This window comes from Triticum urartu, chromosome 2 (genome assembly GCF_003073215.2).
Source record: "Triticum urartu cultivar G1812 chromosome 2, Tu2.1, whole genome shotgun sequence".
Classification (NCBI taxonomy): domain Eukaryota; kingdom Viridiplantae; phylum Streptophyta; class Magnoliopsida; order Poales; family Poaceae; genus Triticum; species Triticum urartu.
Window position 1 is genome coordinate 750,435,242 of NC_053023.1, and position 60,948 is coordinate 750,496,189.

At 48.8% G+C, this 60,948-nt stretch overlaps 6 protein-coding genes and 1 pseudogene across 6 annotated transcripts; all 7 read left to right on the top strand.

The window, feature by feature from the left end:
• Window positions 1-5,254: 5,254 nt before the first annotated feature.
• LOC125534643 (putative UPF0481 protein At3g02645) lies at window positions 5,255-7,182 on the top strand. The gene is made up of 2 exons (XM_048697812.1): window positions 5,255-5,930; window positions 6,044-7,182. Exons 1-2 carry the CDS (start codon window positions 5,355-5,357, stop codon window positions 6,854-6,856), a joined length of 1,389 nt encoding a protein of 462 aa, XP_048553769.1. The 5' UTR covers window positions 5,255-5,354; the 3' UTR covers window positions 6,857-7,182.
• A 29,254-nt stretch (window positions 7,183-36,436) lies between these two features.
• On the top strand, window positions 36,437-38,221 carry LOC125534644 (UPF0481 protein At3g47200-like). The gene is made up of 3 exons (XM_048697813.1): window positions 36,437-36,703; window positions 36,790-37,270; window positions 37,363-38,221. Exons 1-3 carry the CDS (start codon window positions 36,522-36,524, stop codon window positions 38,155-38,157), a joined length of 1,458 nt encoding a protein of 485 aa, XP_048553770.1. The 5' UTR covers window positions 36,437-36,521; the 3' UTR covers window positions 38,158-38,221.
• Window positions 38,222-39,418: 1,197 nt separating this feature from the next.
• Window positions 39,419-41,719, top strand: LOC125540486 (annotated as a pseudogene).
• A 248-nt stretch (window positions 41,720-41,967) lies between these two features.
• Window positions 41,968-45,845, top strand: LOC125540485 (probable methyltransferase PMT26). The gene is made up of 8 exons (XM_048704100.1): window positions 41,968-42,999; window positions 43,102-43,251; window positions 43,614-43,884; window positions 43,971-44,081; window positions 44,262-44,436; window positions 44,533-44,805; window positions 45,003-45,197; window positions 45,364-45,845. The coding sequence occupies exons 1-8, from the start codon at window positions 42,265-42,267 to the stop codon at window positions 45,572-45,574; spliced, it is 2,121 nt and encodes a 706-aa protein (XP_048560057.1). The 5' UTR covers window positions 41,968-42,264; the 3' UTR covers window positions 45,575-45,845.
• A 2,483-nt stretch (window positions 45,846-48,328) lies between these two features.
• Window positions 48,329-52,229, top strand: LOC125540487 (proteinaceous RNase P 1, chloroplastic/mitochondrial). Its single transcript, XM_048704101.1, has 6 exons — window positions 48,329-49,528; window positions 50,388-50,477; window positions 50,590-50,771; window positions 51,029-51,149; window positions 51,262-51,330; window positions 51,431-52,229. Exons 1-6 carry the CDS (start codon window positions 48,392-48,394, stop codon window positions 51,932-51,934), a joined length of 2,103 nt encoding a protein of 700 aa, XP_048560058.1. The 5' UTR covers window positions 48,329-48,391; the 3' UTR covers window positions 51,935-52,229.
• Window positions 52,230-52,508: 279 nt separating this feature from the next.
• On the top strand, window positions 52,509-53,977 carry LOC125540489 (protein STAY-GREEN LIKE, chloroplastic-like). The gene is made up of 3 exons (XM_048704103.1): window positions 52,509-52,883; window positions 52,974-53,465; window positions 53,594-53,977. Exons 1-3 carry the CDS (start codon window positions 52,512-52,514, stop codon window positions 53,696-53,698), a joined length of 969 nt encoding a protein of 322 aa, XP_048560060.1. The 5' UTR covers window positions 52,509-52,511; the 3' UTR covers window positions 53,699-53,977.
• Window positions 53,978-54,151: 174 nt separating this feature from the next.
• On the top strand, window positions 54,152-57,029 carry LOC125540488. Its single transcript, XM_048704102.1, has one exon. It carries the CDS (start codon window positions 55,516-55,518, stop codon window positions 56,752-56,754), a length of 1,239 nt encoding a protein of 412 aa, XP_048560059.1. The 5' UTR covers window positions 54,152-55,515; the 3' UTR covers window positions 56,755-57,029.
• The last annotated feature ends 3,919 nt before the right edge of the window (window positions 57,030-60,948 follow it).

Sequence of the window (60,948 nt, forward strand, 5' to 3'; positions counted from 1 at the left end):
TGTTCATCGTGTCGCGCTCTGCCTGCCTTCTGCCAATGGCGGACAACGTCACTCGTCATCACTCTGGCTGACCAGATGAGGCGCCTGCTAATCTAGATGCTAGAGAGCATCTGCATCGCCGGATCTATGATCAACTTGTGCGTCATCTCCACAAACGTCCCAGCCAACTCATGGTTGGGTGCAGCATCACTGATTTCACAATGGCCTGAGATCAAGGCAGCATCGCCAAAGATGCTCGCTGGTGATATGAGTGTCGGATGGTAATCCCACAGATTCGCCTCAAAAGTGGTGGTATCTTTGAATGACTCTGGGATATCATATTGGATTCTCATTGAGCCGATAGCCGCCAGCCTCGTGCCGCCACCTTTTTCATCTTCTCCAGCTACCTCGCCGGCGTTGAGGTTGTACAAGTAGGCACTACTGGCAAACTTTGCAAACAGGAGGCCACCTCCGCAGTCCCAGGTGGCTGACAAACAATAAGAGCTTTGCTTGACCAGGATGTAGCGGCGCTCCCACCGGTGATCTGGGGTGAGTAACCAGAGCACAGTGTCTTGGCCCTTGTCCTCGTAGATGCACGGGCGGCCACAAATCACCAGCATGCGGTTGAATGTGTGTGACTCCTTTGGGAGATCAATTCTGGTGATGATCTCGTCATCGGCGTCGAAAGCAAGCACGAACCACGGGTAGTGCTTGAACACGTTCATGTTATCTATAAGGATGTAGATTTTGCCGTCACCCATGTGTAGACATTGTGGCCAAAACGGCACCTCGTCGTATGAGAACAAGGTCCTCGGCTCTTGCTGGCATCCCAATGATACCACCATCAACCTTGTGCCATGGCGGTCCACCTCACAGATGAGAGCCTTGTAGACCTTGCTCGATGGCGCGTACACAAACCCTAAGAAGCTGCGGTGCGGGTGGCTCTCGCCCTCGTTGCCACCGGGCGGAGGCAATGGCACGGACAGGCGTACCTCCTCCTTCGTGGCCGGGTTGAAAACAAGACCGTGGACGGAGGACTGCTGCCCTTCCTCTTGATCAGTGAGGAGGGCTAGCCCGTTGCAGGTGTTGACGTATTCCCACCAATGCTCGACGTTGACGGTGTGCTTCAAGGTGGCCAACGCGGGGCCGACAACCTGGAAGTAGAAGGTCCTACCAGGGAACTCATCTTTGTAGAGGCAAGCAACATGCGGGAGCTCCAGGCCTGGCGCGCCGAGACGCCGGCGGCGAAGCCAGAAGTGCGAGCTTCTGAGGAGTTGCCGGAAGCCCTTGGAAAGGACGACGCAGCGCACGGCACAGCGGGCCGGTAGACGGGCGAGGATCTCATCAGCCACGAACTCGTCTCCAAACATGGCCTCCTTGTCTGCCATGGAAGAATTTCCTTGATGATTTCTATGACCAATGTCACTCTACGGTCTGCCGCCAACAACTCTTGGCTGTTTTTTTGCTATTATTACAAAGAGAAGAAGAGAATCAACTTGCTCTGCGCTGTCTTTGCGCTGCCGGCCCATATATAAAAAGAGAATACTGCAATCAATCCGAGTCCTACCAAGCTAAGGTATAATAATTCCAGTACAACTCGGATTTGTTGGGCCACCACTCTCTCAGTCCGATGTCGAATCCATACCGCTGTTCAAGCCAGTTATTAATAACCGCCTAAATAGCTGTCAGATTGTAGTGTCACTGGACTGGTTCATGTATCAGTATCACACGTTGGCGCATGTCATAGTTCCACTGCCGAGTGAGAATCTGCATATGATGAGCGGCATTGTTGACTTCAAAGCCTCCAGACGATCGGACCGCGGCACATCTCCCGTAAATCCTATGAGTAGGTTATACTGAGTCCTATCAAAATATAAGACGTTTTTTTGGCACTTCTTATATTTTGATACGGAGGGAGTATCATTGTGGCTTTTAGTTTTTCCATCTGATCTCACCGGTCTATGTGAATATTCGATAGATGATCAATAATGGATGAACCATGCATGCAGAGTGCGGCTTCGGTCAATTCCATGGTGCTTAAATTCCTGGAAGGCAAAGATGGCCCCGAAGGGTCCGACGAGTTGGGACTCCACTTGCTCGACATCTATCGGACGAGCCTGCTCAAGGCCCCTCGGAAACCTCTTGGGAATGACGGAGGCATAGGAGACGTGGAAGTCATGATGCCGCCGGCAGATCATGCCGTTGTTGTTCCTTCGCAGAGAATCGCGCCCTGGTCGGCGTGGAAATTGTCCCAGTCAGGGATTTGGTTTGTGCCAAACAAGACGGGCTACCTGGACGACATCAAGGTGGACGACAATGGGACGCTCCAGATGCCCATGGTCGAGTTGGACGAGTCCACCACCTACAAGTTTCACAAGATGATGGCCTTCGAAGCGATATGTGTTGGCATCCACAAGGACATGACGGCGTATGTGCGGTTCACCAGGGACCTCATGGATTCTGCGGAAGACGTACGCCTGCTGACGAGGAAGGGGATTCTGGAGCATGACCTTGCCACCGACAAGGTGGTGAGGCTCTTCGACGGCCTCGCCAGAGACACGTCCCGCCTGGCTGTAGGGAGTCAGCTGTGGCGCGTGCGTGAAGCTGTGAAGTATGATTACCGCAGGAACCACGTGTGCCTCTTCCTATATGAGTCATGGGCCGACCACAGGAACAAGCACTTGAGGAGCCCCTGGACGCTCATTGCCCTCGTCACCACCACCTTGCTCCTCATGGCAGACATCGTGCAGGCCGTGTATGCAGTCAAATCATAGCATGGACCTGACAAAGGCGACCTGAAATTGCATCAAACAGAGAGAGAGAGAATTAATGCTCTTCTGTCTCTCTAATCTTCTTTTGAGATGGAACATAGTGATTCCATCATCTTGGCGGGTAGCTAGGAACTTTTGTTGCACGGAATAAAAATGAAAGGAAAACAGAAAAATTATGCGCTGCCAAAAAAACCATCTCTCTCTCTCTCTCTCTCTCAGTCATGTGTTTGAGATGGTAAACAATCTTTGTTTCCAATGCTCTCTGGGTGTCTTTTCAAAGAAAAACAATATGTTTTTTCATGTGTAGCCAAAGTCATTTCAAACGCAAAAACAAAAAAAAATCATTTCAAACGCAACCGCTAGCTGACCGAGTTCTTCCTGCCCGTCAGATCACGCCACCTTACATTATTTACTTATACTCTCTTTTGTACTTTCTCTGTCCGGATTTGTTAGGTCGCTCTCTGTTTTGGTTCAAAATTTGGCCGTGTAATCTTTACAACTACAAAGTTCCCAAGAAATGGGATACCCTGGGCTCTGAAGACAGTTCTTGTGGTGATCCTGGTTGTCAATCTGCCATCGTCATTTCTCCTACTCTATTCCCACGTGGTTGTGCGCTTGTCCTGCGCTCGCTTCGTATGGATCCGCTAGTTACCTCCTAAACCATGTGGTGAACATCAACCAAATGGCCTATGACTAGTTAACTACTCATCATAACAGTTCTAGCAACACAAACTAATCTCCTGGCTAAAAAAATAACTATCTCTCATACCCACCAGATGGTCTAAGCAAAAGGGAGGAAATTTGGCAAAGATTTACGGTTACCTTCTTGCTGGGTTCTATGGTGGATCTTGCGTTCAAGGCAGTTGTTTATAGACAAACCACCTTGGATAGTTGCCAATCTGAGGTGCTTAGAAAACCACCTCCGGAAGACATGAGTTTTCACGACCTTTGGCAGCGACGGTCACCCGAACCACCTCCAATGATGATTTGGTGACTGCTTGAGAAGTAATATTATGTACTAGTGGAATCCCATATCACTGGGCACATATTACCGACTAGTAGACTAAGTTTCTCTGCCGCGTGCTTTTTGCAAATCTGCATATGATGAGCGGCATCATTGACCGAAAAGCCACCGTCACCGCCTAATCACATGTGGTTTCCAGCACGCCCTTATGGATTGAGGGATTACCGACATATGTGGTTGTTTGACGGGTGGTAAAATCGTTATGACGGTTTCCTTCTTTCATTGATGCCACATGTATTAACGTGGATTAACTAGCTTTAACATTATTAATTGTAAATAAAACTGGAGTCACAACTCTGCCACAACCGTGCCTGAAGTTAAGCATGATGGTACGTAGTGTTAATTACTTGGGCTCCTTTTGGCAAAGCCTAAAGCGGCCAATGCTTTGTGCAAAGCAAGCTAGTCTTAATGAAGGTAAGCATAATGGTAGTCCAATTAAGTTACCAAGAAATGGGATACCCTGAGCTCTCAAGACTGCTGTGGTGATCCTGGTTGTGAATCTGCCATCATCGTTTCTTCTACCCTATACCCGCATGGTTGTGCGCTTGTCCTGTGCTCGCTTCGTATGAATCCGCTAGTTACCTCCTGAACCTAACGGTCAACATCAACCAAAGGGCCTATGGCTAGTTGACTACTCATCATAACAGTTCTACCACCATGAACTAATCTCCTGGCTAAAAAAAGAACTATCTCTCATACCCACCATATGGTCTAAGGCTCTAAGCAAAAGGGAGAAAATTCGGCAAGGATTTACGGTTACTTTTTTGCTGGGTTCTCTCGTGGATCTTGCATTTTCAAGGCAGTTGTTTATAGACAAACCACCTTGGGTAGTTGCCAATCTGAGGTGGTCAGAAAACCACCTCCGGAAGACATGAGTTTTCACGACCTTTGGCGGCGACGGTCGCCTAAACCGCCTCGAATGATGATTTAGTGTGCTTGAGAAAGAAGATGATTTGCTCCATACGTAGTTCATAGTGGAATCTCTACAAAGACTTATATTTAGGAACGGAGGGAGTACATGTCGTCATTTGGCGGATGGTAAAATCGTGAGACATGATAGAGCACTACCTTCTTGTATAGATGACCCATGTGTTAGTGACGTGGATTAACCAGCTTTAGCATTGTTAATTGTAAATAATAGTGCAGTAGCAACTCTGCTACCACCGTACCTAAAGTTAAGTATGATGGTACGTAGTCTTAACTAGTTGGGCTCCTTTTGCTAAAGCCCCAAGGGATAGCACCAAAGCGGCCAATGCTTTCTGCAAATGAAGCTCTTTTTTTTTGAATGAAAGGGATCTACTTTTTTTGAACGAAGCTTTCTGCAAATGAAGCTACGCATGATGGTAGTCTAATTAGGTATACTTCGCAACAAGTAACGCTGCCCTTTAAACATTCATTATATTATCTTATCTCGCTTTAACCACGTGATAATACAGCAATAAAGGGATGCTCATAAGATCGAAAGCCGGCTCTTCTTCTTTCCCTACATACACACAAGTAAGAACTCAACAACACAAAGCGCGTGTGTGTAGCTAGCTGAGCTAGGTAAACAAGCTACTCTACTTTGTTGCAGGATCAGGATGTCATCGTGGGTGGTGGATATGGAAAAGAAGCTCGAGGACGCCGAGCTGCCGGCGAAGGTGGAGAGATGTCCGAAGCACTCCATCTTCCGCGTCCCACCGCAATTCAAGGCAGTCGATAGCAGCCTATACAAGCCGCGGACAGTGTCTCTGGGCCCGTTTCACCACGGCGACGAGGACCTGAAACCCATGGAGGTACACAAGCTGAGGGCTGTCCATCGCCTCCTCGACCGGACCAACTGCAAGACCAACATTGCCGAGCTTTTTGCCGCTGTGGAGGAGGTTGCCCAGGAGCTGGAGGACGCCTATATGGACCTGGATGGCGAGTGGCGGGGCAAGGAGAACAGGGGAAAGTTCCTCCAAATGATGATCACCGACGGCTGCTTCCTGCTGGAGGTGATGAGGGCGGCTGAAGACCTTGGGAAGAAGCCCGACGAGCGCGGCGACCACATCTTCAGCTGGCAGGGTATGGAGCATCTTAAGCCCTTCGTCCAGCGAGACATGCTCATGGTTGAGAACCAGCTACCACTCAGATTGCTCGAGACGATCGTGGCCGCGGGCAGCGGCACATCCCCCGTAAGTATTAGGTTATTAGTGAGTGCTATCATGCACATATTATTATCGTGATTTTTGGTTTTTCCATGTGATCTCAGTATCTCACTTGTCGTGTGTGAACATGGTGGATGAAGAACGCGGCTTTGATAAATTCGATGGTGCTCCGGTTCCTGGAAGGCAAATATGCCCCTGAAGGGACGAACCAGCTGGGACTCCATCCGCTCGACATCTACCGGACGACCCTGCTCAAGGCCGCCCAAAAGCCTCTTGGGAATGACGGAGGCACAGGTGACGCCAAGGTGATGACGCCGCCGGCGCATCATGACATTGTTTCTTCGCGGAGAATCGTGCCTCGATCGGCATGGAAGCTGTCCCGGGCAGGGATATGGTTCGTGCACAAGAAGACGAGCTACCTCGACGACATCGAGGTGGACGACAAGGGGAAGCTCCAGATGCCCATACTCCAGCTGGACGACTCCACCGCATACAGGTTCCGCAACATGATGGCGTTCGAAGCGGGGCATGACGACACCGGCAAAGATGTGACGGCGTACGTGCGGTTCACCAGGGACCTCCTGGACTCCGCCGAAGACGTGCGTCTGTTGACGAGGAAGGGGATCTTGGAGCACGACCTCGACAGCGAAGCCGTGCGGAGGCTCATCCGCGGCCTCGCCAGGGACACGTCCCCCCCGGCTGTAGGGACTCAGCTGTGGCGCGTGCGTGGAGACGTGGAGTACGGCTACCGCAGGGACCTGTACGGCAGGAACCGCGTGCGCCTCTTCCTATATGAGTCATGGGCTGACCTCAGGAGCAATCACTTGAGGAGCCCCTGGACGATCCTTGCCCTGCTCACCGCCACCTTGCTGCTGGTCGCAGACATCCTGCAGGCCGTGTATACGGTCAAATCGTACCATGGACCTGACAAGGGCGACACCAAAATGCATTAATAAGCAGTATCTCTCACCCCCCCCTATGGATTAATCAGAGGGACAAGTTGGTTATCTCTCTCCCTCTCTCTGTCCATCGTCCTGGCGTTAGCTTCCGCCCGCTGCTTGCCACGAATAAACATGGAAGAAAATTTGAGTAGGTCTGCTCTCTCTCTCTCTCTCTCGCTCATGTGTTTGAGATGCCAAACAGTCTCCGTTTGGGCCGGCCGTGTTAGCCAAAGTCATTTGTAATGCCAAACCATTTCATTTTCAGTTTTGCTAAGTCTCGGTCGACTTAGACTTCAGTATGTCTCAATCGATGTTATATTTCATTGATCTTGCATTGAGATTCGTACAAATTTATTTTTTCAGTTTTTTCTTTTTCTTCCTATAAACTAGTATATCACTTGACTAAGACTTGGTTAAGTCTCGGTCGACTGAGACCTAGACACACCCTTTCATTTTACCATCAGCCCGTCAGAGATCAATTCTCATGTTTGAAGGAATATTCTTCAACTAGGAGGCAGCATTTTCATCAATACCAGGGCGCATGTGGTGGCTTCGTGTTGACACCAGATTTTGGCACGGTCAAGGACTTAACTAATATGGCCTAAAATGAAGAAGTGATCTACATAAAAAAGTTTCATATTGTCGATATGAACATCTTTGAAGTTTGGGCCATCGCCATCCGATCTCATCTCGAAGGCCGAAGTTGTGTTCAAAATACTGAGATTTTGTATCTAGAGCACTGTTCGGCCAATTACCCCTCAAGGGAGGCCTCAAATGAGAAAACATTCTACATTAATTGTCTTCGCCTCATCGAAACGGACGATTTTGATGTAAAAATCATCCCAATCCGAGTCCGTATGCAAAAGTTAGAGCCATCCGAATACAGCTCTATCACGAGCCAAAAGTGGCACGCCCCACCAAACACCATGTCTGATGGGTAGCGCGAATAATAGCCTGTTTTGCGCGAGCGATTTGACCCTCAAGACGACCTCTGATCAAAAAACGTTCAACATCAAAGTTGTTTGTCTCGTCGAAATGGTTAAGAATAATTTTGGGCTCGTTTCTATCCGAGGTCGTTTACCACCTCAAAAATTACCCGCAAGGTGCAGCCAGTTTAAACCGAACAGTTTTGGAAAGTTCGGACAAAACCTTTCCGAATTTGACTAGGGTTTTGGACGTGAATCCAATCATTTTCCTTGCACGAGAAGTCCAGCCGCCTCTTATATACCAAAAGGGTGACGGCCGATTGAACAACACACAATCGATCAATTCATCTATCACTTTTTATCTTTTATCTTTTCTCGTTAACCATAGTTCTTCTTCTTCCTCGTTCTTCTTCTATTCTTCTTGTTGCAGGGCGGTGAACCTTAAGGCCCTAGGGGCGATCAAGTCGACCTAGGGCAGCCTATAGCCGCCGCGCGCCCAGACGGGGTCCCCCCCGGGCGTGTGGAGCTTCGGGTCAACAAAAGCGCCCGCCGGATTGCTTGCGTACCGCGCTTTCGGACAGGTCTCCTTCGACGTGAGCTGCGGTGCATCACCCTCGGCGTTGGAGGTACATGGTGACGTGTTCATGTGCGAACACACTTTTTGGCGACTCCGCTAGAGACGAAGCTTTGAACGGTCTCCAGCCCGTTCTTGCTACGAAGAGAGCGTCATCTAGGGTTTGCAATCTACAAATGTAATATGAATACCCAATTCACTTATGTAGATGCAAATAATGCATATGTTGTTGCTAGATCGTTTAATCAGCATAATGTGTCGGCTAGCCCTAGTTTTATCAATCAAGCACCTAGGTATGCGCAACAGCCGATTCAGAATAATCTTCATGCTTCTACCTCATATAATTTTAGCAACATGGAACATATGTATACTAACTCCCATGCATCGGCAGCCCCACAAATCCATATGCCGATGAACAACATGATGAGTTCTGTAAATCAAGTTGAAACACCTCACATAGGAACTTCTGATAGTATGCAACAAAGTGTTTCACATTTTTATTCATCGGCAACTAACTTGCAATATGTTAAACAAAATATGCCGGTGGATAGGGGAATTGGCCATGCTACTACTAGTTATCCGGCCAATTACCCTCAATCATCATATGCTACACCTCATGCTACTAATTTTATGGCACCATATACAACTATAGGTATTCATAATTCTGCTTTGAACCTTCACGCTAATAGCCGAATAAGTGAACATTCTATAGGATCACATGTGTCTTCACCTAGTATCATAGCATACAATGTTTTCCCTGCACAATTACAGAATTTCGGTGACATCTCATTACCGAAAGAGTCTAAAAGTGTCGGGGGGGGGGGGCCAATTCTATCCAGATTGGGTCATTAAGAAAAATCTTACGTCTTTTTGGGACGAATGCAATGTTGTTATACATGAATTAATAAAAGAGGGAAAGCATATTAATTCTACTGCAATCCAAGCTAGATTATGCCAAAAAGAGAAAGCATTGGGTGTGGATAGAATTGTCAAAAAAAGGTGGTGATTCGGATAACAAAGTTAATTCGGCTATTGAAAAGACCGAATCAAATATTACGTATGCTGAATCTGTTCTAGAAAAACAGGATGACAAGGTATTGGGGAGCTATTTAAAAGAGGAACAACATATCGTTCAAGTAACACAACCATATGCTCAGTTGGCGCGGCATGTAGTCTAGTTGCACATATATTGATATTTAGTTGGCAGGAAGACTAGTTCGTCGAAACATCCCCATGCGGGATCTACTTTTGAAGAGCACGTCACGAGGATTTTTAACGGTGAAAACAGATCTGAATTTCGACATGCTGTTTAGAAAATTAATGCACAAGGGACGAACATGAGGAACATTAATGCAGCGGCATGCAGACATCCATCATATGAGAAGAGACCACATAAGGGTGATTAATTAGCAGTGTCCTTTTTTAGCCACAGGGATGATTAAATAACAACACGCTACGCGCACTATTTGGCAAAAAAAGCAGGCCGCCCATAAGCGCTAGCAGGCACCCAGTCGCCCGCTAGACACCTCCAATATGTTTTGCCTGTAGCGTCACAAGTGAGGTTCATGTATCACACTCACACGTTGTAAGCAACCCACTGACATATTACTCGATCTAGCACTCAGCTCACGAATTCACGTAGCGATTTAGGGTTACAATCTCTGGATACAAGAATTGGGGAAACAGAGGAAGGGGAAGAGAGCCGCCGCCAGGTTCGTGCCGTGATCCACTGGATACCTAGCTCCAGCGGGTGAGGACGCGTTAAGTAGCTGGCAGCGTCACACCCACTCGGGGCCACTGGTCTTGCGGTTGGGCCGCCTCTGTCTGATGGGCCGAGCTGGTGGCGAGGCCGGCCTATTGCTGGATGTTGGTGTTGGGATGCTTGTGGCCTTGACACCCCCTCCTTCTTGCGATGAGGCTTGCCCCCAAGCTTCTGCAGTAGGAAACCGAGCTTGTAGTTCTTCCTTGTCTTCCCAAGTGTCGCTGATCGATGTAGGGTCAGACCATCGAACGAGGACCTGTTCGACCATGCTGCCGTGCTTGCGACGCCATCGTGAAGCCAGGACCTGAGCTGGGACTGCAGGTATATCAGTGGCAGTGTGAAATTGTTGTTGAACTGGCGTACCTGGTAGGAGAGCTTTTCTCAACAATGAGACATGGAAAACAGGATGAACTGTTGCATTCGTTGGTAGCTCCAGCTTGTAAGCTACTGGATTGATCTTGGCGATGATGGAATATGGTCCGTAGTATCGAAAAGAGAGCTTGTGGTTAGCTCGTTTGGCCACTGAAGTTTGCACATACGGCTGCAATTTCAGATAAACCTTGTCGCCGATCTCGAACACACACTCAGAGCGCTTCTTGTCTGCCTATTGTTTCATACGCAAGCGAGTTCGCTGTAGATGTTGTTGCAGCAGGTCCTGAATGGTGGCGCGCTCGTCGAGCCAGGTCTGCAGAGCAGGAACAGAACAAGAAGAGGCCGCGGTGATGCCCCAATGGCGGGGTTCGTGACCGAACATAGCCATGAATGTTGTCATGCCAATGGCTTAATGCGGCGCGACATTGTACCAGAACTGTGCCAGAGGAATCCAACGACTCCACCGCTTGGGGCACGAATGAGTGAAACAGCGAAGGAAAGTTTCAAGGCATTGGTTCACGCGCTCGGATTGCCCATCGGTTTGCGGGTGGTTTGCCATGCTCATGCGGAGGTCAGTACCAGCATGGCGAAAGAGTTCTTGCCAAAAATGGGAAGTGAAAACAGGATCACGATCAGAAACGATGGATTGAGGGAAGCCATGGACGGGGTAAATGCGTTGCATGTAGAGGAGGCAATGCGCGAAGCGGTGTAAGGATGGGCAAGTGGCAAGAAATGAGCAAACTTGGTCATTTTATCGACCAAAACCCAAATGCAATTGTATCGACCTGATTGTGGGAGACCGTCGATGAAGTCCATCGTGATCATATCCCAGGAAATGGGTGGAGCAGCCCTGGTGAAGCCACCCGCTCTGCTTTTGCTTGTTGACAGATTTGATAGCACTGAACGTACTGAAGAATATGAGCTTTCATTTTTGGCCATGCGAATAATCGCTTGACTCGCTTGTAAGTGGCTGGGAATCCCGAGTGCCCTCCCACCGGGCTGTCATGGAACGCAGAGATGATCTGCTGCTGCTGTGCTGTGCTGCCTCCAAGCCAGATGCGGTCTCTGAAGCGCAGGAGTACTTGCGACAAGCTGAAACACCCTTTTGGGTCTGGTCGAACAGCCAGCTGTTCCAAGAGACGTTGTGCTCGAGGATTAGAGTTGTAGCTTGCTACAATATCGTCAAGCCACGCTGGTTGACAGCTTGTGATCGCCATGGCATGCTCTGAGTGGTGCAGGTGAGATAGAGCATCCGCGGCTCCGTTTTCCACGCCCTTCTTGTACACAATCTTGTACTGCAAGCCTAACAACTTGGTGAAAGCCCGCTGTTGCCACGGAGTCGTGAGCCTCTGCTCCTGCAGATAGACTAAGCTGTGTTGGTCTGTTTTGATGATGAACTCTGCAGATTGCAAGTATGGTCGCCATTGATCGACTGCAGTGATCACTGCCAAATACTCTTTCTCATACGTGGATAACCCCTGGTACTTGGGGCAGAGTGCTTTTCTCATAAAGGCGATCGGATGTCCTTCTTGCTGCAAAATTGCTCCAATGCCTGTATCACATGTGTCAGTCTCCACCGTGAACTGTTTCTGAAAGTCTGGCTGTGCAAGCACCGGTGCTATGACTAGTCCTTGCTTGAGTATTTGGAAACTTTGTTCAGTGTTATCTGTCCAAACGAACGGTGTCCCCTTCTTGAGAAGATTGAAGAGAGGTCGAGCTAGGATCCCAAATTGCCTGACAAAACGCCTGTAGTATCTTGCCAGCCCCAAAAACTGCCTGACTTCCTTCACATTTGTAGGTGTAGGCCACGCTGTCACTGCTTTGATCTTAGTGGGATCTGTTGTCACGCCGTCAGCGCTGATCACATGCCCCAGGTAAGTTATTCTTTGCTGCCCAAAACTGCACTTGCTTCTCTTCACCTTCCACTGGTCACGTCGAAGGAGATCAAACACTTGTCTGAGGTGTTCTGCATGTTCTTGTAGAGTTTTGCTGAACACGAGTATGTTGTCGAAGAAGGATAGGACACACTCACGCATCAGCGGGTGAAGTGTGCCTGTGATAGCACCGTTGAAGGTAGCGGGTCCTCCAGCAAGGCCGTAAGACAGGACTCTGAATTCAAAGTGCCCGGAGTGAGTTTGAAAAGTGGTCTTGAATTCTTCTCCTTCTGCCAGCCTGATTTGATGGTAACCTGCCCTTAAGTCAAGCTTGGAGAACCACTTAGCTCCATGCAGTTCGTCCAATAGCTCCTCGATTACAGGCACCGGGTACTTGCCCACTATGGTCATCGCGTTGAGCTGTTTGTAATCTATGCAGAGTCGCCACGCGCCGTCTTTTTTCTTGACTAGGATCACAGGCGAGGAGAAAGGACTGTGGCTGCGCTGAATGACACCAGATCGCAACATTTCCTGTACTTGTTTCTCAATCTCATCTTTATGCTCAAGTTTGTGTCTATATGGCCTCAAGTTCACTGGTTGTGCTCCTGCCATAAGTGGTATCCAGTGATCGCAATCTCGACGCGGGGGAAGCCCAGTTGGTTCGTCGAACACATCTTCAAACTGATCAATAACCTTCTGAATATTGTCTGGTGTGGGTGTATACACCTCATCTTCTTCAGTGATCTGATATAACTGCACAACTTGCGCTATCGAACCCTGTTTGTGCAAGGACTGCAGTTGCAAGGCGTTGATCTCAGGGCAAGCATCCACACGCTCTTGATGGTCTCGCAATTGTGCAGGTCCACGCGGGGTGGTAATCAGCACATGTTTGCCGCGCCAGTCCACACTCATCGGGTTGTGTTCTTCGAGCCAGTCCATGCCGAGGATGGCATCATATGTGCCCAATGGCAATACCTTCATGTCCGTGCTGAATTCATGTGTCTGAGACACCCAGCTGCAGTGTGGTATATGAGAGAAACAGCAGAGCTCGCCTCCATCTGCGACCTTGATGCGGCAGGGTCAGCGAAGAGGAATGACGCCTGTCAGAACTGATGCGAGGCGTGCGTCGATGAAGGATGTGGAGTTTCCAGAATCCACCAACAGCAACACCTCGTGGCCTTGTAGCCACGCGTGGAGGCGAATCGCCTTCGGTGACGTGCCACCAGTGAGAGCATGGCGAGAGATCGCCATTACTGTTTCAGCCAGTGCGTCACCGAGCGGTGAGCTTGAAGAATCGCCGTCAGAGTCGAGGCCGAACAGTTCAAGTAGCTCCTCAAGAACGTGGAGTTGAATGCTGGTAGGACAGCCGTGGTCCTGCCCCCAGCGCTCCCCGCACTTGAAGCATAGGCCCTTCGCGCGACGATACTCCCGCAGCGCCTTGATTTTGGTGCCGTCCGCGCGGCTGGCTTCTATTGCGCGCCGATCCGTGGCTGTCGGCGTCGTTGGTGGCCGTCCTTGGGGTGGTGGAGGTGGAAGTGCCATGGGCACGCCCGCGCCGTTGCGGTGGCTCCAATCCGGAGTGGTGGTACGCACTGCGCTGGGACGCGCACGCTCCCGCGAGGCGCCATCCGCCACTTCCTCCGGAAGTAATGCCAGAGCGCACGCGGTGTCGAGGTCAGGTGGCCGCTACACCAGAACCACCGCGCGGATGTCGGGTCGCAGCCCTCGACAAAACGGGTAAGATAGTAGTAAGGATGAATGGATTCAGAATATGCAGATAAGTGGCTAATGATCAGTTCAAATTGCTCAACGTAATCAGCTACGGTAGTTTTCTGTGACAGAGAGTAAAATTGGTGGATTAAGAGCTGGTGACGATCACGACCGAATCTAGTACACAACAGATTCGAGAAGGACTCCCAATCGAACTCGGTCAACATCCTCTGTACCGATTGCAACCACACCGATGCAGAGCCAGAAAAATTCAGCGATGCCATCGGGACCCAGAATTTCTCGTGGATATCAAACATCTGAAAGTACTGCTCGCAAAGTGTCTTCCATAGATGCGAATTCTCGCCCGTGAATTGGGGAAACCCGATCGATGGATGAGCCTGACCAATTCCAGCGAGGATCTGACTAGCATGCGCGTATGGAGATGCGATGGTAGACTGAACGAGAAGTTGTGACTGACTGTTGGCCGGGGTGGCCACGGATGCGAACATCGGCGCCAGTCCCCATGGCAGAACATCGATGCCGCGGTCAATTGACCCGAGGGCGTCGCCCTCCGCACGCTTGCTGGTGCCGATGAGGTCACGCAGCGGCGCTAGTGGTGCGGGTGGTGGTGGCGCTGGTGCCTCCACCGGCCGCCCCTCCCTGGTGGTCGCAGGCCGCGCTTGGAGTTCAGCTACCACCGCCGAGAGTTGATCCACGCACCGCTCCAGATCGGGGCGCCACTGGCCCAGATCGTCCAGCTAGGCGGTGTGGGAGCGGATGTCGGAGTGGATCGCGTCGAGGGAGTTGGTGAGCTTGTCGAAGTAATCCTTGAAGGAAGGATCCATGGCGCTGAGTCGATCCTTGATCGATTTCTGCAGCCTCGTCCCGATCAGATGCGCCAGGGTGTGGATCTATGGCTCTGAATACCAGATGTAAGGAACCCACTAATGTATTACTCGATCTAGCACTCAGCTCACGAATTCAGGTAGAGATTTAGGGTTACAATCTTTAGATACAAGAATTGGGGAAACAGAGGAAGGGGAAGAGAGCCACCGCCGGGTTGTGCCGTGATCCATTGGATACCTAGCTCCAGCGGGTGAGGACGCGTTAAGTAGCTGGCAGTGTCACACCCACCCGGGGCCGCTGGTCTTGCGGTTGGGCCGCCTCTGTCTCATGGGCCGAGCTGGTGGCGAGGACGGCCCATTGCTGGATGTTTGTGTTGGGCTGCTTGTGGCCTTGACACACGTGGGTGAAAAATGGAACCTGCATGCGCGTGTCACAGCTCCTCTTATGACAATCTGCATATCATGAGCGGCATCATTAACTTGAAAGCCTCGAGACGATCGTGGCCGCGCACAGCGGCACATCCCCGTAAGTAGGTTATATACTGAGTCCTATCATGCATATAAAACTCCCTCCGTACCAAAATATAAACGGTTTTTTTCACTTCTTATATTTTGATACGGAGGGACATCTGATCTCATCAGTCCGTGTGAATATTTGATAGATGATCGATAATGGGTGAACCATGCATGCAGAGTGCGGCTTCGATCAATTCCATGGTGCTTAAATTCCTGGAAGGCAAAGATGGCCCCCAAAGGTCCGACAAGTTGGGACTCCACCCTCTCGATATCTATCGGACGAGCTTGCTCAAGCCCCCCCTTCCAAAGCCTCTTGGGAGTGACGGAGGCATAGGAGACGTGGAGGTCATGATGCCGCACTGCAGGTCATGGCGTTGTTGTTCCTTTACAGAGAATCACACCCAGGTCGGCGTGGAAACTGTCCCGGGCAGGGATCTAGTTCATGCCAAACAAGACAGGCAACCTGGACAACATCAAGGTGGACGACAATGGGACGCTCCAGATGCCCATGGTCGAGATGAACGACTCCACCGCCTACAAGTTTCACAACATGATGGCGTTTGGAGTGATACATGTCTGCATCCGCAAGGACGTGACGGCGTACGTGTGGTTCACCAGGGACCTCTTGGACTCCGCAGAAGACGTGCACCTACTAACTAGGAAGGAGATCGTGGAGCACAACCTCGCGCACTGACGAGGTGGTGAGGCTCTTCAACGGCCTCGCCAGAGAAACATCACGCCTATCTGTAGGGAGTCAGTTGTGGCGCGTTCATGGAGCCGTGAAGTAGGTTACCGCAGGAACCGCGTACGCCTCTTCCTATATGAGTCATGGGCCGACCTCAGGAACAAGCACTTGAGTAGCCCCTGGACGCTCATTGCCCTCGTCACCGCCACCTTGCTCCTTGTCGCAGACATCGTGCATGCGGTGTATGCTGTCAAATCGTAGCATGGGCTTGACAAAGGCGACCTGAAATTGCATCAAACTGAGGGAGAGCATTAATGCTCTTCTTTCTCTCTAATCTTCTTTTGAGATGGAACATAGTGATTCCATCGTCTTGGTGGGTAGCCAGGAGCTTTTGTTGCACGGAATAAAAATGAAAGAAAATCAAAAAATTTATGCACTACAAAAAAAAATCGCTTCTCTCTCTCTCTCCCTCTCTCTCATGTCACGTGTTTCAGATGGTAAACAATCTTTGTTTCCAATGCTCTCTGGGTGTCTTTTCTAAGAAAAACAATCTGTTTTTCCATGTGTAGCCAAAGTCATCTCAAACGCAAAAACAAAAACAAAAAGTCATTTCAAGCGCAACCGCTAGCTGGCCGAGTTCTTCCTACCCGTCAGATCTTTTTTTTAGAATCACCGCGGGGGGGGGGGGGGGGGGAGCTCCCCCACCTGAATATATTACTCAAAGGACTGCCGAGGCAGTAAGTACAACATTACATAGGCACGATGCATCGTGCAGAAAGGTAGGGAACGCCATGAGAAGACGTCCTCCTTGTCTAGTGGAGGTAGGGAGGTGAGAAGGGATAGCGACATCCTAGAGGTCTGTGATGTCGTCAGACTGAGGCAGAAGGCCAAGGCGTTGCCAGATCCTGTTGGCGAGGGGGCATGAGATGAACAGGTGGTTGGAGTCTTCTGGCAGCCTCGCGCACCGAGGGCATATATCTGAGACGATTATATGTTTGTGTGCAAGGTTGCTCCTGGTGTTGGGGCGGTCTTTGAAGAGCAGCCAAGCGAAGACTTTGAGCTTACGAGGAATTTTTGCGGACTAGATGAGCGGGGCATGATGATCGTGCTCTGGTTGTTCCATGAGGGCGGCATATGCATGCTTGGTGGAGAAGGCAATGCTGTGTCGAAGGAACCGTTGGTCTTCCCCAGCCGAAGGCATGAAATCCTGCAAAACAGCCACAAGCGAGACAAGTTCTTGTTCTGCCGTAAGAGAGAGACGGTTACGGAGGTTAGCTTGAATACCGAAATGCAAAATGTTAGCCACTTTAACCAGCTATAGAGTGGAGTGGGAGAATAAGTGGGGGAAGGTAGTGGCTAAGGGTTGTGGAGTCAACCAGGTATCTAGCCAAAAGTAGGTGTGTGAGCCGCTGTTTGTCAACACAAAGGTTATATTTTGAAGGGAGGCGAGCTGTTGTGAAATTGTGTGGCAAAGGAAAGAGGTTTGCGGGGGTGGGGAGACTAGAGCATTAGGGTGTTGGAGATCTAGCCATTCTAGCCAAGGGGTTTGAGTATTGGAGAGGGCTTTGGCAGTGAATTTCATGAGAAGGCAGTTGTTTTGTACATGTAGGTTTTTTAGCCCCAAACCACTGTATATTCTGGTAAGAAAACATTTTTCCATGCAATAAGACATTGAGCACCTGAGCAAGCGTCCTCCCCCGCCCAAAAAAATTCTCTCCTCAGCGAGTCCAGATTTTTGATTGTTTTCTTTGGTATGCGGAACACAGACATGAAATAAACAAGGATTGAGTCCAAGACAGAAGATATGAGAATGAGCCGATCACCTTTATCAAGAAGCTTGGCACGCCAGCCAGAGAGTAGTTTCCTAGCTCGTTCTAGCAGAGGATTGAAGATATTAGTGAGGTGTCTGGTGGGGGCGAGAGGGAGACCTAGATGAGTTTGCGGGAAGGAGGCGCAAGAGCATCGCATGGCCAAGGCGCTGTTATTAGGCGTGGTGTCGTCGGTGTGTAGGGTGGCTAGGGTAGTCTTAGCAAAGTTGATGGTGAGACCGGTGGCAAGTGCAAAGGTGGTTAGGATGTTTTTGAGGGTTGAGGCGGCAGCAGGAGAGGCGGCAGCTATGATGAGCGTGTCATCGGCGTATTGGAGGACAGTGGGAGGCAGGTGGGAGAAGATGGGATGGTGGAGTGTAGGGTTCGAGTTTTGGAGGATGAGCTGTTGAAGGAGATCAGCGACGATGAGAAAGAGGTAGGGAGAGACTGGGTCGCCCTGCCTCAAGCCATTTTGGCATTGGATCCATCTGCCCGGAACCCCGTTCAGAAGAATGGCCGTTTTGCTGGTGAGGAGGATGTTTTGGATCCACCGGCGGAAGGTGGAGGAGAAGCCCCGCACAGCCAGAATTTTTTGTAGAGCAGGCCGTGCGACAGAGTCGAAAGCTTTTCAGAAGTCCAACTTGAATACCATGGTAGGTTTTTTGCGAGAGTGGCAAGAGCTAACGAGATCGGCTGCGAATACAAAGTTTTCAGCGATGTTTCTACCTGAAATGAAAGCCGGTTTGATTGCCATGAACTAGCATAGGGATGAAAGGTTTTAGGCGAGAAGTAATAACTTTTGCAACAGCTTTGATCGGGCAATTTTGCAGCGAGATGGGCCTAAAGGCGTCAGGGGAGGTCGATGCATCCTTCTTAGGGAGGAGAACAATGTGGGCACGGTTTAGACGTTCTGTGTCAGCGGTACCTTGGTGGAAATGTGAGAAGAAGGGAAGAATAAGGTGTTTTACTAATGGCCAGAACGATCTATAGAAAGTAGGCCCAAAGCCATCCGGACCCGGGCTAGCTTGGGGGTTCATAGAGAAAAAAGCATGCTTAATTTCATCTTCGGAGAAGGGTGCATCGAGGGCGTGGAGTCCAGGCACTGTGTGAGGGTATATGGATTTTAGGTCAAAGGACTAGGTTGTCGGTCCTGGGGTGCCAATTAGAGAGACAAGGAAATCTCTAAGAATTTCCGCTTTCCGGGGGTGCGCAGAGTATTCGGATCCGTCACGTGTGAGGGTGAAAATTTTGTTCTTACGTAGTCGTTGAGATGCTGATATGTGAAAGAACTTGGTATTTTCTCCTCCGTGGATAGCGCGAGAGACTTTTGCATGCCAGCGCCAGTATGTCATTTTCTCGTGGATGGCACTCTTGAGCAAGGAGATGATGATTTTGCGGGTGAGCGACTCTGGCTGAGATAGGGTTCTAGTTTCTTCAACGAGGTCTAAGGCTGTGATTGCGGCTTGGCAGCGAGCCTCGCGAAGATGGGTGGGGATACGAGAGCGTTCCCAAGTCTTAAGACGGGCACGAGTTTTTTTGAGCGCAGAGACGAGGGAGGCACTAGCATTGTTTGGCGATGAGGGCTGTGGAGTCCAGATTTGAGCAACAATGTTCATGCAGGGCCGGGAGTTGGCCCAAGCAGCTTCGAATTTGAAGAAGCTGGATCTAGGGATGGAGGTGGTGACATGGATGAGGAGTGGAACGTGATCGGACGTAAAGCGGGATCGAGAGGAAAGGGAAGTGTTGGGGAAAGTATGTGCTCATGCAAGGTTAAAGAAGACTCAATCTAGCCGTTCTAGGGTGGGGGAGGCACGGTTGTTGGACCAAGTAAACCTACAATCGAGTAAGGGAAATTCGATGAGTGCTAGGTTATCTAAGGTTTGGTTGAACGCATTGGCTTAGGCGGGGTGGAAGGCGGTGTTATTTTTCTCGGAGGGGAAACAAATAAGGTTGAAGTCGCCGGCGATGAGCCAAGGGGTGTCATCTGGTTGTGCGATAGAGGTGAGTTCGTCTAAGAACGCTAACTTGATAGAGCGCGAAGAGGGAGCATAGATGTTAGTAATGGCAATGTGGTGTGCGGAGGTAGTTGATTGGAGGATTAGTGTGGATGAAAAGGTTAAGTGGGAGAAGGACACAACTTGAAAGGAGGCAGAGTTGATGGCCAAGATGGTGCCACCCGCGGTTCCGACCGCTGGCAAGGAAAAAACGTGGTTGGTCTGGGGTGGTAGGAAGGATTTTATTTTGCTGTCGGAAAGAGAGTCGAGTTTTGATTCTTGTAACAGCGTGATGTGTGGTTTTGTTATGATTAGTTCGGAGAGCACGTCAGAGCACTTATCATTATCACCAAGTCCTCGTACATTCCAAGAGAAGATTAGAAAGGCGACATTACTCATTGAGATCGATCAAGCACCAATAGACAACAACGTAGTGCATCTGGCATACAGTCACGGCGGCTACAGGTGAGGCCAAAAGTAGCATAGGAACATGCGAGAGGGGAAACGAAAACCAAAAGAAACGCGATCTAATGGTGGTGTGCAGAGAAGGTAGGTGAGGTAGAGGTCGCGCCGTAACTCCAGGGTGGCGAGGACGGCTGATCATGGGGCGTCGTCGTCAGTAGAGGCAGCATCCTCGGATCCAAGGATGGCATCCAGCTGCTCGTTGTTAGCACCGCAGAGCAGAGCAATGGGAGCAAGGTCTTTGGAGGAGGCAGGAGGGGCGTCGGGCTCGTGGAGGCATGCCTCCTGGATAGCACGGCCAATGGCCGTGTCGACATCCACAGCAGAGAGGCGAGCGGCCTTGGCCTTGATGGCTTTAGCAAGCATGGGGGAGTAGGTGGCTTGCTTGCCAGCCAACCGCGCACTCCGCCGCAGCTTGTCCTTGGAGGCGGACTGATCGCGCTCTGTCTTGCGGTGCGCCTTGAGTATGGTGCACTCATGTGTGTCCAGGTCCTGTAGGGGAAGGGCTGCGTCCAAGTGTACATCAGTCAGCGGCAGATCAGCAGAGGGTGAGAGATTAGATTGATTGAACACGGGGGAGGGGGGTAGATTGGTTACCAACAGCACGGGAGGACTCGCCCGCAGTGAAAGTGAAGGACGGAGGCGCAACAGGAGCGTCTGCAGGAGCGGGGACCGCAGAGAACGCGGAGGCGCTGGACTGAACCAGCGGGCCGGCGTTCAGAGGAGCGACAGGCAGGTTAGTGCACGGGGTAGGTGGCACCACGGCACCCACCTGGGCGACCGGGCGTATGATAGGTGGGGCAGGAGTGTCAAGAGGGGGTGCATGCACCACGTCCAGCGAGTCTGAAGCGACATGGAGTAGCGGTGCATGCATGTCATCCGAGGCGGCCGAATCGTCATCGGAGATGATGAGAGGCTGGCACTGGGAACCATGGAGGGTGGGAGGTGAGGCTAGTGCTGACTGGGTTGTGTCAGATTCATGAAGCTCGGAAGGGGCATGAGGTGCGACCGGCCTAGTGCCACCATAGGTGGGGTCGGTGTGCCACCCCGCACGTATCACAGAGACGACAGGAGCAATGTGATCAGGGGAGAGCAGCCGCGGAGAGGCGCGTTGCGAGGCAGGAGCAGAGTCACCGTCAGAGGAGCCATCACTAAACGAATTGGCACCATCGCCGTGGTGCCAACGGGAGACCTCTACAACTTTGGCGATCTTAATCTCATTTATGGGTGGGATCTGAATGACAATGCTTGGAGGGGCTGGCTTGCCAGATTGTAGAAGGACGAGGGCACGGACTGACGTGTAGTCGATGCCATGGAGGCAGAAGTCATCAATGGCACACACGTCGCCAAGGAAAGTAAGGGCGAAGCGTATACCATCTTCGTGCCATAGCTCATGTGGAAACTCTGAGACTTCGACCTCAGCAAGATCAGTGTATATGGCAGTGGAGCGGTCAACGTGCTCGACCGGCTCAATAGTGATGGAGTTTCCCTCGTATTCGATGGGGCTATGGTTGAGCACGTCATTGCATGCGGCTGGTGTGTGAAAGGTGAGGCAGGCGATCCCTCTCTAGGAGCCGCCTATGATAAAGGCAGGATTGCCGCAAGTGTGCTGGATGGCTCGACGGATGAGGGGGTGGGGTTGGGGACTGGTGTGCGAAGGTGGACGAAAGCAAAGCGACGCGGGCAGTGGACGAGACAAGGAGGAACTGCGACGAGTGGCATTTCTCCATAGGGGGGCAGCAGCCCGGCCTCATGGGCCGGACGGGGCAGATCCACCTCGGTGTCAGTCTCGAAGACGTGAGACGAGGCTCTGGTGTACTGTGAGGCGAGGAAAACATCGGCGAGCCGGTCCCTCAGCTCCTGTGTGTCGAAGGGTGGATAGTGCGTGTGGTTGAAAGCTGGTGGGAGTGAGGTAGGCGTGGGTGGAGGTGCAGAGGATCGTGGTGGGGAGGGAGGTGGCGGAGCTGGAGGGGCGGGTCCGACTGGAGTGCCGTGGAGGATGAACGATGAGGGGACGCAAAGAGCGGGGAAGGGCTCGGAGAGGATGATGGGGACGTCACCGATCATGAGTGTGCGGGATGCGCGAGACGAGGAGCCGGTGGAGTCCATGCTGCGAGTGGAAAAGGCTGGATTAGGTTGAGAATGGAAAGCGTCGGGAAGGGGAGGGAAGATGGGCCAAATGCGCTTGTATCTGCACTCACGGCTGCGGTGGCCGTTCCTCCAGCAGCGGGCACAGCGGACGGGGTCACGACAAGCTTCGACTAGGTGATCTAGAGCTAGAGGATAAAAAAAGAAGAAAAAAAAGAGGAGAAGAAGAAGAATAGTGGAGAAGAAGAGAAAATAGAATATATTCTATTTTCTCTTCTTCTCCACTATTCCTTTCTTCTTCTCCTCTTCTTTTTCTTCTTTTTTCTTCTTCTTATTTATTTCTCCTCTTCTTTTCGGTAGAGGAAACCCTAAATAGCAAGTATCGTGGGTGTGAGATACATGTGGCCGTCGGTGTCGGACACTACATCCACGTCCCACAAGTGACGTGGGCGTCGAAGTCCGCGCCACTTGTGGGATGTGGATGTAGTGTCTGACACCGACGGTACATGTATCTCACACCGACGATACTTTCTATTTAGGGTTTCTCCTCTACCGCTCGGCGACCCTCGACGACCCTCGTTCCCGATAAAATAAAGAGGAAGAAGAAGAAGAAAAAAGAAGAGAAGAAAGAATAGAGGAGAAGACTTCCTCTTCTTCCTCTCCTCTTCTTCTCCCTCTTCTTCCCCTTCTTCCTCGCCTCTCTCATGAATGTCCGACGTTCTCGACCCCCCCCCCACGTGTCGAAGAAAAAAAAGAAGAAAAAAAATAGGAGAAGAAGAAAGGAATAGAGGAGAAAAGAGAAAATAGAATATATATTATATTTTTCTCTTCTTCTCATCTATTCCTTTCTTCTTCTCCTCTTCTTTTTCTTCTTTTTTCTTCTTCTTATTTATTTCTCCTCGTCTTCCTCTCCCCTCTCGGCGACCCTAGACCCCCTCTCGACCCTCGACCCCTAGGCGACCGTCGACCCCTCTCTTTTTTTTTCTTCCTCTTATTTTTTATCCTCTTCTTCCTCTACCGCTCGGCGACCCTCGGCGACCCTCGTTCCTGATAAAAAAAGAGGAAGAAGAAGAAAAAAAAAGAGGAGAAGAAAGAATAGAGGAGATCTTCTCCTCTATTCTTTCTTCTCCTCTTTTTTCTTTTCTTATCCTCTTCTTTTTTATCCTCTTCCTCCTCTCATGTTCGATGACCCTCGACCCCTCGGCGACCCTAGACCCCCTCTCGACCCCCTCTTCTTCTCCCTCTTCTTCCCCTTCTCCCCGCCTCTCTCATGAATGTCCGACGTCCCCCCTCCCCCCCTCATCATCATCTATCATCCCCCCTCTCATGTTCGACGACCCTCGACCCCTTGGCCGCCCTCTCGACACACCCCACGACCTAAAATGACCTAAAATGAAAATAACCTAAAATTCACTAAAGTTATCGATGACCCTCTCGACACACCCACGAATAAGAAAATATATCATCTTCTTCATCTCCTCTTCTTTGCATATTCACATAGCCACATACACATACATAGCCACATACATATAGAACTTTTCTGAACATATATATATAGCCACATTCATATAGAACTTTTCTGAACATATATAGATGATTTTCTAAAAATGTAACTTTTGCATATATGAACAGAGAGCAGCGGCGGCAATGGGTGGCATCGTCGGCGACGGGGATGGGAAAGGGGGGAGCTCACTGGGGGCGGGCGGCGACGGGGAGAGAGCCAGCGACGGGAAAGGAGGACGGCGGGCTCGGGGATGCCGGCGACGGGGACGGCGTGCGCGGGGCGGCACGCGGTGACGGGGACGACGGGCTCGGGGTGGCACACGGCGACGGGGACGGCCGCGGGCTCGGGGCGGCACACGGCGACGGGGACGAGGAGGCGGGGCTCGGGGCAGGGCGGACGGCAGCGAGCTCGGGGCAGGGCGGCCGGCGACGGGCAGGAGGGCGCGACGACGACGACAGCGACAGGGCGCGGCGACGGCGATGGGGCAGGGCGCAGCGACGGCGACGGGGCAGGGCGCGGCGACGGCGACGAGGAGGACGAGCAGCCTGGCGGCGTCGGCGATGGGGAATGGAGCAGTTGGCGAAAATTTCCAAAGTGTGGGCTTATATAGCAGAGCCTTTAGTCCCGGTTCGTGGCAGCAACCGGGACTAAAGGTGGGCATTAGTCCCGGTTGGTGCCACCAACCGGGACCAAAGGCCAATTTTCAGCAGCCCAAAGGGCGGGAAGCGGCGGCCTTTGGTCAAGGGCGCCGGCACTGGTTTATAAGCGCTGGTGTGCCTCCCCATTCGAGCTCCTCTCTAATGCAGGCTTTCGGGCCTAAACTTGCTACTGCCTATGGGCCTATTGGGCCTTCTGCGGGCCTGAATCCTGGCCCATGTAGGGTTTCTAGTCGTATTCAGGCCGTGGAGGCCCAGTAGGAGGCATTTTTTTTGGTTTTTCTTTTTTATTTCTACATTTTTTTGGTTTTTTATTTTTTTATTTCTACTTAAAACTAAATACTTATAGTTTTTTAGTGATTTCTTTTTAATTTTAGGTCACAAAAATTATAAACTTTCTGTTAGTGCCATTAGTTTTAAAATTTTGAATAGTTTAAATTTGAATTTTATAAAATTTGTGTGAATCACTAGTTTATGAATAACTTTACTATAAAAATAGATTTTTTTTTCTTCTTTGCTATTTATTTTTTATTTATACTTACAATTAAATACTTATAGTTTGATTTTAGGTCACAAAAATTATATTCTTTTTGCTATTGAAGAATATTATAGTTTTATTTTAGTTGATCATAACATAATATTTTAATTGATTGTTTTTATTTTCATAAAAGTTTTGTAGTTCATTCTGTTTGCTATTAATTCATTCTTTGAGCTAAATGACTCTGAAATTGGAAAGCATTTCAAAATGAACTCTGAAAAGGTTGAAAGTTGGCATGGTATCATCATTTCACTCACATAGCATGTTCTAAAAAGTAGAGAGGGTTACGACAAAAACTTGATGCACTTCGTGTACAAAATGGACAATCACTTTCGAAGTATCAAAGTTTCGAACCATAAGACATGAAAGCATTTCAAATGAACTCTGAAAAAGTTGAAAGTTGGGATGGTATCATAATTTCACCCACATAGCATGTGCATGTACAAAACGGACAAATGGTAGCATGTTCGTCTGTTACAAATTTAGCATGGTATCATCATAATAGTTGCGGGAGAAAGTCTTCACTTTTTCTTCGCTTGTGTCATTTGCTTATTGCGCCGTAACCATGGATAATCTTCATTATTTATCAGGATGCTTGGGTCAGCCTTGACATTGAAGGGAGAAATTTCATGAAACTTTTCATAATCTTCAGACATGTCTGTCTTGCCGTCCATTCCCAGGATGTCCCTTTTTCCTGAAAGAACTATGTGGCGCTTTGGCTCATCGTATGATGTATTCGCTTTCTTATCTTTTCTTTTTCTCGGTTTGGTAGACATGTCCTTCACATAGATAACCTGTGCCACATCATTGGCTAGGACGAACGGTTCGTCAGTGTACCCAAGATTTTTCAGATCCACTGTTGTCATTCCGTACTGTGGGTCTACCTGTACCCCGCCGCCTAACAGATTGACCCATTTGCACTTAAACAAAGGGACCTTAAAATCAGGTCCGTAGTCAAGTTCCCATATGTCCACTATGTAACCATAATATGTGTCCTTTCTGCTCTCGGTTGCTGCATCAAAGCGGACACCGCTGTTTTGGTTGGTGCTCTTTTGATCTTGGGCGATCGTGTAAAATGCATTTCCATTTATCTCGTACCCTTTGTAAGTCAATACAGTCAAAGATGGTCCCCTGGACAACAAGTACAACTCATCACAAACAGTGTTGTCACCTCTGAGATGTGTTTCCAACCAACTGCTGAAAGTCCTGATGTGTTCACATGTAATCCATTCGTCGCATTGCTCCGGGTGTTTGGAGCACAGACTGTTCTTGTATTCATCGACATACGGGGTCACCAAGGTAGAGTTCTGTAGAACTGTGTAGTGTGCTTGAGACCAAGAATATCCGTCCCTGCATATTATTGAGTCTCTTCCAAGAGTGCCTTTTCCAGTCAGTCTCCCCTCATACCGCGATTTAGGGAGACCTATCTTGTTAAGGCCAGGAATGAAGTCAACACAAAACCCGATAACATCCTCTGTTTGATGGCCCATTGAGATGCTTCCTTCTGGCCTAGCGCGGTTACGGACATATTTCTTTAGGACTCCCATGAACCTCTCAAAGGGGAACATATTGTGTAGAAATACGGGCCCCAGGATGACAATCTCGTCGACTAGATGAACTAGGACGTGCGTCATGATATTGAAGAAGGATGGTGGGAACACCAGCTCGAAACTGACAAGACATTGTGCCACATCACTCCTTAGCCTTGGTACGATTTCTGGATCGATCACCTTCTGAGAGATTGCATTGAGGAATGCACATAGCTTCACAATGGCTAATCGGACGTTTTCCGGTAGAAGCCCCCTCAATGCAACCGGAAGCAGTTGCGTCATAATCACGTGGCAGTCATGAGACTTTAGGTTCCGAAACTTTTTCTCTAGCATATTTATTATTCCCTTTATATTCGACGAGAAACCAGTCGTGACCTTCATACTAAGCAGGCATTCAAAGAAGATTTCTTTCTCTTCTTTCGTAAGAGCGTAGCTGGCAGGACCTTTATACTGCTTCAGAGGCATGCCGTCTTTTTCGTGCAAACGTTGCAGGTCCTCCCGTGCCTCAGGTGTATCTTTTGTCTTCCCATACACGCCCAAGAAGCCTAGCAGGTTAACGCAAAGGTTCTTCGTCACGTGCATCACGTCGATTGAGGAGCGGACCTCTAGGTCTTTCCAGTAGGGTAGGTCCCAAAATATAGATTTCTTCTTCCACATGGGTGCGTGTCCCTCAGCGTCATTCGGAACAGCTAGTCCACCGGGACCCTTTCCAAAGATTACGTAGTGTAAATCATTGACCATAGCAAGCACGTGATCACCGGTGCGCATGGCGGGCTTCTTCCGGTGATCTGCCTCGCCTTTGAAATGCTTGCCTTTCTTTCGACATTGATGGTTGGTCGGAAGAAATCGACGATGGCCCAGGTACACATTCTTCCTGCATTTGTCCAGGTATATACTTTCAGTGTCATCTAAACAGTGCGTGCATGCGTGGTATCCTTTGTTTGTCTGTCCTGAAAGGTTACTGAGACCGGGCCAATCGTTGATGGTCACGAACAGCAACGCCTTAAGGTTAAATTCCTCCTGTCTGTGCTCATCCCACGTACGTACACCGTTTCCATTCCACAACTGTAAAAGTTCTTCAACTAATGGCCTTAGGTACACATCAATTTCGTTGCCGGGTTGCTTAGGGCCTTGGATGAGAACTCGCATCATAATGAACTTCCGCTTCATGCACATCCAAGGAGGAAGGTTATACATACATAGAGTCACGGGCCAGGTGCTGTGATTGCTGCTCTGCTCCCCGAAAGGATTAATGCCATCCGCGCTTAAAGCAAACCATACATTCCTTGGGTCCTTTGCAAACTCATCCCAGTACTTTCTCTCGATTTTTCTCCACTGCGACCCGTCAGCGGGTGCTCTCAACTTTCCACCTTTCTTTCGGTTCTCACTGTGCCATCGCATCAACTTGGCATGCTCTTCGTTTCTGAACAGACGTTTCAACCGTGGTATTATAGGAGCATACCACATCACCTTCGCAGGAACCCTCTTCCTGAGGGGCTCGCCGTCAACATCACCAGGGTCATCTCGTCTGATCTTATACCGCAACGCACCGCATACCGGGCATGCGTTCAGATCCTTGTATGCACCGCGGTAGAGGATGCGGTCATTAGGGCATGCATGTATCTTCTCCACCTCCAATCCTAGAGGGCATACGACCTTCTTTGCTGCGTATGTACTGTCGGGCAATTCGTTATCCTTTGGAAGCTTCTTCTTCAATATTTTCAGTAGCTTCTCAAATCCTTTGTTAGCCACAGCATTCTCTGCCTTCCACTGCAGCAATTCCAGTACGGTACCGAGCTTTGTGTTGCCATCTTCGCAATTGGGGTATAACCCTTTTTTGTTATCCTCTAACATGCGATCGAACTTCAGCTTCTCCTTTTGACTAATGCATTGCATCCTTGCATCGACAATGACCCGGCAGAGATCATCATCATCGGGCACATCGTCTGGTTCCTCTTGATCTTCAGCAGCTTCACCCGTGGCAGCATCATTGGGCACATCGTCTGGTTCCTCTTGATCTTCACCAGCTCCCCCCGTTGCAGCATCACCGTATTCAGGGGGCACATAGTTGTCATCGTACTCTTCTTCTTCACCGTCTTCCATCATAACCCCTATTTCTCCGTGCCTCGTCCAAACATTATAGTGTGGCATGAAACCCTTGTAAAGCAGGTGGGAGTGAAGGATTTTCCGGTTAGAGTAAGACCTCGTATTCCCACATTCAGTGCATGGACAACACATAAAACCATTCTGCTTGTTTGCCTCAGCCACATCGAGAAACTCATGCACGCCCTTAATGTACTCGCGGGTGTGTCTGTCACCGTACATCCATTGCCGGTTCATCTGCGTGCATTATATATAATTAAGTGTCCAAATTAATAGAAGTTCATCATCACATTAAAACCAAAGTGCATACATAGTTCTCATCTAATAACATATAGCTCTCCAGAGCATCTAATTAATTAAACCATACATTGAAACTATGTAAAACATTTCAATGCGAAAACAAATGCGATCATAATCGCAACCAAGGTAACAATTGATCCAACGGCATAATGATACCAAGCCTCGATATGAATGGCATATTTTCTAATCTTTCTAATCTTCAAGCGCATTGCATCCATCTTGATCTTGTGATCATCGACGACATCCGCAACATGCAACTCCAATATCATCTTCTCCTCCTCAATTTTTTTATTTTTTCCTTCAACAAATTGTTTTCTTCTTCAACTAAATTTAACCTCTCGACAATAGGGTCGGTTGGCATTTCCGATTCACATACATCCTAGATAAATAAAATCTATGTCACGTTGGTCGGCATAATTTTCATAAACAATAAATGAACCAATAGTTATAAAGATAATATACATACCAAATCCGAATCATAGACAGGACGAGGGCCGACGGGGGCGGATACCAAAACCATCGCACTATATAAGATGCAATAATAAATGTAAGAAAATGATACAAGTATCTATCTAAACATACAAGTAAGAATATTTTTCCTTTCAGAAAGAAGATAAGAACAAGAGGCTCACCACGGTGGTGTCGGTGATGAGATCGGCGCGGGTGATCGACGGCGGTGAAGACGGGGACGGGGCGTGACGGACCGCTAAATCTAGACAAATCTCGAGGAAAATGGAGCTTGGAGGTCGAGCTTCGAGAGGAGAAAGCTTAAGTAGTGTGGCTCGGGCATTCCATCGAACACCTCATGTGCATAGGAGGTGAGCTAGAGCACCACAAAGCCCTCTCCCCCTCGGCCAGAAAAAAATAGAGCACTGTGCTCTGCTCTTGTGCGAGGGGGTATATATAGGCACCTCATTGGTCCCGGTTGATGACATGAACCGGGACTAAAGGGAAGCCTTTGGTCCCGGTTCAAGCCACCAACCGGGACCAATGGTGGTGGGCCAGGAGCGAGGCCCATTGGTCCCGGTTCGTCCCACCAACCGGGACCAAAAGGTCCAGACGAACCGGGACCAATGGCCCACGTGGCCTGGCCGGCCCCCTAGGCTCACGAACCGGGACCAATGCCCACATTGGTCCCGGTTCTAGACTGAACCGAGACTAATGGGCTGAGCCGGCCTGGACCATAGCCCTGTTTTCTACTAGTGAAGTAGACCAAATCATAAAGAACATGCTTCTTTGTTGCAACAAGCATAATAGAGAGCTCACCAATATTACTTGCATTTCTAAACCTATCATCTTGTCTCATATCATCAATGAAAGTAGTAAGTTGAAATTCTAGCCTTATCAAATCTGTGCTTGATATGTCCATGGGATAGAATTCAGCAAGTCTCATTACCTTGAGTGCATCATAAGAAGCAAATGAGTTGATTGGATTCAAAGCCGACATGCAAATAAGCAACTCCGTATTAACCTCATCAAACCGATTGTCAAGCTCTTGAATGGTTTGATCAATGACACCAAGATATACCTCTCTTCTATAACGATCATCATTTATTTGTACTTCATAATACCGACGTGATCTTCCATAATGCTCATAAGTATCCTCCCACAAAGGAATTTGAATGTCATGTTTGTTGCAAAATAAGGTTAGCTTTGCAAGAAATTCTTCCCAACCATGAGACCTCAAGTGTTGCATTCTACTCTTTGCCAAACTAACAAGTGCCATTGCATTAACAATATCTTGATCTCTCTTTTGCAAAGATTTGGACAACTCATTTGTATAGCCAAGAATAACAAGCATCAAGTGAAGATTGAAAACAAAGTCAAATGATTCAATGGCTTGAGCAACTCCACGTATTCTTGTCCACTCACGTTTTTGTGAAGAATCTTTTCCAATAGCATCAAGTACTTCAAGGATTGTGGAATACATGCTAACAATGTGCATAATGGTTTTTAAATGAGAACCCCAACGAGTATCGCCGGGTCTAGCTAGTCCCATCTCTTGATTTAGCCCACTTCCACTTTCAATCTCACCCATTTCAAGTGCTTCCAAAACCTTTTGAGCTCTAACATCTCGAAGCATGTCATGGCGCTTACAAGAAACTCCAACAATATTGAGCAAGTAAGAAACATGATCAAAGAACCACAAACATGCCATCATCTCCACAAACGCCCCTGCCAACTCATGGTTGGGTGCAACATCACTTATCTCACAATGGCCGGAGCTCAAGGCAGCATCGCCGAAGATGCTCGCCGGTGATATGAGTGTCAGCTGGTAATCCCGCAAATTCCTCCATCTAGTGATATATTTGAATTGCTCTGGCCTTTTATATTTCAATTTTCAGTGAGCTGACAGCCTTCAGCCTCGTACCGCCGCCTTGGTCCTCTTCCCCAGCGGCCTGTCCGACACCAAGGTTGTACAAGTAGACTTGGCAAACAGGAGGCCACCTCCGCAGTCCCAGACCACCGATAAATAATCGCCCAACCCAGAGCTTTGCTTGACTAGGGTGAACCGCCGTTCCCACCGGTGATCCGTGGTGAGTAACCATAGCACTGCATCTTGGCCCTTGTCCATGTAGATGCACAGACGGCCACAGACCACCAACATACTATCAAATGTGATGTGGAAGCCCTTCTCCGGAAGAGCAACCCTAGTGATGATCTCATTGTCAGCGTCGAAAGCAAGCATCAACATAACGGAGGGCTTGAAGTAGTCTTTCATGTATATAATTATGTAGACTTTGCCGTCGCCCATGTATAGAGTACGTGACCACATCTTCACGTCGTCAAAAGAGAACAACGTCCTGGGCTCTTGCTGGCATCCAGTGATACCTCCATCAACCTTGTGCCATGGCCGCCCTCCACACAGATGAGAGCCTTGTAGACCTTGCTCGATGGTGCGTACCCAAACCCTAAGAAGAAGCGGCGCAGGTGTGTCTTGCCCTCTGGCAACGGCACGGACAGGCGGACCTCCTCCTTGGTGGCCGGGTTGAAAACAACACCGTCGACGGACGAATGCCTCCCTCGAAAGCAAGGAACGTCGGAGATGAGGACTAGGCGACTAGCCCGTTGCACGTGTTGACGTATTCTCCGAACTGCTGAACGTTGACGGTGTGCTTGAAGGCCAGTGCGGGACCGACAACATGGAAGTAAAAGGTCCGGTCTACATCATGTGTGTAGAGGCAAGCGGCATGCGGCAGTTCGAGGCCTGGCGCGCCGAGACGGCGGTGGCAAAGCCAGAAGTGCGGGCTCCTCAAAAGTTGCCGGAAGCCCTTCGAAAGGACGATGCAGCGTGCGGCGAAGCGGGCCGGCAGACGGGCGAGGATCTCGTCAGCCACGAACTCGTCTACGAAGATGGGCTCCTTGTTTGCCATGGAAGAATTTCCTTGATTTCTATGGCCAGTGTCAATGTACGTACACCGACGGTAGCTAGAACAAGCTGGTAAGGGTATCCGGCCAACTCTTGGTTGTCTTTTGCTACAAAGAGAACAAAATTAACTTGCTCTGGGTTGTCCTTGCGGTGCCGACATGTAAAAAGAGAACACCTCGGTCGGAGTCCTGCAAAAGCTATAATTCCATTACAGCTCGGATTTCATGGGCCAGGGCTCTCTCGGTCCGACGCAAATTACGCATTGATACTACAGTTCTACTACTCTCCCTTCGTATCGATGCGTCAGGCTTTTTTTTTATATATAAACTTTCAATCTATTCATCTTCAATCATAATAGCACAACAAACACTAGAAATAATAAAAATTACATCCAGATCTATAGACCACCTAGCGACGACTACAAGCACTGAAGCAAGCCGAAGACGTGCCGCTGTCATCGCCCCTCCCTCGCCGGAGCCGGGCAAACCTTGTTGTAGTAGACAGTCGAGAAGTCGTCGTACTAAAGCCCCATATAACCAACGCATCAGAACAACAACCGCCACCGATGAAGAGTGTAGATAAAAAGGACCTAATCTGAAGACATACAAACAAAGACGAGCGACGAACAAATCCGAGCAAATCCATCAAAGACATCAGCTTTCTGTTCTAGCAACTTGCTTGCGGCAGACTGATAAGATGATCACCAAAGGCATCTTGATTGCAATTAAACAAGACGTTTTGATGGCAAGCCTATGACTTGCAAATCGGTCTACAAGGCTGTTTGGATCAACAAGCTAATTGACCCCTTCACAACGGCCATTTGGAAGAACTATGCACCCAACAAATGCAAAAAAATTCTTTGGCTAGCACACAAAAACCGGCTATTCACCAACGAAAGACGATTCAAAAGGGGGTTAACAAACTCCGCCTGTTGCCCGTTCTGCCCGAATACAGAATCAACCACTCACCTCCTCCTGCAATGCCACCACTTGCGTCAGTTTTGGGAAGAGCTAAATTCAATTACTGTCACGCTACCGATGGACCTACACCAGCTATGGGGACAGGGCCTAACCAACAAACCTCGCTCCACGGTTATCATTGCTATTCTGTCGAATATTTGGAAAAGAAGAAATGCCAAAGCTTTTCGGAATGAACTTCAACCGATCAACCTCGTAGCCCGCTCGGCTGCCGACGACCTCATGCTTTGGTCCAATAGATGCTCCAATGAGCACGTTCTGCACCTTCTTCGAGATTGGAGTACCATGTTGTTCCACTTATCTATGAGATTGTAGCTTAATTGATTTGTACTCTCAACCCCCCTTTTTGTAGGGTGGAACCCTAAGTGGAGATCTTTCACGAATTGGAGGGGAAATCCCCAAGAACACGAAGAACACAAGAGAGGGGAAACACTCAAATTGACTAGATCCAATCACACATATGCTAGATCCAAGAACACACAAGAGGTCACAATGATTCAAGAACAACAAAGGAAAGATACAAGGTACTAGTTCATCCCAATCCTAGGAGGAGAGAGGTCTTGATGATCCTTCAATTATGTCTGCTGGCATTTTATTGGTAATACACATGATTATACTTCAAAATAAATTGATACGTTTAGGACGTACCATTCGTCAATTGCTATCAAAAGGCATATAACTCTTCAATAACAGCTCTACCATGAACTAATCTCCTGACTCCAAAGATAATTCATCTCCAATACCCACCACTTGTTCTAAGCAAGAGGAAGGAAACCAGGCAAAGATCTGGATTGACCTTTTTGGTGGATTCTCTCATGGATGATTGTATCTTGGATTTGTGTAAGCATTGGTTCTCACACTTTGTTCTTCGTAAACCTCACTTGATAATACGGCTTCCATATAACTCAATCATAAAGAAAAGATATCCGACCACTTTTACTTCATTTCTATTGGATTAAAAACATGTTCATATACCCATGAATATGGTTAGCCGAGGCCAGATGTTACTCATCATGATTTGTATCCACTTGATGCTACAATTCGATTTAATAAAAGCAACTTTTATCGAAAAATGAATATCATACCTTTATTAAACTCTCTTGTGGCCTCCTTGCAGCCACTTGTATCCTCCCTAGTCTCTGTGTACCTCACCCCTACTCTCCTGCTTCTGTACTTGCTCTAGCTATTACACCTTTTCTCCCCCCCCCCCTCCTCCTCTTTGTACATAAGTAATTGTACTGAACTCTGATACTTAATATAAAGTATGGGGGCAAAAATCGTTAGCCTCTCCCACTGTCCGCACTTTTCAAAAAAAATCGTTAGCCTCCTAGTTACATGCCACGAACACCAAAACCCACATGGCTGGGGGCAAAGCTGTTGTTTCAAAATGTTGTAAGACATATATGTAACATGTGATCACTGGAATATGTTTGTTGTGTGTAGGTGATATGGCCACAAAGGGTGGTTAGTTTTGCTTAATTTTCAATTGTATCTGGGGTAGTTTGTGGCCAAGCAGGCATTGCTAGCAATCTATTCGGGGCAGTCAAACACCACAAAAACATTAGAGACATACCTTCGAGGTTGGTTGTAAGCAGTAATCACACCCCAATTTTTCGATAAAGGGCGCTTTATTACTTAAAAGGTTTAAGCATTACACCCGGCCTCTGCATAATTAAGATGCACACAGCCAAACAAACGGTAAGCACACCCCAATGGTGGTTCTTGCCATGTCGTTGGGCATGTATTGCTATTGAGTCTATTTTTTCCTTTAGTTGACTTTGTGGACTACTCGAACTACTTTCTTTTGTTTAATGAAGATGGTTGTGTGCACCGTGATGATGCTAAGGTCGGGGCACTCCACTTCTAAAAAAACAATTGCTTTCAGGTGACTGCTAGTGTGGTTCACGTGTAACGCCTGGGTTATAATTGGGTCTGCGTCTGGTAGTTTCATCTCTGATGAGTGCTTTACGAAAATCCACATCAGTGAGCCACATCATTTATCTGAAAGCCACCGTCATCCACCTCCTATGACAGGCGGTTTTTCAGCGCACCCTTGTGAATCGAGCGATTACTGGCATATGTCGTCATTTGGTGGATGGTAAAGCGGTCAGATGGCGCATGTGGTAGTAACGTGGATTAACTAGCTGAAAGCCACCATCATCCACCGCCTATGACAGGCGGTTTTTCAGGGCATCCTTGTGAATCGAGCGATTACTGGCATATGACATCGTTTGGTGGATGGTAAAGCGGTCAGATGACGCATGTGGTAGTAACGTGGATTAACTAGCTGAAAGCCACCGTCATCCACCGCCTATGACAGGCAGTTTTTCAGCGCACCCTTGTGAATCGAGCGATTACTGACATATGTCATCATTTGGTGGATGGTAAAGCGGTCAGATGACGCATGTGGTAGTAATCGTGGATTAACTAGCTGAAAGCCACCGTCATCCACCGCTTATGACAGGCGGTTTTTCCGCGCACCCTTGTGAATCGAGCGATTACTAGCATATGTCATCGTTTGGTGGATGGTAAAGCGGTGAGATGACGCATGTGGTAGTAACGTGGATTAACTAGCTTTAGCATTCTGTTAAATATAAAAGGGCCGTAGCGATGCCACCCCAGTGAAGTTAAGCATAATGATATGCTGTTTTAGTTTGGCTCTGACAGAAGCATCCTACTATTTCCTTTTGGTAAAGCCTGATTTAATAGTAGTAGAAAACATCCTTCCAGCCAATGCTTTCTGCAAAGCACGCTAGTCTAAATGAAGCCAAGCATAATTCTGGTGTAATTAAGTTCCTTTGCACCTAACGTTGTGCCTAACTCTAGGGGACAAGGCAAGTGACACCGTCCTATACTAATTCATTATGTATATCATGTCTCTATGACCCAGGCCTGCGTAAGTAAGGTATAATCCCGTGACAACACAGCAAGAAAGGAATATGGATGAGAAAGAAAGCCGGCTCTGTTAATTCTTCCCCTATATATACGCAAATCGAATTCAGAAGCACAAAGCGTGTGTAGCTAGCCAAGCTAGGGAGACAAGCTACTTCACTTGGTTGCAGGATGTCGTCGTCGTGGGTGGTGGATGTCGACTGCCCTGAGCCGCAGGCGAACGTGGAGGGATGGGTGGTGGACATGGAGAAGAAGCTCGAGGACGCGGAGCCGCCGGCAAAGGTGCAGAGATGGCCGAAGCACTGCATCTTCCGCGTCCCATTGCGCTTCACGAGCAAGATGGTGGATGGAATGTAAGCCGCACGCCCCATCAGACCATCACCCGCATTGTAGTAATCGCTGCTTTTGTATTTTTCTTTATGTGAAAATGTAATGGCAGGGCGAGCAGCGTATTCAAGCCGCAGACAGTGTCTCTCGGCCCATTCCACCACGACGACAAGGACCTGAAACCCATGGAGGAGCACAAGCTGAGGGCCGTCCGTCACCTCCTCCGTCGGGACCATGTTGGTCGGGACAGCAAACTGACCCTTAGCGGGCTTGTCGCCGCCATGGAGACGGTGGCCGACGAGCTGGAGGACGCCTATATGGACCTGGGTGACGAATGGCGGGGCGAGGAGAACAGAGGCAAGTTCCTTGAGATGATGATCACAGACGGCTGCTTCCTGCTGGAGGTGATGAGGATGGCCATAGGGGGGAAGGGCTCCATTCCCAAGGACTACGAGCATGGTGACCCCGTCTTCAGCTGGCACGGCATCCAGCACATCGGACCATTTGTCCAGCGCGACATGCTTCTGGTCGAGAACCAGTTGCCACTGAGGTTGCTCGAGAAGATCGTCGCGGTGGAGGAAGGGACATCTCCGGTACTGTCTGTTAACGTAGTAGCATCGTTGACATTGTACATTTGATAACGAAACCTGAACTGACAGGCCGTTTAATTTGCCTGTGTATGCAGAGCGCGGCTTCGATAAACTCCATGGTGCTCAAGTTCCTGGAAAGGGAAGATGCCCCGGAAGGGACCGGCCTAGGACTCCACCCGCTCGACATCTACCGGACGAGCCGGCTCAAGGGCACAAGTCAGGTCAAGAATAACGGCAAGGCTCTTCAAAGAGGCGTGAAGATGACGTCGGCGCCAACGGAGGTCGGCATCTTTCGTTCGCAGAAAGTGGTTCCCCGATCCGCATGGAAGCTGTCGGAGGCAGGAATCCGATTCCTGCCCAGCAAGACAGGCTGCCTCGACGACATCGAGCTGGACAACGGGAGGCTCTACATGCCCAAGGTCGAAATGGACGACTCCACCGCCTACAGGATCCACAACATGATGGCGTTCGAGGCGATGCACGTTCGCACCGGGAACGATGTGACGGCGTACGTGCTGTTCGTCAAGGACCTCATCAGCTCTGCCGACGATGTGCGCCTGCTAGGGAGGAAGGGGATCCTGGAGCATGACCTTGCCGATGACGACGACGCTGTGGTGAGACTCTTCAACAGCCTCACCAGAGATGTGTCCAAGAATTGGGAGAGTCATCTGTGCCGCGTGCGTGACGCCGTGGAGCACCACTACACCAGCAACCATCTACGTGTCTTCCTCTATGAGTCGTGGTCACACCTCAAGAGCAAGTACTTCAGGAACCCGTGGTCGCTCCTCGCCCTTGTCACTGCAATCTTGCTCGTCGTCGGAGACATAGTGCAGACCGTGTATGCAGTCATATCGTATGATCCTAACAAGGGCAAGCCCAAAATACATTAACCAGGAAATGTTTCTCCTTTTTGCAAAGAATAAAAAGTGAAATAAAACCAGAAAAGTTGTGCTACATTGTGTGTCTGTGTGTGTTTGTGTTAGGCAGGTGATCGCCTGACTACTTTTGTTGATGGTAACAAGAGATGGGAATGTGGACCGCTACCTTCTTCTCATTGTTTACTATTACGGCAATTATATGTGGGACGAAATGTTGCACAAAAACATGTCAAAAAAAATCTGTTGCACAAAAAGCACGAGGCACTCAGAGAGACTGAGTGCAAGGTGAAGCTCATGGCATTCTATGATAAGAGAGAATATTGAGATAAAATAGGACAAAGGTGATTGAATTAACATAGAAATTGAGCAATGTATCTTCTAAATTATGATGCAAAATGCACATAGTAGAATTTTAGAACATCATTTCGCCAGGCGTATTACTGGCATGTAGATCACCTGTGCACACTTGGGTCAATAATCATACCCGATTAGATAGTTTCATCTCTAACAAGTACTTCACAAAAATCAACATAGGATGAGCCATATCATTGATCTCAAAGCTACCGTCAGCGCCTATCATTATGCGGTTTTTCCAGCGCACCCTTGTGGATGAAGCATTAGTGACATATGTCATCATTTGAAGGATGGTAAAGCGGTCAGATGTGGCGATTTCCACTCATCAAAGATGACCCACGTTGCGATAATGTAGATTAACTAGCTTTATCATTGTTAACTGTAAAAGTGCATTAGGAACTCTGCCACCCCATGAAGTTAAGCATAACCATAAGTTATGCAGCATCCTATTATTCGCTTTTGGTAAAGCCTGAACTGATAGTGTTTGAAAACATCCTTCCAGCCAATGCTTTCTGCAAAGCATGCTAGTCTAATTAACTCTGCCACTACCCCATCATGTTAAGCACATTCGAATTGGTAATTTAATTAAGTACATTCTCATCTTTCTTTGTGCCTAACCTATGGGACAAGGCAAGTAACACCGTCCTTTAATCATCCATTCATCTTATCATGTCGCCTTAGCCACGTGGCCTGCGTAAGTTTAAGGTACCTATTGCAACAATCACGTGATAATACAACAAGAAAGGAATGTGGATAAGAAAGCCGGCTCTTGCATGCTAGCTGTTCTTTCCCTACACATATACTTATATTGTTGCATACAAGAGTTCAGAAGCACAAAGCGTGTGTAGCTAAGCTATGTAAACAAGGTACTTCACTTGGTTGCATTGCAGTATGTCGTCATGGGTGGTGGACATGGAGAAGAAGCTCCAGGGCGCTAAGCTAACTAAGTACACTCACATCTATCTTTGTGCCTAACCTAGGGGACATGGCAAGTAACACCGTCCTTTAATCATCCATTCATCATAGCATATCGCTTTAACCACGTGCCATGCGTACGCGCTGCAATAATCACATGATAAATACAGCAAGAAAGGAATGTAGATAAGAAAGCCGATCTCGCTGTTCTTCCTCTATATATATGCTCATGCATACAACGAACTAATTCGGAGGCACAAATTAGTGTGTGTAGCTATCAACGTAGGTAAGCAAGGTAGCTAGTACTCCACTTGGTTGCAGGATGTCGTCTTGGGCGGTGGACATGGAGAAGAAGCTCGACGAGCAACCGGCTAAGGTGGAGAGATGGTTGAAGCACTGCATTTTTCCGTGTGCCATTGCGCTTCAAGATGGCCATTGGAGGGTATGGAGAGATGCTTTGGTGGTGTTAATCGCTTTGACCTACATTTTTGTGTCATTAATTTTGTTCTTGTTTTCAGTTTTTCTTTGTTTCTACAACTTGTGTGTGTACTTCCTTTGTTTTTTTTTTCTTGACTAGTTCTTGATATAACGTTGTTGCAGAGGTCGTGTATAATAAATGTCTTGTTGATATCAATACATCATCCTTTATTAAATAAGTAATGCAAATAGCAGGATGAGCTGTATATACAAGCCGCATACGGTGTCTCTCGGCCCATTCCACCATGGCGACAAGGACCTGAAACCCATGGAGGAGCACAAGCTGAGGGCCGTCCGTCACCTCCTTCATCGGGCCAACTGCAAGACAACCCTTGCTGAGCTCATCACCGCTGTGGACGAGGTGGCCGATGAGCTGCAGGACACCTACATGGACCTGGGCGAAGAGTGGCAGGGCAAGGAGAACAGGGGAAAGTTTCTAGAAATGATGATCACGGACGGTTGCTTCCTGCTAGAGGTGATGAGGACAGTTGCGGCCGTAGAGGAGAAGGGATCCATTCTCATGGCCATGGACTACACGCACGGGGACCCCGTCTTCAGCAAGCATGGAATTCAGCACATGAAGCCATTCGTCCAACGCGACATGCTCATGGTCGAGAACCAACTCCCGCTGATGTTCCTCGAGAAGATCGTTGCATTGGAGGAAGGCAAATCACCGGTACGTTACTGAATGCCACTTGATATCAATATGTTATCTTTCCTCCAAAAAGATAAACACGACAATAAATGAGTGTACATGCATGTGGAGCACGGCTTCGATAAATTTCATGGTGCTTAAGTTCCTGGAAAGCGAAGATGTCCCAGAAGGGATCAACCTAGGACTCCACCCGCTTGACATCTACAGGACGAGCCTGCTCAAGGCAGGGATGAAGACAAAGGGCGACAAACAAGGGCAACGCCACCCCCAAGGTTCGGGTTTTGAGAAGAATGATATGCATTAGAAGTCTTGTTTCCTGATAATGTAGTTATACTATACTATTTTCCCCACCCATGAAGTTTACAACACAAAATCTGATAACTTAGGCCTCCTCAAGATTAAAAGCTGGATGTGTTCGTGCTTCAAGGCCCGCCAACAGAATATTCATAGAGACAGGGGTGTGGGGACAGAGATGGGGGCACCGCGTCTTCCCCGTACAAATAATCCGCAGAGTGGTGCCACGGTCGGTGTGGAAGTTGTCTGAGGCAGGCATTCGGTTCGTGCCCAGCAGCACGCGCTGTCTTGACGACATTGACCTGGATAACTGGACGCTCTACATGCCCAAGTTAGTTATAGACGACTCGACTGCGTACAAGTTCCACAACATGATGGTGTTCGAGGCGATGCACGTGGGCACCAAAAACGACGTGACGGCATACGTGTTGTTCGTAAAGGACCTCATGGATTCCGCCGACGACGTGCGCCTGCTGGTGAAGAAGATGATCCTGGAGCATGACCTTGCCGACGACAACGCTGCTGTGGTGAGGCTCTTCAACGGCCTCACCAAGGATGTGTACAAGAACCGGGGGAGTCAGTTGTGCCGCGTGCGTGATGACTTGGAGCACCACTACATCAATCACCGTGCGTGTGTCAACATGTACGAGTGGTGGGCACACCTTAGGAGCAAGTACTTCAGGAGCCCCTGGACGGCTCTTGTCCTTCTCACCGCCGTCCTGTTCCTCGTCGGAGACATCATGCAGTCCGTGTATGCAGTCAAAGGCTATGATCCCCAAAAGGCCAAACCCAAAATGGATTAGTCGGAGAATGCTTCTCCTTTTCCATTTCCATTTTATCCTTTTACCTTTTGACTAGAGAAATGCTTTTGTCTTGTCACATTGTTTCCCAACAAGTTGAAGCGGAAGAAATCCGAGTGGTATCCCCTGTGTTATTTACTCTCGCGTGATGCTTATTCGGTGCTCAGAATATATCAATGCACATTGTTATGATGTTTTTAGGATGTGTTTTCTGTCAAAAAAAATGTTTTTAGGATGTGTGATCTTTTTACTCTATTTTGATATTTACAGTATTTTTTATTTTTGTGATTGGGGCATCGGGCACGGTTTGTACGGGCGAGTGCTGCGGGCGGGAGGGTGCCGGCGGCGGTCGCGTCCGGACCCGACGAAATCTGGATCCATTCCGTCGCCAGCAGCGGAAAGGCTGGATTTTTCTTCCCCCTTTCCGTCGCCGCGCTTCCCTCCCTCCCCGATTCGATTCCTCGCCGATTCTTCCTCCTCGTGACCGAAATCCATCCTCTTTCCTTTCGCCCGATTATCTTCTTCCGCGCCTGCCTGCCTGGATCCACTCATTCATTCATTCGCCACGCTCCAGTCCAGATCTTCCCTCTCTCCGGATTGCTGGATGCGATAAGGAGCCGGCCAATGGCGCTCGGCCACACGCGCCTCGACGTCCGGCGGCATCAGCAGCAGCACGCCGCCTCCTCCTCCTGCTGCTCCGCCCCCGGCGTCGCCGCCTTCGTCGGGCTCTGCCTCGTCGCCGTCTGGATGGCCTCCTCCGCGCTCGTCACCCCCGCCGACTTCTCCCCGTTCCAGGCCCCGCTGTGGCGCCGCGCCGCCGCTCCGGCCGAGGGCAACGCGCCCCCCGCCGCCGTCAGAGAAGAAGAGGCCGCCGCCGACGACCAGGAGCCTCCTGCGGCGGACCGGCAGCAGGCGGATTCCACAGAGAAAGCAAAGGGGGCCGATAAACAACAGAGCGCGGCAGAGAAGCCGGAGGAGAAGCCCGACGAGAAGCCAAAGGCAAAGAAGGAGGAGGCCGAGGTGTTCCCCGACGCCAAGGACGCCGAGCTCCTCAACCAGACGGCGACGGAGCCGGGCCCGTGGCGCACCCAGGCCGCGGAGTCCAACAAGGAGACCAACGAGCGAACCAACGCGTCTTCCAGTGTCCCGGCGGCGAGCCACAGCTGGAAGCTCTGCGACGCCGAGGCCGGAGCCGACTACATTCCGTGCCTCGACAATGTGGAGGCCATCAGGAAGCTCCGGAGCGACAAGCACTACGAGCACCGGGAGCGGCATTGCCCCGAGGAGCCTCCGACCTGCCTCGTCCCCCTGCCGCCAGGCTACCGGAGTCCCATAAGGTGGCCCAAGAGCAGAGAACAGGTTCTTGTTGTCCACTGGATTTCATCTGCTTTGATGCCTGAGTTCAGTTATCTTCAGACATGGTTTGTTTACCTGTCTGACAGAGTTTTTTTTTTGGTTCAGATATGGTATAGCAATGTTCCTCATACCAAGCTGGTGGAGTACAAGGGGCACCAGAACTGGGTTAATGTCTCCGGGGAGCACCTGGTCTTCCCGGGAGGCGGAACTCAGTTCAAGCGTGGTGCTCTGCATTACATTGATTTCATTCAGGAGGTAACACTCAGACATGCTACCGTTCATTTGAATATCATCCTCAAGTTGATAAGCTCGGAGCCTTTGCGTTGTGAAAAATATTATTGCAACAATTTATACACGATAAGTTACTATAGGCGTGCTATGGTCAGATAATGCAAATGATTTGTTCAGTATGTGTAATGGACAAATTTCTGTAGAATTAAATTAGCCTCCATAACTATGGTTGCCGTTTGCTGTCTAAGACCAATGTTGTTGAACAAAATAGGATTATTCTTTCCTTGTGAAAAAAGGATAATGCTCTGGATTTAGGAATTCAATTCAATGTAGTTAAAACCTAAAACTGAGGTTCTCTGTTTGACATGTCTGATGCTACTACACAGGCAAAGAAAGATGTGGCATGGGGGAAACGGACGCGTGTAGTTCTAGACGTTGGCTGTGGAGTTGCTAGCTTTGGAGGATATCTATTTGACAGAGATGCGCTTACGATGTCGTTTGCACCTAAAGATGAGCATGAAGCTCAGGTGCAGTTTGCCCTCGAGAGAGGAATCCCTGCTATATCAGCGGTTATGGGTACGAAAAGGCTCCCATTTCCTGGCGGGGTCTTTGATGCTGTTCATTGCGCACGCTGTAGGGTACCATGGCATATTGAAGGTACTTTCTTTTACAACAAGCCTCTTCTTGTATAGTATCATTCCTCTCTGTTGCTGTTGCCTGAAATTATCAGTGTTGTCTGGCAGGCGGTAAGCTCTTGCTAGAATTGAACAGACTGTTACGGCCTGGTGGTTACTTTGTGTGGTCTGCGACTCCTGTATACCAGAAACTGCCGGAAGATGTCGAGATATGGGAAGGTAAATTAACTGATGATTACGGCATTCAATTCTTTTTCATTGTGGACATACTGTTCTTGCTCCCAAAACTTCATGTCAACTCGACTGTTGTAATGAAATAGCGAATTCTTGATCTAATATATATATATATATATATATATATATATATATATATATATATTCTGTTTTGCACTTTGCCAGCTATGTCTGCTCTGACAAGGTCAATGTGCTGGAACTTGGTCAATAAAGTAAAGGATAGGATAAATCGAGTGGGAGTAGCGATTTTCCAAAAACCAATGGACAACCGATGCTATGATAGAAGATCTGCTGCAAACCCTCCACTGTGTGGAGAGTCTGATAATCCTGATGCTGCCTGGTAAGTGTTCTCATTCTCAACAGGCTATATCTTTGATGCTGATGACCAAACCTTGTACCTAATTTTAAGTTCATGTATTCTCTTTTTACCCTTCAGGAATGTTTCATTGCAGTCTTGTATGCATAAATTGCCCAGAGACCCCACCATGCGTGGTTTAAGGTGGCCAGAGGAATGGCCATTGAGGGTGGAAAGACCACCTTACTGGCTGAAAAGCTCTGAGACTGGAGTGTATGGAAAGCCTGCTCCTGAAGATTTTCAAGCGGACTACGAGCACTGGAAGCGGGTGATAAGCAATTCGTATATGGAAGGCCTGGGTATCGACTGGTCTGCTGTCAGAAACATTATGGACATGAAAGCTGTGTACGGAGGGTAAGAACGGATCACATCATTACTCTTTTTTAGCATCGAAAAGAATGAAAATGGTGCCACCCAGTCTGTCCTCTCCTTCCATGCCAATCTATGTTAGCAGTGTTTATGTCCAACTTTTCTTCACAAGCCCAGAAGCAGAAAATTTCATCATACTGCAGTACATAACATTAACCCGTGTCATCCGCTTGCTATTTTAGGTTTGCAGCAGCTTTACGAAATATGAAGGTGTGGGTCATGAATGTAGTTCCAATTGATTCGCCCGACACACTCCCAATCATATATGAGCGCGGGCTGTTTGGACTCTACCATGACTGGTGCGAGTCGTTTAGCACCTACCCGAGAAGCTACGATCTTGTCCACGCGAACCATCTCTTCTCCAAGATTAAGAAGAGGTAATGGTCTTTTCACTAGAGAAACCCGGCATGGCATGAAAACCACCATGACTGATCAAATGCTGTTTAACCTGCTGAATTTATGCATGAAAAACATGTCGTTGTTATGGTTGTGGATACAACAAGAGTTGAAGTTTGACTCAAGTGCTGAATGATGTTGCTGTAGGTGTGAAGTGTTGGGTGTGATTGTGGAGGTGGACCGGATAGTAAGGCCGGAAGGGAGGCTGATCGTCAGGGACGATATGGAGACGATACGCGAGGTGGAGTCCATCGTCAAGTCGCTGCACTGGGAGGTCCGGCTGTCGTACTCCCAGGACAATGAAGGCCTTCTGTTTGTGCAGAAGACCATGTGGCGACCAAATACTTCTTCGAGTTGATCGAAGCTAAAAAAAGGGGGGATGCGGATGAACCATGCATCCATTGGTATAGACATTGTGTTTGTGTAGAGGGATGAGTGTAGCATAGCATATTGAGGTGATATTGTTACTGCCGATTTTGTTCTTATGTTAGCAGAGCGGGCAAGGGCAATGAATGTGATGTGTGTATGTAATGCATGATAATTGTTCATGTTGTTACAGGCGAGTAGGCTCAACAAAGATTGAGCCTAACATACATAGCTGATAATAAGATGCACAAATTCGTCGATGAGATGTGTGTATTTATATTTTGTTTTGCTGAAAATGTTCACTCATTTGACAAACATGGGACATTTTTGTTTTTCAATCACAAGCAGTGCATGATTTTTATCATTGTTTTTATGTGTAGTATGCCATAGAGGATAGTAAGATTATATATATGCACTAAAGTTATGCAATACAAGTATGACGGCATTATTCTTGCACAACCAATCTGCATATTAGTGTTTTAAAAGTTTTAAAACGATTCAGACCACGAAAAAAAAGAGCTTCATTAAAGGTATGAAGCTTGACATAAGCCCTAGAAAATATATGGTGCCCCATTCATCGCATACTCCCATGGTCACATATTTTAAAACTTCGATCTAAATGTTTCAAAAAATCTGAAACTTTTTTTGGATGCTCACAAGACAGTCTACATGAGATAGAAATTCTCCTTTTTATTCTGAAATTGTCCTTTTTATTTACTCTAGATTACTATTAAGTTCCAAGATAGAAATTGTGATTCTAAGTGTGATGCCAAACCATATAACTAATATTGATCATTATTGTTGCCCTTAGAGCGATCAACGTAAAACAAGGGGTTGTCGTGTACATAGAGCATATCTAGTCGATCCCTTAGAAACCTTTACAAGAGGAAAATTTTAGGGAGTTATCCCCAAAAGGCAGCCCAACTCTCTCATTTTCTAATCCTCCGGCGCAATTTCTCAGGATAATTTGGGCCACTCCCCCTCCTGCCCAAGCCGCCACCACTTCCTGCCCGAGCCGCCCAATCTCGCTGTAGCCGCCACTGCAGCCCCCGAGTCCCGCCGTAATGGAACCGGAAGGCTCCTCTTCTACCCCGCCTGTCACATCGCCCCACCTCTTCCCGCCTGCCGGAACCATCTTGTTGCCGCTAGGGATAACAAGATGGTTGTATAGTTGTCCTTTGAACACAGGGTGAAGACAATATATCATCGACCTCTTGTCATCATACTCTGTTTTAAACTTAATACTTTAAGATGCATGCTGAATAGAGATCTTGGGTGGAGTATTAGCTATAGATGCAGTCGGATAATGGTCTATGAATTTATGGATGTGATGCTCATATGTTAATTATGCTATGAATAGTCATGCTCATAAATATTGTGATTTAATCGCTTCCCAACTATGATTTGCTACCACATCATGTTTTCTTTTGAGAGAGATCTCTAGTGAACCTATGGACACCCGTCCTTTTTCTTCCTAAAGTTTTCAACCTCAATCAACGTTCTTTCAATTCTTTGTTTTACTTTTATTGTATATTTCCATCAACTCTTTCCACACTTGCGTTTTATTTCTTTGTATCTAGCAAAGCTAGCGAGCTTGACTGGGGCACATGGAAGTTTTGTTTTGTATGTGCAAGTATTGATCATTGGTTGTAATCGTGTAACTCATGTTTGGTTCGATAAACCTTGAGGTTATTAAAGGGAAATTGCTTCTTGCTACAAACCTTTGTACTTGAGGACCAAACAACTTCCTAGTAGAGAGGAAGCACTAGCTTTGTCGAGCTTCACAAGTTTTTCTTGTCAAGCTTCACAAGCTTGGCAAGAGGCTTACGCTCAGCTCGCTGGACCATCAAACCAGCCCGAGATGAGCCTCGACTTTTTTGTTGGGCCCTAATAGGGCCACTTCCAAGCGCTGTATGCGGTTCGTTTGGCACGCCAAAAATGATGAAAGTGTCTGATGACTCAGTAGGTAGTGATGCCAAGAGTGAGCCCTGAATTACAAGCGTGGGATTTTAAGTCGCGGTGTCTGATTTTAAGTCGTGGCTCCAGATAAGTCGTCCTCTCCAATCACGCCAAAATTTTTAAGTCGTGGTGTCTGATTTTAAGCATCACTATTTTTTTGAGAAAATTTTTAAGCACCACATTATACATGCACTTATAGGCAACACCTCATCGCAGGCTTTCCTATTTGGCACGAGCTTTGGTAAATATTGATATGCCAAAATATTGGCTATGCATTTTTTTTACTTTCCAACCAAGCATGTCCTAAGTGCATTAACCATATATTTGTGACTATATTGAAAATTCATCTTATTAAGTTTCTTTTTTCACTCACATGATTCTTAAAACATAGGAATAAGGAAAGCATATGATTAGTCTCATGTCCCTTTGAATTTTACTCCCTTCGCCCCAAAATAAGTGTTGACACTTATTTTGAAACAGAGGAAATTCACGTTTGAAAACCTACAGTCATGTTCATCAATGAGTGTTTGACATTACAGGACAAACAAATGAATTGGAACAAGATATTTGCAATGCGGTCCTTTAGAAAAATTCCTAAAGAAATTACAACTGTACGAATCAAATGGTCAACATGGGGAAAAATTTCCGAGATCCAAATCAACCTAAAATCTGATGATTTCCCTTCGGGTCAAGGGAGCCTAAAATATGAAACGAAAACATCCAAAAAAAACATGTGAATCCTATGAATTTCATTTGAATCAACGAGGTTCAGATAAGTTCCCCTGCCTGGAAACAAAAGAATCGATTTTTTCCAGATAAGTCGTCCTCTCCAATCCACCATCGTCCGGCGATGCGGCTGGCGGCGGCGGCGGGGGTCCTCCGCCCCACGGCCGCCCTCCTCTTCCACTCCCGGTCCCGGCCGCACCGCCTCCTCCCCTCCCCGCGCCGCTCCTCCCTCCCCTTCGCCCGCCGGCGCCGCCACTCCTCCTCCTCCTCCACCGCCACGGCCCTCGACGACCCCCCTCCTCCTCCGGCGCCCGGTCCGCCCTCCCCTGCTCCACCGACGCAGACGGGAGAGGGCGGGGAAACCAAGGCCGCTCGGCGCCGGCGCGCGCGGGAGTCCCCGGAGGGCATGCTCAGGCACCGGCTCGACATGTGCTCCCGCGACGCGGACCTCGCCACGGCGCTGGAGCTCTACGCGGCCGCGGTCGACCCGGCCACCGCCGTCCCGCTCGCCCTCCACCACTACAACTGCCTGCTCTACCTCTGCTCCAACGCGGCAGCCGAGGACGCCGATGCCGCGCGCCGCGGCTTCGAGATCTTCGCCGCCATGGAGGCGCAGGGCGTGGAGCCCAACGAGGCCACGCTCACCAGCCTCGCCCGCCTCGCCGCCGCCGTCCGGGACCCGGCCATGGCCTTCTCCGTCGTCCGCCGCATGGCCGCCGCCGGCATCCCGCCACGCCTCCGCTCCTACGGCCCCGCCCTCTTCGCCTACTGCGACGCCCGGGACGCCCACGGGGCCGCCGAGGTCGAGGCCCACATGGACGCCGGAGGGGTCGTGCCGGAGGAGACTGAGCTCGCCGCGCTGCTCCGGGTCAATGCCGACACCGGGAGGGCCGACCAGGTGTACAGGGTGCTGCACAGGACGCGCACGCTCGTCCGGCAGGTGTGCGAGGCCACCGCCCAGGTGGTCGAGGCCTGGTTCCGGTCCGACGCGGCCGCGGAGGCCGGGGTGGAGAAGTGGGACGCCAGGAAGGTCAGGGAAGGCGTGGTGAAGGGCGGCGGCGGCTGGCATGGCCATGGCTGGCTCGGCAAGGGGCAATGGGACGTCGGGCAGAGCGAGATGGACAAGAATGGCAAATGCCAGCGCTGCGGCGAGAAGCTCGTGTGCATAGACATTGATCCTTCCGAGACAGAGACCTTTGCCAAGTCCCTTGCCGAACTCGCGTGCAAGCGGGAGGTCAGGGACGATTTCGTACGGTTTCAGGTACTACAATGCTCGGTTCATTCTCTCACCCCCAAATAGTTACAAGTTGATTCTATAATTCCTACACACAATGTTGCTTTCTTTACCAGAACATCCTACTACTGTATTACCAACAATTTTAACGTAGTACGAGTATACATAGTTGTTTCCATATACTCCATGTATGGATTTTGGTAAGGATTTGGAGGCCCCATCGGCCCATCTTCTCAGTTGTCATGGTGGCTGATACGAATTTTGGAATGGTTAGAACACATTTTATAATGTGCAGTGCTATAATTTTTTTATAGGAATGCACACATTTTGTGTGTGGCTTGCGACCTTTTAGCGGATTTCAATTTCGGGTACTGTGAGAAACTTAACCTAGACGCAGAATGTAAGACCCATCTGTACCAAGTTATGTCTTTTGGCTGTTATTTTGGTAGTATTAACCAAGTTTAAGCTTATTTGGACCATATGATATGAGAGCTTATTGAGTTATTGCCTCCAAATTAAGTTGCTTGTTTAAACTTGACTTCAATGTATGGGCTCATAACTGAAGGTGAACCACACATAATAAGAGTTGTAATGGGAAGCTACTATTGCCAGGCATTGTCATTACTCCATAAAACTTCATGCAGCTTGTCAGCATCAAATGTTTGATCATGGGCGGAAGCGGTGATATCATTAGCGCTTCTGCCAACATGTTATTTGTTCGCACTTCACCTCTTGGTTTAAGTTTTTACCCATAGTAACCAAAATCCTTTGGGTGACAAAGATTGTTTTACGACCCTTTGTTCTTTTGTTGTGTGATTTATTTATTTAACTGCTTATATTCTGCACCTGAAGCTTCTCTGTCTAATTGGTAACCTGGTCTCTCCAGGACTGGCTCCGTCGAAATGGACCATTCGACGCTGTTATTGATGCTGCTAATGTCGGCCTTTACAACAGTAAAGCTTTCAGTTTTTCTCAGGTAAAAGGAATTCTGTCCTGCAGGCAAAATCCTAGTATGATACAATTGTTCTTGACATGCAGGCAGAGAAACACGGCTAACGCTCCTGCTATGAACTATGATTTTGTTGTAGGTGAACTCTGTTGTAAATGGCATACAGAGAGTAACCAAGTCAAAGAAATTGCCACTGATCGTTTTGCATAGGAGCCGGGTAAATTGTGGCCCTGCAAAAGCACCACAGAATCAGAAGCTCATAGAGAGTTGGCTAAATGCCGGAGCACTATATTCTACTCCTCCTGGTTCCAATGATGATTGGTGAGCCCATGTTTCCTGCTTAACAGATGCGTTATTATCTGCATCCCTTACTTCAGCTAGCTGGTAGTAGGCTCTAATGAAGCAACCGTTGTGCTCTTTACGGTTTTTTGTAAATTCCAATAGATAATCATGAGACATTTTGAGGCAGAGATTTGGGATATGACTGCTCCCCCAATTGATGAATTTATTTTTCTAGCCCTGAGTTGTGCTTTAGCTTTTTCACCTTTACAAATAATCTCTCCCCTTTTGTGCTGCAGGTATTGGCTGTATGCAGCAGTTAGTTGCCGTTCATTGCTTGTTACGAACGATGAGATGCGGGACCACTTGTTTCAACTTCTCGGCACTAGTTTCTTCCCCAGATGGAAAGAAAAGCACCAGGTTTGTTTTCTTACTGCAGAACCCTGGTTCAGTGTCGATGCATCAGTCGTGGATGCACTGAATTATCTCTTTGAAATTTTTGATCTAAAGAACCCTGGCAAACTCTATGCAGGTCAGGCTAACGTACTCGGGCCGCGGTCCTACATTCCACTTGCCGCCTCCTTATTCAATTGTCATTCAGGTGATTAATCTAACTCTGATTCAGACGCATTGTCCTCCGTCAGCATCAGCAGTTCATGAATACATGGTGAAACAAACGGTGTTATCGTCCTTGGATGCAGGAATCCGAAGCCGGGAGCTGGCACGTGCCGACGACGACCGGAGACGACATCGAGAGCCCGCGGCAGTGGCTCTGCGCCACCAGGAAAACTTCGGAGGGACCGCCTTCTCCACCGCCCCAAGCTCGCGCCACCAGCAAAACTTTGGAGAGACCGCCTTCTCCACCGCCTCAAGCTCGCGCCACGAGCAAAACTTCAGAGAGACCTCCTTCTCCACCTCCTCGAGCTCGCGCCACTAGCAAAACTTCGGAGAGACCGCCTTCTTCGCCACCCCAAGCTCGTGCCACCAGGAAAACTTCAGAGAGGCCGTCTTCTCCGCCGCCCCAAGCTTCCACCAGCAGGAAAACTTTGGAGAGACCGTCTTCTCCGGCGCCCCAAGCTTCAGCCACCAGGAAAACTTCGGAGAGACCGTCTTCTCCGCCGCCCCAAGCTTCCGCCACCAGCAAAACTTCCGAGGGACCGTCTTCTCCGCCGCCCCAAGCGAGGTTAAGTGATCTGGGTTGGTAGCCTTTGCTAGAACTCATGTTATGGGGTGCATGAGCATATAGCAGAAGTAGAAAAATAGCACCCAGATTTGGGCCTATTTTATTTTAGATTTAAGAAGCAGGGCCACTAGGTGCACCCTATAGCTAGCAGCTCTTGATTGAGGCTGAGATCATGTAGCAAGTAAGTTGAGCTGGCCACCAACATCTTACATCTGTCAAGTTACTCAACAGTTTACCTGGTCATTAGTTGCCCATGAAAATGATTTTTTTGCTTGCTGTAACAAGGTGATTACTGAATGTGGATGATTTTTTTACCATATGAACTCATTGTACTCTCACAAGAATTTGGTATCATCATGGTGTAATTTGGCAGTAGAAACAAGTGTTTTTACAGTGTGATGATATTTTAGATGAATGTGCAAGTCCTTGATGTAGCTGGTGTGAGAAAACTGGGTGTGGTGGTGGGTCCCTTGGTGTCAGTGAGGGTGTTGTGTCTTGCGTTATCCATGCATGTGCAGGGCAGCGAATGGGAGCGCGCCACGTGGAGCCACTGCTGCGTCGTCCACAGCCATGGAAAAGACTAGGGGCAAGCGGCAGCCATGGATTGCTGCCCACCCAATCCACCTCTCTGCTTTCTCTCTCGTGCAGCTCAGGCAGCAGCCACGTACATCTCTCTCCCTCTCTCTCACCTCTTGTGCCAAGCACGCGGCATCACCAGCCACCGGAGGAGGAAGAGAAGGAGCTTGGGCGGGTGGCTGGCCGGAGCAGCGGCAGGAGGATGCCACGGCGAGCAGGGGCCACCCGTTGTTGATGCGACGTTCCCAATGGCATCGCGCAGCGCCGCGCTCTGCTTCTCCGCCGCCGTCACCACCGCCAACACTACCGGCGGCGGCAGGGGCAGGAGCCGGAGGCGCTTCTTGGTCGTCTGCTGCGACGGCGGCCGGAGATCCGACCTGCTCTCTTCCTCCCTGGTAAGTTCAACTAGCTTGTTTCTTCTTCTTCTTCTTCTCTTGTGAGCTCACCTGAGAACAGAGGGGTACCTTCTCCCTGTCTGTGTCCAGGCGGCCAAGGTGCTGGGCGCGCCGACGACCTTCGACGCGGCGAAGCTGACGGTGCAGCACGCCGCCGGTCCATCGGCGTTCCCGAGGGCGTACACGCTGAGCCACTGCGACTTCACGGCGAACCTGACGCTGGCGGTGTCGGAGACCATCACGAGCGAGCAGCTGCGGCGGTGGGGGTGGCGGCGCGATGACGTGTTCGCCGAGTGGAAGGAGATGACCTGCACCGGCGGGCCGGGCGGAGGGGAGATGACGCTGCACCTGCACTGCCACGTGAGCGGGCCCAACCCGCTGCAGGAGCTGGCCGCCGGCTTCCGCTACTACGTCTTCTCCAAGGAGCTGCCGCTGGTGCTCAAGGCGGTGGTGCACGGCGACGCCGCCCTCTTCGCCGCCCGGCCGGAGCTCATGGACGCCCGCGTCTGGGTGCACTTCCACTCCTCGTCGCGCAAGTACAACCGCATCGAGTGCTGGGGCGCCCTCCGCGAGGCCACCAAGGTACCTAGTGCTTCTTCTTCCTCCTCCTCTTCTGTCATGGTTTGCATCTATTACTAATTCTGAATTTGTGATGATCAATATATTGAACAATTCTAATGTGGTTGGGGGTTTATACAAATGGATTGCAGAGGAATCTGCTGGATGGGGGGCTCGTCGACGAGCTCCAGAGCGAGATCACCAAGCGACGAAGGACATGGAACATATTCAACGCCCTCGTCTCATTTCTGCTATGATCAGATCGGCCGGTCCGGGTATATATATGCATGTACATTGAGAAAGATTTGAGAGATAGGGTAAGCAAAATGCATCGAATTGCATTGCGCGCAAGAGAGGGAGAAAGAAAGAATTATGCTTTCATTTCATTCTTTTGCTCTGTCTGGTCATTCTTTGCATTGCCTTGGCAAGAGAGGAACTTTAGACACCATTCTTCAGTTCTTGACATGTACATTACTGCCAACCAAATTGGTGCATTCGTTCACCTTGTTAAGCAAGCATTTGACCCCCCTTGTTTACTGAATGCTGATGACATTTGCTGATTTGATTTCGAGTACCGTCGTCTGTTTTCGAGTACCACTCTTGCTGCAAATTTGTCAACATATATACCTGCAGGCTGCAATTCGGTTTCAGGACTGGATAAACACAGTAGTGTGTCTTGCAACTTCCTTGTTGAGCTACTATTGCCTTGTAATAATCCTCTATGTTAAGCTGCAACAAAGCTAGTTGGCTTTCTTTGATCAGCTTAGATTGTTACCTATGGCTCAGACTGATTTGTGGTTGCAACAACGGTGAGTGGGTGAGCTTTCTAGGATGCTTTGTTATGAACAAGCACTAGTAGCTGTGAATTGAATTATCGCTCGTACATGAGCCCGGGCTCCGAGTTGAATTATCGCTAGTAGCTGCACATGTTCTCCAGGATAGATTGTGTTGAAAGAAATTTAGTTGCGCCGTGCGACTCCCTCTGTAAAGAAATATAGAGGGAGTATACTTCTAAATATAAGCCTTTTTAGAAATTTTAATATGAACTATATACGGATGTATATAGACTTTTAGAGTGTAGATTCACTTATTTTGCTCTGTATGTTGTCCGCATTGAATTCACCAAAATGGCTTATATTTACAAATGGAGGGAGTAGTTGGTTCCCACCCAGAAGTAACTAAAAACAAACCTGGTTTTCATGGTTTAGACCTTCTCCACCATAATGTAGTGCATATACATTTTTTATGAGTCAAACTTTGGTCAGATTTATTAAGAAAATTATCAATATCTACAATGCCAAACATATTATTCAAAATTGTGTCTTATGGTGTATCTATTTTTTTAACACAAGCATTCATATATATACGCTCATACACTCATCCTTATAAACGCACACACGCACACCCTACCTCCGTGAGCACCTTCGAGAGGCTGAGCCGGCATATAATCTTAAGGTTTTATGAAGTCACAGCACGCGCCTCGTAGTCGACGTATCTATTGATGTGTACATGATACTCTAGATGTGCATATTTTCCTCTATAAACTTGTTATTTTTTTTTGTAGATTTAGAAAAGGCTATATGCACTATATTATAGTAACTACTCCCTCATTCCATTTATATAGGGCCTAATACATTTTTCGAGACTAACTTTGACCAAATATTAGAGCAATAATATATGACATGCAAGTTACACAAAGTATACCGTTAAATTCGTATGTGAAAGGAGCTTCTAATGATATCATTTTCACATCATACATTCCATGACTATTAATCTTATCAATAGTCAAAGACGGTTTGGAAATACGCATTAGACCCTATATAGATGGAAGGAGGGAGTATAACAATTGAAGCAATGGAATGGCACTCTTATTAATATGTTTAGGCCGGCGTTGCAAAAAAAAAATTATATGTTTAGGCCGGGCAGGGGTGGGCTCGGATTTTCATACCAGGCTTTGTCAAGCCCGGCCCTAATCCGACATGGCATGGGTTACGTACGATGTTCTGATTTTGTCCAGGGCTTTATAAAAACTTGTTCTTTTTTTATCCCCAAATCGGTTCTGATTTCGTAGGCAATGGGGCGCAAGCGACACCGAAAGAAGGCCGCCGCCGTCGCCGTCGCCGTCGCCAGCCTCCCCGTGGATATGCTAGCCAACATCCACGCCCGCCTCAGCCTCCTCGACCGCCTTGCCTTCGCAGCCGTCTTCCGCACCTCGCGGGACGCATTCAAGCCGGAGCCGCCTTGTCTCCTCCTGCCCGGCGACGCCCCGGAGACCGCCGCTCTCTTCTCCCTCGCCTACCGCCGCGCCGCAGCCGTGCGCGCCCCGGGGCCCGGCCACGCCGTCCTCGGCTCCTCCTCCTCCCGCGGGTGGCTCGTCACCGCCGACGACCGGGCCCGGATGCACCTCGTCAACCCGTTCACCGGCGAGCGCCGCGCGCTCCCGGCCATCGACACCATCCCCCACATCTTCGCGCACGGCGGGCGCCACCACTTCACCGTCAACGTCATGTGGTTCCTCAGGGGACCCCCACCGTACCCCTACGGCACCATGACGTATACCACGGAAAGGGTGCGCCACGCGCTCTACCGCAAGGTCGTCCTCTCCAGCTCCGCCGACGTCGCCATGCTGATCACAGGCCCGGAGTACGGCGTTGCGGCCTTCGCCACGGCGGGGGGCGGCGCGTGGAGGCTGGCGCCCCCGCGCGACGGGGTCGAGCCGGTTGCCACGCCGGAGGGCGGCTCGTGGAGGCTGTGGCACTCGCGCAACGGCGTTGAGGATGCCGTCCACCACGACGGCAGGTTCTACTCAATCACATACTCCGGCAAAGTGGAGGCGTGGGAGGAGCACGACACCGCCGGCGTGTTCACGAGCGCGGTGGTTGCGCCGAGCCTGCTGCTGCCGGCCAATATGGACCATCGCAAGTACCTCGTGGTGTCGCCGGCCGGACGGCTGATGGTCGTGCTCAAGGAGACCATGGGACGACGGACGCCGCCGTCCTTCAAAGTGCAGGTCCTTGACGCCGGCAGGGAGGGGTGGAAGGAGACGGACGACATCGGCGACACCGCGCTGTTCGTCGCGGTGAACGGTTCCCTCTGCGTGTCCACGAGGGAGCACCCGGAGCTCAAGGCCGGCTGCGTCTACTACTACACCAAGGATGATCTGGAGCCGTGCAAGGATGCACATGCACGCAACGACGAGGACAATGGCGTCAGGGTGTGCAGCCTAACGGACCACAGAACAGAGACGGTGCAGGGCCTTGGATGGCGCGGGAGCTGGCCGCCCCCGGCGTGGTTCATTCCTTCCATCCCATGATGATGGATGATTTTATAGCTTTATTATGTTGCATTACTACAGTAGAGGTGCAGTAACAGGATTGTGAATTAAAGAAACAGTTTGGTTTGCAGCATCTTCTTTTCGCCCTCCAGATTGCAGCACAAGAAACAAAGGTGGCCCTTTTAGTTCTTGGAGGATACGGTTTAATTAGCCTTGATGATGATTGCAACCAAGATTATGCTACCGATTATATATTATGCTACGATGATTGCAACCAAGATTATCACTTGACTATTGCCTTGTGAGGTTTCTGGATTAACTAACAGGTTTAATTCAGAACTAAAACAGAAGAGCGCAGTAATTATGATTGTTTTCCAGGATGGAAAGATTGTTTCGAAAGGAATTTATTGCTGTGATGCATTTGGTTTGCAGCAGGGTTTTGTGTTTGTCTTGCATTGTGCTTGTTTCAAACTGCAACCAAGTTGTAACTTTGGAATAAAAATGTTTCAAACTGCAACCAAGCTGTTGATGATCGTCTGCTTTCCTTTACTAGCGGATCACGACTCTTACTGCAGTGCACTTTTCTCAGGATATATGCATACTGATGTAGGAGCAGATTCTTGACGCCTCTAGGTGATCAGCACGGAGTTGAGTGGGCCCAGTTGTCAGGTCTAATGGCTGCTACAGTAGAAAGCTGCTGGTCTTTGAGCTTTAGCATCATGAACCAACTCTGGGATATATGTTTAATTACAATGCATTCATGCATGAGCACTGCATCTGTTGCCTGTCCATGATCAGGAATAGCATTTGAGCATACGGCCGGTGTTGCTGGAATTCCTCATCTGCTCCAAAGATACAGTGGAGTAGCATCCTCTTGTTTGTTTTGCAACAGCTGCATTTCTCTCAAGATATTTATGTATGTGTTTATAATAGTTGGGTTTCGGGAAGAGTTTTGAGAACTAAACAACACAACAGGTTGGTTTGCAACTTTTCTTGTTGCCTTGTAATTTTCTGTCTATGAGAAGCTGCACATGTTCTTCAGGATATAGATCATTTCACAAGGAACTGCACCGTGCCAATGCATCAGAGGTACTAGCTTTGGCTCACTCGGTCATGTTGGTGTTCGTGATGGTGCTTGGGGATGATCTGAGAGCAGAGAAGCAAAGCTTCCAGACTGTTTTTGGTGTTTGTTTTGCCTTCAGCAGAGTTAGTTAAGATTTGTTTGTTTTTTAGGATTAGTTTGAACTATTAGTTAAGATTTGTTTGTTAAGCATTATTTTGGGTATGGCATGTGGCATGTGCTGCATCCATCATCAGTTTTTGAGTTAATACCACAATTGGTACATAAACTTGTAGGGGTGGGAACAGGTTCATACAAGAACTAAAAAACTGGTCCCTAAACTCTACCTATGTAACAAAATCACCCAAAACACTCTGGACACGACATTTGGCATGCCACGTTGGCTTTGGTAATTTTGTAGGAAAGCCCGTTCCCCATTTACAAATCCCTAGCCCCGAGCTCCTCTCTGTCCACTCCGCCGCCGCCCCTCTCTGTCCACGCCGCCGCCGCTCCGGCCACCCCACCGCCGTCCTCTCGCTTCCACCGCCGGCTCGTGCGACATGAAGGGGTCGACATCTTCAGGATGGAGGGAGCAAGTAGGACGCCGTGGGGCAGGGGCAGCGCCGTCGTCGAGCCAGCGTCGCCCGCTCGATGGATGTGAGACCTCGTGGGCGCCGACAAGACGAAGGGCGGCGAGCCCTGGGCGAAGATCACCGGCGAGGTGCGGTACATGGATTTTGATTCTGGCAAGGTGTGTACCCTCTCCTCAATTTGAAGATGGACAGTGAAAATTTGTAGTGAATGTAGTGAATTTCTTTTCATTTTTGTACTCAATGTGGCAACTTTCTGAAGATGTTTTGGTTGGAGAACTGAAATACTTCCAGACTTTGATTGGAGTATACCACCATCCCCCCCTGATGCTGTTTTCAATGGCATTGACACTAGTGACCAATGTTGTCACTTTCTGAACCCAGCAAGAAGAACTGGCAAGCTTCTCCATTTGTCACTGCAATAATTGACACATGAAATTTTCAGTGCACTGAATCATAGTTTCAACTAACAGAGTACTGACTGAATAATAGTGTGTACTGAATCTGTACTATGATTTTCAAACACAAGTATGTATTGAATATCAACTAAAAGACCACCCTTTCATCACACAAAACAATAGTAAAATTACAGTGCAAAACATATCAGTAGTGCATCTGCAGTACAGTGCAACAATAGCATATAATCTCTGAATATGTGAACAACAAAATCACATCAACACATGACCTCTTTCCTCTCTGACCTAAAGGATCACCCTTTCCTTGTATGCTACCCAAAACCCTAGGTAAAATCCCCTCACATTGCCCTTGATTGACCCCCCCCCCCCCAAATCCCCAAATCAGCATCAAGAAACCCTAGATAAGCTCATGGAAACTACTTCCCCTTTGAACCCTGGGGATGCACACAACCAACCCTAGCCCTAGTGAGCAGATCGACCCAAAATTCACAATAAATCGACATGATCGGTCTCAAAAACCTAACCCACCCGGTGCAGGAACAGGGGAAGCAGAGGAGGAGGCAGAGGAGCGCGAATCGCCAGATGCTTACCGTATTCAGGAGGGAACTCGCCGGGTTCCCTACGCCGCGGCTCCATGGCGCCCTGTGTCGCCGCCGATGAGGCCGACGCGATGGCGGCGTCGCCTCGCAGGAGCAGAGGGCAGAGTTGAGGAGGATAGGACGGGCGAAAGGAAGGAAAGGTTTTGGAAGGGGTTTGCATCGGGGCCGACGACCAGGGGGTTTTCTGTCGGGGGTATGGACTTGTCTGCGAAATTGCTAAAGCGCGAGTTTTTTTGTAAAAAACACGCTTTGGGCCCGACAGAGCCTACCTGGCGCGCCACGTGTGCATTCGGGGTGGTTTTGGGTGATTTTGTTACAACAGTCAAGTTGGAGGACCAGTTTTGTGGGGTTTTTTAGTTTCTGTATGAATCTGTTCCCACCCCTATAAGTTTATGTACCAATTATGGTATTAACTCTCAGTTTTTCATAGCACAAGAGTCGGTCATTGTGCATCTCTAAGACATGTTTGTAGCTGTCTTATGTATATATACATATTTATGTTTTTTTCCCTTTTCAAGCTAGCATAATTGTCAGAAAAAAGAAGAGTCCGAGTCCATAATAATAATTGTTAATAGTAAAATAAGAAATTGGTTATCCTATATTCTTAAGAAGTTGATCCCCACTACTATGAATTCTCTCAACATGCTGCCCAACACCTACGGTGGCCTCACGATCTGCCACTTTGGTCTGTCATGGCCATCGTCGGACAAGGACATGATTACAGAGTACGTGGTAACCCGGTAGTACATTCCCCGGAGTTGCTGCTCAATTCCATCGACTACTCCGCCGCCATCAACGTTTGGTCTGCCAGATGCATCTTCATGGATCTCATCAAGACATCAACCATGCCCTGCTCTTCCAGGTGAGAAACCACAACGATCTGTGCTTTATTCGGACGCCAGACGTTACACGAGGCACTTGCCGAAGTTCCCCCTCCTGCCCTTCCAGGGACAGTTCTGGAAGGTGCAGCCTGCTTGCGAATCAAACCCAATCCTTAGGCTCTGAGACATTGGTGCGGACATCAAGGAGACATATGGTGATGATGCCATGGAATCAAACCCAATCCTTAGGCCAATTCTCACAACGTCCATTTAATTCAGTATGACTAGCGTTAGGATTTTCATAGTGGGCTAGTGGCACTTACTTTTGGGGTTAAGCGTTTCTCTACATGGATTTACATGTGATGCCTTTGATCAGTTGGGTTCATCCATTCCCACTATTCTTATCCATGCGGATAAGTTTCCATGTTGCTACAACAATATATTTACTTGCAGTTTTCTCTGGTTTGGTTGCTCTATATGTACTTTATTACATGTTGTTTTTCAGTTCCTCGACATCCTTGGTTTGCTCACGAAGGATAGAATGAAGGATACCTAACGATTTTGTTCATACTATACTTTTCGTATGTGACTTTGGCAAGAAGTTTGCATGGTCTAAATTGTGTATGAACTTCATGCCAGGTTGTGGAGATTGAAATGTTATAGTTCCATCTATGATTCAGTATGACATTCGTATTGAAAAGAAAAGGTTGGTGATCATTTCGTGTATAGATCTTCATAATTATTTTG

Coding starts and splice junctions, on each gene's coding strand:
- LOC125534643 (XM_048697812.1), top strand. CDS start 5,355: ATGTCATCGTGGGTGGTGGATATGGAAAAGAAGCTCGAGGACGCCGAG. Junction 5,931..6,043: donor CGGGCAGCGGCACATCCCCC/GTAAGTATTAGG, acceptor TGGTGGATGAAG/AACGCGGCTTTGATAAATTC.
- LOC125534644 (XM_048697813.1), top strand. CDS start 36,522: ATGTCGTCGTCGTGGGTGGTGGATGTCGACTGCCCTGAGCCGCAGGCG. Junction 36,704..36,789: donor AGCAAGATGGTGGATGGAAT/GTAAGCCGCACG, acceptor ATGTAATGGCAG/GGCGAGCAGCGTATTCAAGC. Junction 37,271..37,362: donor TGGAGGAAGGGACATCTCCG/GTACTGTCTGTT, acceptor CTGTGTATGCAG/AGCGCGGCTTCGATAAACTC.
- LOC125540485 (XM_048704100.1), top strand. CDS start 42,265: ATGGCGCTCGGCCACACGCGCCTCGACGTCCGGCGGCATCAGCAGCAG. Junction 43,252..43,613: donor ACATTGATTTCATTCAGGAG/GTAACACTCAGA, acceptor GCTACTACACAG/GCAAAGAAAGATGTGGCATG. Junction 45,198..45,363: donor TTCTCCAAGATTAAGAAGAG/GTAATGGTCTTT, acceptor ATGTTGCTGTAG/GTGTGAAGTGTTGGGTGTGA.
- LOC125540487 (XM_048704101.1), top strand. CDS start 48,392: ATGCGGCTGGCGGCGGCGGCGGGGGTCCTCCGCCCCACGGCCGCCCTC. Junction 50,772..51,028: donor CCTGGTTCCAATGATGATTG/GTGAGCCCATGT, acceptor TTTGTGCTGCAG/GTATTGGCTGTATGCAGCAG. Junction 51,331..51,430: donor CTTATTCAATTGTCATTCAG/GTGATTAATCTA, acceptor CCTTGGATGCAG/GAATCCGAAGCCGGGAGCTG.
- LOC125540489 (XM_048704103.1), top strand. CDS start 52,512: ATGGATTGCTGCCCACCCAATCCACCTCTCTGCTTTCTCTCTCGTGCA. Junction 52,884..52,973: donor ACCTGCTCTCTTCCTCCCTG/GTAAGTTCAACT, acceptor GTCTGTGTCCAG/GCGGCCAAGGTGCTGGGCGC. Junction 53,466..53,593: donor CCCTCCGCGAGGCCACCAAG/GTACCTAGTGCT, acceptor AATGGATTGCAG/AGGAATCTGCTGGATGGGGG.
- LOC125540488 (XM_048704102.1), top strand. CDS start 55,516: ATGGGGCGCAAGCGACACCGAAAGAAGGCCGCCGCCGTCGCCGTCGCC.